General features: G+C 36.6%; 1 protein-coding gene across 6 annotated transcripts; it reads right to left on the bottom strand.

Moving 5' to 3' along the window:
• Positions 1-6601: 6601 nt before the first annotated feature.
• CEST (death domain associated protein) lies at positions 6602-55646 on the bottom strand. 6 transcript variants are annotated; one of them, XR_016050524.1, is made up of 7 exons: positions 55346-55646; positions 55208-55252; positions 51434-51547; positions 36767-36847; positions 12274-12438; positions 12020-12191; positions 6602-6824 (listed from the first exon to the last, which is right to left on the bottom strand). XR_016050524.1 is itself a non-coding variant. In XM_088859956.1 (6 exons), the coding sequence occupies exons 1-6, from the start codon at positions 55631-55633 to the stop codon at positions 12102-12104; spliced, it is 783 nt and encodes a 260-aa protein (XP_088716082.1). In that variant the 5' UTR covers positions 55634-55646; the 3' UTR covers positions 11831-12101. The 6 variants fall into 6 exon arrangements, 3 of the variants coding, with proteins under 3 accessions (XP_088716082.1, XP_011620316.2, XP_088716083.1); XR_016050523.1 differs by lacking the exon at positions 6602-6824 and adding an exon at positions 11831-11921; XR_966408.3 differs by lacking the exons at positions 6602-6824; positions 36767-36847 and adding an exon at positions 11831-11921.
• Positions 55647-72089: the final 16443 nt, after the last annotated feature.

Genomic DNA, 72089 nt, shown 5'->3' on the forward strand with positions numbered 1-72089 from the left:
ATTGGATGATTTTAATAATCCAATCATAAATCCCTCTTATGGACTATGGGTCATGGGAACTACTGGATCAGTTCAAGAAAGTGAGTGTGGTTCATAGTATCTAGTAGAAGTGTGGTTCATAGTATCTAGTAGAAGATAGAGTGCCTCAATATTTTTACATTTTTCTTAACAAAGTTGGATCTAAATCTCATCAAATTAATTTAAAAATAATTAATTTGAATATAAATGATTTTTAGATTAATAAAATAATTCTTTAGAAGTCTTTGGATATATTATTTTTCCAAAACATATTTATAAATAGGCTTAACTTAGAATTTTTAGATAGTTGACTATTCAAAGCAAAAAAATAAAATAACATATGGGGGCCCATTATACTCCATAGGCCCCACCAATTTAGAACATGTGGGGAAGTGTGTGGGGCCCACTAGCCCCATGGATGGAACGCGCTACATAATGCACTTCTTTTTAGAAGCCAATCGAGCCAAAATTTTAGTATGTGATAGATCTCATCAAGCCGCACGTTTTGATATAAGGCATGACTCGAGACGATGCCCGAAATGAGAAAAATTATAGAGAGAAGATGAACCCGAAAAATCATATTGGAGAATTTTTAAGTGGAACATCCTCCCATTCGAGTGGCCATATATCTGAGCCCCGACATCAGATAGCTTCAAATATGGGTCAGTTGCGACCGTGTTTCAAAGTGCTTCGATTTGAAGTGAGATTTGCATGGGATAAAGGCGCGGGATGATACCTGATTTTGGCTTTCCGATAGTCAGAATCTCATGTTCTGGCGATCTACAAAATTATGAAAGCGATCAAATAAGCACCAAATCAAGGGGTTCTTGTTGCAAGACGATCACAATGACCTCCCATTTGATTTGTAATGAAGAAAATGATCGAAAAAAGGCAAGACAAGCTAGTCGGATTTTGGGAACAACCTCAAAACTTCGTTTCAAGCTCAATAATGAATATTAAAACTATCATCACGATGCAACTATCGTTTTTACGATGTTGGATTGTTCGAAAGCTCGCTGGAAGGTGCCCAATAGAGCCCCGAGCCACAACGAAGGCAAGATGCCAATTTTTAGGGATGGTTTTGTCAATTCCATGAAAGTTGGGCACGACAAAATAACTATTTCACTCCAAAAACGAATTCACTTACAAATTAGAAAAAATGTATTTTTTAGCAATTTGACATGGTTTTGATCATCCACCCATGTTTGGCGGAGTTCTTATATAAGCTATTTTTCATCATTTGTAACCTAAGTTTGAGATAATTTGAAAGCTAGAGTTTGATAGCTTGAGTTTCTTGTGTTGAGATTTCATTATTCACTTCAATAGAGAGGAGAGAGAATATTTTAGCATTGAGAGCAATAACCCTAGAATCTCTACATCATACTCCCTACCCTACCTTACACCATACACTCTAGTCTACCCATCATGACCCACTCAACCCTAGACCACACCATACCTCACACCCATACTCCCTAAACCCTACTGCACCATATTCCCTAACCTACCTCACACCATACTCCCATGGAAGTTAGCCCTCACCCTTGCCCACTTAAGCTAACTTTCACCCTAGCCCACCTAAGTTACCTTCACTCTCTAGCCCACATAAGCTAGCCCTCAGCATAATCCACCTAAGCTAACCTTCACCCTAGTCCACCTAAGATAGCCCTCACCTTAGTCCACCCAAGCTAGGTCCTACCCTAAGCCTAAGTCATAAAACCTAACCCCTCTTAAAAGCACTCAAAGGACTCAAGGAGTAAACCTAGCTAGCAGATTTAAGCCCTCTTCGCACCCACCTAACTAACCGGTTTATCTCTTTCCTATATATTCTTTTGCTCTCTCTTCTTCTTCCTCCTTATCTCTCTTCGTCTTCCTCATTCTTCTTCCCTTCTTCTTATTCTTTCCTCTTCTCTCTCTATTCTCCTTTCCTCCCTCTCTCTCCCTCCAAAGTGGGGATGACCTAGCCGCCCCCACTCTTTCTTCTCTCTCTCTCTTTCCAAAGTGGGGATTGCCCAGCCACCCCAACTCTTTCCCATCTCTCTCTCTTTCTCTCTCACACACACACACACAAAGGGGGATGACCCAGCCATCCCCACTTTCTCTCTTTCTCCCTCTCTCTCCCTCTCTTCCTCTCTCTCTCACAAAAGCTAGGAGGCCTAGCCACCCCCACTTTCTCTCCTTCTCTCTCTCTCTCTCTCTCTCTCTCTCTCTCTTCTCCTTAAGGGAGGTGGCCAAGTCGCCCCTACTCTCTGTCCCTATCTTTTCTCCTCTTCTCTCTCCCTCACTTCCCCCTCCTCAAGTGGGGATGGCTAAGCTGCCCCCACTCTCTCCCTCTCTTTCATTCTTCTCTCTCCTTATTCTTCTATGTCCCTCTCTTTCTCTCTCTTCCTCTTTCCCCTCTCTCCTCCCCCCTCTCTCCCTACCACTCTCAAAAGGGGGACAGCCCAAGCTGCCCTTATTCCCTCTCTATCTCTTCTCCCTCACTTCTTACCTCTCCCTCTTTCTCTTCTCCCTTTTTCATCTTCTCCTCAACCCAATTATCTTTTTATTTTTATTTATTCTTCTATTCTCCTTTGTACTTTTTTTTCTCATTTTTCTCTTTTTTTCTTTTCTACGTTCTCTTTGATCACTCATCTCAGGGGCTCTTTGAGAGTGAGATCTTTTGACAGGATTTGACATAGTTTAACCCTCACCCTCATTCTCTTGACTCCTTGGTAGTACCTTAGCCCTTGAGGTTAGGACCTTTTAGATAGGTACAAAGTGAGACATCCTACGGGCATGTAGACATCCCTTCAAAATCCTGGCTAAGGGAACTGCTAAAAGCCTCGATTCTAGTCTTAAATGACCACACAAACATTAGTAGACTATAGGTAACTTAGATCCACTTTAATTTCTTTAAAACTATCCAAATCCATCCCAAATTGAAGTAGATCCCAAGATCTTTCCAGCGGTCCAAGAATCTCCTGAATCGAACTTACGGATAAAAAGATATAATAAATGACAATTTAGTCCCTATGAGACCTAAGTGTGGGGCCGCGGGCCAGGCTGTTACACGACCCGATAGGCTCATACGAGGCATGATGACGTAGACATGGTCTGATGATGTAGTCAACACATTTTATGATGCATTAAAAGCGTTTTCTTGAATTAGATAAGGCCAAAACTTCAAGATAAATCCAAAAAATTCAAAAAAAAAATCCAAAAAAATAAAAACAAATCACCAAATCTTATAAATATCCCATCTCCCTAACCCAAAAAGAGAATGGAAAAAGAAAAAAAAAAAAGTAAAAAATCCCTTAAAATTTTTTAAAATTAGAAAAATTGCCTAAAAATACAGAAAAATAGAAAAAACCCTTAAACAATTTGTAAAAAATAAGAAGAAAAATCTTAAAAAATCCTAGAATTATATTCAACCTTTGGAGATCCCAAAACAATTAGAAAACTATGGAAATTCTCCTCCAATCTTAAAAAACGCTTAGATAGACCCTACCTAAAATTCTCAGTTTTTCTCCCTGCCTTATGAACCCTAAATCTAGGTTAAAGAACTTTAGATCTACCAATTCCAACAAGAAAAAACATCCAAAAATGGAGATGGTGGCTCAAATCGGAAGAGCGGTATGATCCAAGCCCAAAACTCCAGGTTTCGGGTCCCTAGAGGTAAGTATATATTTTTTTTCTTAAATGTAGTTTGTTTTTCTCCATTTAATTCTTTGTTTTACTTTTATTTTTTTTGAAAATTTAATAATGATTGGATTTTGATTAAATTTAGAAGCATTTTAGGTCAAAATACGGATTTGGAGCTGGCGCTACCAGTGGATTCTGAAAAAGACCATATCTGTTAGATTTGGGATTTTTCTGAATTCATAATTTAAGTGACCCCACTCTCTTTATATTTTCAAAAGTAACTTAGTTTTTGCTAAGATTTGAGCAGATCTCATCCTAAAGATCGGCACAGATCGGAGCGTAAACAGTTTGGCGCCCACCGTGGGGCACCTTGAGCTTCATTTAAGAATGTGTGGTCGTTTATGACTAGAATCGAGGTCTTTCAGAATTTTCTTAGGGGTTTTTGTATTTTTTGTTTTTTGGGCTATTTTTGAATTTCTAAAATTTTTAAGGGACTTATATCTTTTTTTGGTCTCTTTTTTTTGTCCTCCTTTTGGGTTAAGGAGAGCGGGATATTTATAAGATTCAATTAGTGATTTTTCTTGATTTATTTGGAATATTTTCAAAATTTTTTGGATTTAGCCTTTATCTAATTCAAGAAAATGCCTTTATTGCATCATAAAATGTGTTGACTACATCATCAGGTCGCATCTGTATTATCAAGCCATGTATTGGCCTTTCGAGCCACGTTACAGCCTAGCCCGCGGCCTGACACTTGGGTCTCACAGGGACTAAATTGTCATTTATTACATCATTTTATCCGTAAGTTCGATTATGGTGATTCTTGGACCGTTAGAAAGATCTTGGGCTCTACTTCAATTGGGATAAGATTTGGGTAGTTTTGGAGCAATTAAATTGGGTCTAAGTTACCTATGGTCTTCTAAGGTTTGTGTAGTCATTTTAAGACCAGAATCGAGTTTTTAGGAGTTCCCTTAGTCAGAATTTCGAGGGGCATATCTACACAAAGTCAAGCTTCTTCTAGAAAGAAGGTGAGCACAAAACCAGAAAAATCAAGGTTTTAAGAAGAAGACGTCTCGAACCTCGTAAAGCACAGCTTGAGATTCGCCCATCGGATCATTGCGAGAATGAGTTCAATGCAACCACCTCATAAAAAGCTACAAACTGGTATAACTATTGTACTTGATCCAATATCCGATAAGCAAAAATCCCAAGGTTACAGGAAAAGAAGGTTAGCTCGGTCGTCGAAATCCCTTTTTTTGGTGACCTCCCAAATTAGAAAATGCTACAAATGAAGACCAAAACAGACCAAACTTGGTGCAAAGTGATTGTGACAGTCTCCCCGTTCATTTGTAAATAAAATAAAGACTCAGAGCATCACATGCCGAATAACATTGGCCACCAAATTTCACGAATCAGACCGGACTTCTACCATGTGGGAAAAGGCTGCTCAACATGATTAAAGGACATCAAAATCATCATGATCAAACAAGCATTAAAACATAATGGAAAATCGTCTTACTTATCGCTACAAGTTTCCTGAAAAGCTTCCAAGATCTGGCAATGGCAGAAGGCCCCTTAGAGAGGGATGATTTCATCATTAGCTTAAAAGGTTTTAAGGGCACTTTGATCATTGTACCTAATTTTGAGATTTTATTTTAATTATTTTAATGCTAATTAAGCTTGTTTTTTTAGCAATCACCCATGTTCAGTGAGTTCTCTATATAAGCAAGCTTAAGTTACTTGTAAAAGGGTGGATTATTCATCACAACATAGAGGCATAACACTTGTTTTCACTTGTCTTTTGTTTTTAAACCTTTAATACCACATAGAGGAGAGAGAAAACTTTTAGAGAGAGAAAAGACCCCTGAGTGCACGGTCCCATTCCCTCTCAGAGAGAGAGAAAATACCTATGAGTGAGTGGATCCATTCTCTTTCTTTCATAAGCTGGGCCACATCTTGAGCCCTCTCTCTCTTCTCCTCTACCCGTCATCTGCTTCGTGCAATAACCCGCGTCCACAACAGACGTAGGATTTTGAGCCAACCCAAGAGTTCTAACCCTCAGGTTTTCCCGCACCCTTCCACTAGCCAGTCAGCCTCTTTGAGGGACTCGTCAAAGAGAGGGATAATTGAACCCCCATTGTACCTGCAAGCACGAAAGAGAGAAGATATCTTTGGAAAGCTTGAAGAGAGTCCTTGTCCAGACCGCATTGGCAAACAACCGGAGGGCTTCGTAATTGTTCTAAGAGGGCAAACCGCCTAGGTGTGTCCCCCGAACCCCAAGCGGTGACGTAAGCATTCGAACGTACCCTCGCCATAAAACTCTCTCGTTGTTGGTTCCTATCCACGCTCAGGAGAGCCCGTGCATGCACACCCATCGGTGCCTAGCATGCGTGGACCCCCCGCAGTTGTTTGAGTGAGGGATTTCTCCCCCTCGCGCACCACCCTGTTTGCGTTAGGGCGCAAAGCGAAAACCAGGTCCCGACCAGTCTTGAGTTATCTTCTCAATTGAAGCATAAATCTTGCAAAGCACGATTTTTATCTTCATACGTAGTTTATCTTCTTGTGTTTACCTTCATTTTACCTCTTGGACTTATATTCTCACATTGTTGATCTTTCTACTAAATTATGTTCATAGATGCGATCACTGACGCTTCTCGAACATTCAAACCCCATGATTTTGTAGGATTAGAATAAGAGATTCATAATTATCATCAATGACTGTGGTAGTGGGCTGTAGCCACTTCCGTTGTTTCAACTCAATCCATGCTAACCTTTTAAGGATGATAAAGTGTTACGGTCCCGCCCCCTACCATACTCGTCGGGCCCGTCGGAGGACAATAGGGTGTGGGATCGTGACCATGGGTAGTGAATGCCACTCAGGTGAGAGTGCGCTCAATACTTTGAAAAGTATGAATCAAAGCCAACCACTGAAAACAAAACACAGCACGTAACCACAAAAAGCTGGACAAACAAGTCCCAAACTACATATAATAGCTCCTAAATATTACAAAAGAGTCAAATGCAAAAAAGGCCCAACAACAAATACATAGTTCCAATACAAAGTGAAATATATTGCCAAACTGCCATTTAACACATATAATTAAAAAGAAGCTTCCATAGGGAGGAAGTAAGGGGCTCCAATTGCGATCATCAAAACACCCTTCCAAAACCCGTTGGCTATCACTCTGCATAGAGGAAAGTTAAAAGAGTGAGCTTCACATCCCAATAAACAAATCAAGGTGCCATGCTTTTCTGTCTATGAACATTATCTCATAATAATAATCAAGATGTCATGTAAATCTTAGAAATATGTAGCCATGTGCCCAAATCATATTTAGCAATGTGTCGTGCGTGATTCAGTTCATGGTGGAGCAATAACAAATCAGATGTCATATCATTCAAGAATGAGCATCAACATTGATCAACATAATCAGGCACGTATATATCAAGCATAAACAAAATCAAGGGATCCTAATATCACCTACTCTTGAAGTAGAAGCCCTATCCAACAGGCCAATCAAATTTCGATGCTTAGAACTTCTACTATCACTCTGGAGGGAAGCACCACCAACGGATGACTCGTTGCGTAGTGCCTCACACACACACACAGTCCCCAGTGCGCTTTGAGGCATTTGATAGGCAATGGCCTTGCAAGACACATCCCTATCCTTGCTCTCTAGCTGGAGGGCGTTACACTATCAACGGATGCCCCGTTTCATAGTGCCTCACATAGATTTTGGGGGGCGCGACCTTCCCAAATTACTCACATCCTAACTCTCTTCATATTATCGAGAGTTAGGGAAAGATCTCAATTGTCAACACAACTTTCTTAGCATATCACATCTGTGACATGTCTTATTACAACCATGCATACATATCATTTCATAGGCATGTCTTATTACAACTATGCACATTCATCATTTCATAGGCATGTCTATTATAACCATGCACATTCATCATTTCATATGCATGTCTTATTACAACCATGCACATTCATCATTTCATAGGTATATCTTATTACAACCATGAACATTCATCATTTAATAAGCATGTCTTATTATAACCATTCACATTCATCATTTCATAGGCATGTCTTATTACAACCATGCACATTCATCATTTTATAATAGAGCATGCAGTTGTTTCATAATAGAGCATGTCTGATTATCATGTATTCATTTCATAACAGAGCATGCCTCATTATCTTAGAGAATGCATTCATTTCATAACAGAGCATGTCTCATTATCATGCATTCATTTCGTAACAGAACATGCATTCATTTCATAACAGAGCATGTCTCATTATCATGCGTTCATTTCATAACAGAACATGCATTCATTTCATAACAGAGCATGCATTCATTTCATAACAGAGCATGTCTCATATTCAGGCATACATTTCGCATTAGCATGCATTCATTTCATAACAGAGCATGTCTCATTATCATGCGTTCATTTCATAACAGAACATGCATTCATTTCATTATAGAGCATGCATTCATTGCATAACAGAGCATGTCTCATTTCAGGCATACATTTCTCATTAGCATTAGATTATCATGCTCACATATCATAACAAAAACATGTTATACATATGCCATTTGCGATCCCGCTCAACTTTGTGAATTCATCATTGGTCCTCGAAACATGTCAAGTGGAAGCTGTGTCCACCAACAATTCCTCAAGTTATAGTTAACAATTAATGATTACAAAACTACACAGATTAATTCATTTCTCTTGTTTTGATTATTATTATTATTTCGAGTATTGTTATTATTCATGTTCCTAATTTTGTTTTTCAACTTATGACAATTGGCCTTGATATCTCCAATTTCCTTCCAGTAAAAACATGTCATCTTGGCCTGCTTTTTTATTTTTTAAAATTTATTCTTTTTATATACCTATTACTATTATTATTATTATTTTAATGATTATTAAGTTTATTAAGAATCTAGGAAGTAGAACTTGGAGCAAAGTGGAACTCATTTGACTAAAATGAAACTCATTTGACTTTTGTCTCTCTTTTTTTCTTGGCTCCACGCATGGGAAGTTTTAGCATGGTCATGGCCCATGCAGAGTGGTACAAAGCAATCATAACTAGTTTACAAGATGTAGGGAGATATTAAGAACATGGACACTTGCATGCAATCACGGATTAGATTCTTGGCCACAACAACGTCCTTTTTAGCACCATTATTTTGTTGACATGCTTGGTCACTTACTTCGCTTCCTTCATCCTACAAGAGTTGTACTTTGTTAATAAGAGTTGAACATGGGTCTTAGAAGTAGTCATACTTCTTAGATAAGGTGGTATGGTCATCAAATACCCTAATTAAGTCATCTTCCATATAATTTCGCATTGTGGTCCTAGCTATTTTATCATCTGCCAACCATTTTTATAATCTCCTTCTAGCTTGACCATTGGGATTAAGGCTTTAAAGCTGGTGGATTTGAATATAGAACATAATCCTATCATTGTCACCTATTTTTCTTTTTCGCATAATTTTTTTTCATTGATTTTTTCAAGTTCATTTTTGCATAATTTTTTTTCATTAAGTTTTTCAAGTTTTGATAACTCCACCATCACTAGCCTAGATTTTTCAAGTTTGCCTAAAATTGAAAGGTATTAAAATGCAAGAAAATTAAGATAGAAAGTTTAACTAAAATTTGAGTTTTGGAATAGATCTTCTATTAATACGTTACTGATTCTATATGGGCTGTGATCCTAATGAAAACTTCCCCCAATAGTTTGTTTGCACATTGATGTGATGCAATAGGCTACTGATTCTTTTGAATGTTAAAGGTCTCCAGAGACAAAAAATATAGTTGGACACTTTTTACCCTAATGAACTCAATTCATAGAGTAAATAGTAAATGGTTTGGCAGGGTAGGAACCAATTAACTTCCATCGCAATAATAATGGAAATATAATAATGAGATAATGTTTATGTGCACATCCTTTACAAAAAGAAATGATGAAACCCAACGAAGGAAGGAAAGAAAAATATACTTACATAGAGTTCATATGAATATTGACAGATTTCTAAGAAATTGTAAAATATTAAAAAAAAAACACCATGGTAAGTTTTCAACTTTTAAAACAGAATTACGAAGAACAATTCCACGGAGTAGATTATCTAAATTCTACATGAAACTCAAGATAAAAGGGGAAAAGTTGTTTAACAAGAAACCCAATACAAACAAGATTTTGAAGGCCGTTATTTTTGCTTCAAAAAAGAGAATACAAAAAACAAGTGTAAGCTTCGAGATCATGGGGATTGCAAAAAATAAAGCACTAGGTACATCTGCTCTGATACTAGTGTTGGATTATATATCATAGAGAGAACAAGGTTCCTATAGAATGATCAAGTAGCTTTCTTGGTAGCTCCTCTGATGACCATGTAACCCTATCTTACAGAGAGAGGGCAGACTATTCTCTAATGTTTAGCTTTTCTTCCTGAAATCTTTGAAAAGTGGCCCTCAAGATCTGGGAACAAGGAGTGTGTACAAGGAACCATTGAAAAAGTTCTCTCTAAAGAACGGCTAATGATTGGTGTGAGACTTTGGACAATGGGATACTTTTGGGATGACAATTAGTTAGTTGCTTCTAGGGTGAATTCTGTGGTAAATTTATGGTATCGGTATAGGTTTCTCTACTGTTCAGGAGGTGTTATGCTGTATAGGAATGTTCCTACGTGTACTCAAGAACTTGGTTTAAAATCTAGGATGAGGAAACACTCTCAGCCAAGTCAAGAATACTTCACCAATGCTCTGTTGTCTATAGTTTTACCTCTTTGATGATCATTCGGCATATAGAGCAAGATGATTATCGAAGAAGTAGACGCGTGCAAGTGAAAAGTATCTGGATACACTTGCTACAATCGGGATCCGAGCTGAAGGAATACAACACCGTCATTTTACAAAGAACACGACCCAAAGTTTAAATGAATAGGACTGCATACATTTTAAAAAGACAATTAACATTTTGGAAATCAGAGAAAGTTACCTACCTAGATTTGTATCGTGCCATCGTGGGATACAACTAGATGTCATTTTCCCCGCGACTGGGGTCCGGTGTGAGATTTTTACAGTCCTAAGATGCTTGCGGGAACTTACAAACGTAGAGGTGCAGGCCTCATCCTCTCCAATTTGAATGAAATTATTTTCAAGCTATTCTATCCAAATACCCATACTAATCTTTCAGAATTGTCTCTTGCCTTTACGGGATTAAATGTGAAAGGTATTACCGCCTACCCAAACCCTGCTTGAATATTAGCTGATTGGGACCTGCGATTTCAGTTCAGGTTTTGCCCTAATTGGGGAGGAGATTCATAGAAACAAATGTTTCATCACCCAACAATTGAAATTGCATTGGCGCATGGTAGGTATTGGCACACGTGAGAACTGAGGCGTTTAAGAACCGTGTGTTTGAGCTGTGAATGCAGCAAATAGAACGTTCCATTAATTCAAAAGATCTTATCTGTGTAAAACATCAGCCTGAGGTTCAAGGTCATACTACTTTTGCTTGTCCAAAAAAAAGAAGCACTTTGGCTGATTCAGGGAGGACGGACTTGGTTTCTTTTTCAAACAAAAAATTCAAAATTAATACACAGTTTCTTTTGTATATAGTTTTTTTAATGTTGGCAATATTTTGGAAATTTTGTTGATATTTTATCAATGTTTCAAAAATGCTGTGGTAGTAGCTCCAATTCAGCTTTCAGTTTTGAACCCAAAGCTGAAGACCTCACCCCCTTTAGCCGAAATGCGACGAATCTAACATGATTCCATGACTCAGACTTAAAACTACTCGAGTTGCTCGGACCCAAAAGATGAATGGCATGGAAATAACTCAAACAGGCTGTCCAACCAATTCCCAAGGTTGCGGTATTAGAATCACATAGACTCACCCCACGAAAGACTGGCCATTTCTCATTTGACCAGGCAGAGTAAGATGGCATAACTCAGGTCTGGGACCTTTCGTAGTGATCAGCATGTCAATCCGGTGCACAATGTGGAGAGTTTCTCATTCAGTCTAAGACGTGTCATGCGCAGATAGGGAAAGAAGGTTATATGGTTGTAACGTTCTGTTTGCAACTGGTGGAGAAGGAAACCCAGTAAAGGAAAAAGGCAATAACGTCCCGGCACTTTTGCATCCATGTAATAACCGAAAAAAACGGAAAACGTGAAGCCCTTTTGCAAAAATAATGTAAAACACCATGATATTGTGATTCGGTTCCGGGGCTCCCAAAAATTTCGGAAACATTCCCAAACATGCTGCAAATCTACACAATGTAATGTAATCACAATTAATTATAATCAATGACAAGAACTTGTAATATAATTCAACAAAAGTAATAGATGAGTTTTGCAATGTACATACAAATATGCCCCAAGATTTCTGATGTAGATGTGAGGGCAAGGTGCATCCATGACACAAACACCAAACAAGCAGAAAAAGCATTTCATTGAAGGGAATTATAAAATAGGATCAGCACAACAGCAACCCCAATGATGACCGGTAGGGCTGTGACAACATATAACATTCCATATCCCTGCAACAAACTTGGCTTATAAAATTACGCATAGGAGTTAAAACAATGAGATTTCAGAGAGAAGAGTTGTCACTGAACGAACCAGAACCGAGGGAACTTCAGTTTCACCAGCCTCATCAGCTGAATCTATATCTACGGCTGAATCCCAGTCAATGTTCAGTCGTTTAGTGGCTAGTTCAGGATCAATACCCGTATCAGTGACACTGGCATATGGAGATTTACTGGGTTTCCTCTTGGGTGCTTCAACCTATCAATAAAGGAAGTAGCACCAAAGTGTTACAAGATCTATTCAAAATTCAGACTCCAAAAGCAGTTTCAGGTGGAACCCTAGCATTTCTGAAAAGATCCCAGAAACAGATAAACATTCTTTAAGTGGTTTACAAGCAATAAACAAGCAGCAACAAAGTATACACCTACAGGTTTATGGAAAGTGATACAAGTGTAGCAACAAAATGAAATTCTGAAAAGGGAAAATTGAAACAATCCAGAATATCGATTTTCCCTATATAACATCAATAAATAACCGTACTCCATAAATTCTTTGTCAAATCAAATAACCCTTTCATTTTCTAATTGCCGAACAGAGTTCACACCAAACTCATTCCCAGGTTTCTATGGGCAAGCAATGCAGCAAACTTCACAATTTTCCATAAACAATGGTGGTTAATATTTTAGATGGTGTCTCAAAACAACTACAATATTTCAGTATGGGTCTCTTGTCATGGAGGTCAGGGTAGATGGAGCTACAAAAGTGACATCAAAAGCTCCAATCCCACCCATCCCAAGTTAACATTCAAAGGGGAAAAAAAAATTGCAACGACAACAACAACAGCTGTTGTGTTGTAACCTTTGTTAGGCCATTGTCTAAGTTACGAAAAGTATGGCTAGGAGGGAATTTTTAGTCCCATGTTGCCCATATACAAGGCTCTTTACAAACTTACAAGTGGGAAGGCTGCTTATTCCTCTAGGGGCTCAGAAGAGAGAGAAACTTGGAGCCTTAGGGTTGATTTCAATTTGTGTGTGTGCACAGCCGCCGGGCTGTGGCTGAGGTTAAGATATGGGTCATAGTCTTTTCTTTTGCTGACCAAACTTTTTCCACTGGCAAAGTCGTTGCCCAACCACGAAGGACCCTATGCCTCTACTTAGAGACCCCAACTTGCAATTGCTGTGAGGGCTTCCACCCACTTTTAACGCTTTTGACCACGGTTAAGGCTTTCATCACAGGTAAGGATATTTCTCTCTTCTCAATGCCCCAAAATGCTTTCCCAAGTGTCAATCACATGTCCAGTCTTTTGCCACATGTCGAACTCCCTGCAGTTAATGGAGTAGCTCTATATAAATGCCCTTCTTGTCCAAAGAAATGTTCCTTTATAAATACCCCTTTCCCATTGTTCAAAAAAACGAACCACTCGGCGCCTAGGCGGTCCAGAAAGCCTAGGCGCATCGCCCAAGCCTAAGCGGCCAAACTAGGCGGCAATCCTTGGGCGGTTGCCTAGGCGATATAGAATCCACCTAGGAGGGTGCCCAGCACCCAACCTTAAGCGGCCGCTCAGGGCCTGCACCCCGCCTAGGGGCGGAAATAAGTTTCTTTTTTTGTTCTATTGAGTTTTTTAAAACAAAAAAGCTTTTAAGGATGGGTTTTAGGTTCATTTGAAACCTAAACCAACAAGAACCCATCCAGAGATAAAGAAACCTAAAAAAAACTAAATTTTGTTATTTTCATTGGATTGAAATGTTTCTCAAAATTACGAAAAATAGATCCAAACATCGCCCATGTAGATTAGATTTAGTTTTGGAGGTTTTTAATCCTATTAGAGGGTGTTTTTTATTATTTTAGTATTAGAAAACATTTCAGATGTAGGAGTTTAGAGTTTGAGCAATCAAAATAAGTGCAAAACTTTATTTTTTAGATTGCTTATTTTATTTTGAGATGTACTCTTCAGGATCTAGTTGAAGTGGAGATTCAGGTTGGAACTATGGATATAACCCGAATCCAGATGACAAAAATTGCATTCGATGCAATTCTTGTGAAAAAGATACAAAAGGGGAAAAAACGGTTTATGCAACATCTTGCCAGTATTAAGGGGCATGTTGCCTCTTGTAAAAATGTTTCTAAAGCTATCAAAGAGGAAATTAAGCAATATATGAGTTCTGTAAAACAAAAACACGAATAAAATCCCTGTCAATTGAATAGATCTATTACTCGTTCTTATAGAAGAAGTGATCCAGGTTAGAAGTATGGTTATAACCCAAAACCAAACAATAAAAATTGTATAAGACGTAATTTTTGTAAAAAAGATATCAATGGGGGTATTAACCGATTCAAGAAACACCTTATCGATATTAAATGGAATGTTGCTTCTTGTAAAGAGTTTCTGAAGTTATTCGGGATGAGATTAGACAATTTCTGAATTTAAAAGAACCAGAAAATAATGAAAATGAGCCTTGTTCTATAGAAATATCTTCTCCAGGTTCTTCTAGAAGTGGTGATACGGGTTGAAAGTATGGTTATAACTCAAATCCACATGACAAAAATCGTATTAAATGTAATTATTGTGGAAAAGATACTGATTAGGGCATTTTGCCAGTATTGAGGGGGATGTTGCCCTGCGTAATAATATTCCTAAGGCTACCAAGGAGGAGATTATACAATATTTGAGTTCAAGGAAGCACAAAAAGATAGAAAATGGTAGAGCAGCAAGACTCCTAAAGCCTCATCTGTACATACTAGTAAGAGGGAGGTAGAAGAAGAGGAGGAAGATGTAGATTCAAAAGCAACAGAGGACGACGTCATATTGAAGAGGGAGGACACCGATGATGATGGCCCCGAATCTTATGCATATGATGAGCCTTATGATGACTGAACACTCTTGGTGTTGAGTGTTGACTATTGTATCCTAGATTGTATATTTTTTGAATTTATGTATATTTTCTTTTTCTTGTTTTTAGTTTCTACTTTCTAATTTCTAATTCTTCTAACTTTTGTGTGTACAGTCTATAGTGTATTGGACTATCAGTGTACGCTTGTATGGTTTTATTGTTTTAGCATTGAATGAAAATATGGATTATGGTCTTGTGGATTATCAAAATTCTCTTCTCGACTTCTATCTTCTTCTTTTTTTATTTTTCAACTGGGCCTCCCAGGTTCTGGGTGCCCTCTTAGGCATTGGGCAACCTGGACCCCCACGGTCGCCTGGGTGCCGCCTAGTGCTTTTTGAAACACTGCCCTTTCTAAATTGAAATTCGCTACACTCTCATGGACAGAGATCCTCATAACTTTCAGAGAAAAAGATTAATATCGATCAACTTTGGGATGGAGTGTGAAAAAGCTTAGAGAGAGACTACAGCTCAACACCCTTCAATCATAAGGAAGGTATACATAAATTATATGATTTCCAGTGTCGAATCTCGAATGTCTACAATTTTCTTTTTGTTTTAAGTCTACAACACTTTGTAACCATGAATCAAAGCTTTTCTTTCTATATAATGATTGGATGTAAATGAAACGAGTTGCTTACAAGTGCTTGAGACTCTTAATTCTTTTTCAACAAAAAAGCTTCCGATCTTTAAGCGATCCAAGGCAAGTTTGATCCCCATTTGTGTGTTGTTCTCCAATTTTCCCTTCGAGAGTCATTGGTCTAATCTTTTTTCTTCTTTTTTTTTTTTTGAGAATGTAATGGTTTGTATTAAAAGAGGGTTAAAGGAGTACAACAGTGGTCTTATCTTTTTTCTTTAAAGTACATTTTTGAGCGAATCAGGGATGTATTACTGAAACCAAGGCGTATTGGAGTAATTTAAAAGAAGAATGTGGGTGAATGGTTGAAGTGAAAGAGGGTGAAACTTGGCTTTGCTTTTTGGCCATTCTCCTCTCTCTACTTATCTGTTCCCCAAAGAGCTGGAAAGGGTGGGAGGAGAGGGCCTTAGGGTAGAGAAAGACATGAAAATGAGTGGAGAAGAGATCAGAAGAGAGCGAAGAGAGAAATCTTGTTGAGTGTTAATACCTTATCTTGGAAAACATCACAACACATAAAGAAAATATACTAGCTACACAGGCCTAAGGTTTTCTAGTGTCTTTCATTACATATAAAAAGTGATTACATCACAGAATGAAAGGAATGGTTTCCTACGAGCCTGAAAGAACTCTTATTAAAGGTTCTTTTCTTTTCTCAAAACATTAAGATTTTCACCATTGGGGCCCACCTCCTTCAAGAATAGCTATATAAAACATAAAGCTATTAGGTTTCTGGGTACATTAACCTGATTGAAGGCCAATTTCATAATTTATACCTTGGAAATATAATTAGGCTTCTGGGTACATTAACCTGATTGAAGGCCAATTTCATAATTTATCCCTCAGAAATATAATTACCCAAAAACAAGACAACCTTTGCTTTAACTTGCTCGTTTGTACTAGCTCGAAACAGTCTCTAATGGAATCCTTTTGAGACATGCATCCAGTGGGACTAAGAACCATCCTAAAATGCAAAATAGATTTTCAACAACATTCCTAAAGACCTCTATTTTATATTTCCTCCCTACAAGACAAACTCTTGGTTTTCTAAACATGCTCGGGATAATTAAAGAAAATCTCCCCACAAGTTATCAACCCCAACTTGTCCCCAAATTCTACAAGGACCATTTTGATATGGCTCCATAATCCTAGGCTCATCAACAACCATTTGACCACATGGTCAAAAAATTCCACAAAAGGTTAGCCTCTGAGAAAGGTAGGTACCAGTCTTGGAGGGAGGATTACTCTCATCAAGGTCCCACTTTCCAATATCCCAATCTGCGCCGTCACTTTTCAAAATGCTGGCTAGCATTGTCATAAAGCTCAAAAGACTGATGAGAAAATTTCTTTGGGCTGGATATATATCCAACCATAAACCCACTTAATTGCTTGGAATCAAGTTTCTAAGCCCAAAAAGGTCTAAGGCCTCAGCATTCATAGGCTTAAGCTGATGAGCTGGGCTCAAACTGGCAAGTCGTTGTGACACTTCACCACTAACCACAACTTTCTATGGCGCTAGGTTGTCCTTTAGAAGTATGGCGCATTGATTTGCACGCTTTGTTTCCTGGGAGGAACCCATGGCCTTTAGAATTTTTCAGGTTTTTCAAAACTTTTATTCCTGTCATGAGCTCTTCATGCCTTTTAGTTGGGAGATCCAAGCAACGATGGCCAAAATTATACTAGTTAGTCCATGGCTCAAACACTTTAAGGTTTTTGCGTGAAACGTGCCAAATCAATAATCCTCCACATAATGAAGCATATTAGACAGAAAAGAAAACGCAAAAACAATTTTGAGCACCAAAAACCTTGAATGATCATCTACAAAAAGGATGGCCTAGAGCGGTTTTTGGGCAGAATTTAGACGGAGCACTTTTCGATCCGCAAATCAAAGTTTTATTTTTGATTAATTGTAGAGATGAATAAAGATGATTTAAAAGTTTCAGGGTCACAAAAAACTCCTTCTTAGGTGCATGCTACATGGTCTACAGTAAGCCTAGCTCAGGGGCTTACCAAATGTTTTTCTTATATATATATATATATACACACACACAAGAATACAAGAATTTTGTTCTCCGTTGTGCTCTATTAAGGGCTATGCCCTTTGTAAGACCATAAGTTCTCGTGTCTTTTCACTACTTTCATCCATATCCTTTTGAGCCTTCTCCTTGCTCTTTTAGAGCCTTTTACTTGAACCAAATCGGATCTCCTAACTAGAATGTTGTATTAAGTCTACACTGCACATGGTCCGCCCACTTAAGTCTAGTTTCCTTCATCTTATCGCCTCTTGAAGCCACACCTAAGTTCCCTCGAATGTACCTATTTTGAATGTTCTCCTTTCTTGTCTTACCACTCATCCATCTCAACATCCTCATCTCAACTACACTCATCTTATGGGTACGTTGTTTCTTGATCGCCTAATATTTCATCCCATAAAGCAAAGTTGGTCTCATAGCTTTCTTTTAGAACTTCTCCTTCAGCTTCATTGGTATGTGGCAATCACATAAAACTCTAGATGCACATCTCCACTTTGCCCACCAGTTCTAATTCTATATGCGACATCTTCCTCAATCTCTCTATTTTTGTGGATTATCGAACCAAGATATCGAAAATATTGTCTTTTGGGTTTTTATTGCTTGTCAATCTTAACTACTTCCTCGTTTCTACTTCTATTATTATTAAACTTGCATTTCATATATTCTGTCTTAGTCCGATTAATTTTAAAACCTTTAGATTCAAGATCATCCCTCCAACATTCTAACTTTGTGTTGATGTTGCTTCTAATCTCTCCCTCTCTCTCGACCTATATATATATATATATATATATATATATATATATCTGAAGTATCTATGAAACGCCTATGGGCGAAAATGAGCAGTGTTTTTGCCCATAGGCTCATCATTGTCCAAAAAATCGAGCGGCGTTCGCTTTTCGACTGCCACGGACATGCTAGGTCTGTGGCGGTCAAAAAATCATGCGAAACCATCGTTGCGAGTCCGTTCAATAAACCGCAAAGTACATAGCAAGTTCGTGGCAGTGGCGAAACACTGTAGCACTTCGCTCATAAGCTTTTTTAGGTTTTTCCATATATATATATATATATATATATATATATATATATATATATATGGGTTATGTTAGGGTGCTCACACCATAGAGCATTTTATAATTGTACTCAACAAATTTTGGACACTTATACCCTTTTGTTTTGTACAAGCATCTTTTAGTAAGGGTACTTTTGGTCATTAGGAGGGGTGTGACATCACCCACATGGAACATTAAATGGTACTAGTATAGTTCATGTGGGTGATGTCACACCCCATGTGGATGATGTCACACCTTTCTTAATGACCAAAAATACCTTACTAAAAAATTATCATACTGCAAAGTAAAAGTATATAAGTGTCCAAAATTTGTTGAGTACAATTATAAAATGTTTTACAAGAAAAATCATCCCAACGCCAGCAAAAATGAACAGTGATTTCACCTTTGCTCAGCATTGTCCAAAATTCATCGCACGGTCACGATTGTGTGATAGTGTTTCATTTTTCATTTTTTTTCTATTAATCGGAATGATCTAAAATTTAGAGCGAGTGTACATCTTAGTGAGGCGCACCTAATAAAAATATGAAAAAAATATTTTACAAAATATAAATTGACCAAAATATCCCCATAAATTTTCAAGGGTATTTTGATCAATTTATATTTTGCAAACTTTTTTTTTATATTTTTATTAGATTCTCCTATTTTTTATGAACACAAGCTCCAAATTTCATATCATTTTGATTTGTAGAAAAAAAAATGAAAATTGAAACACTACCGAACAACTGTGACCGTACGATGAACTTTGGACAGTGATGAGCACAGGCCATCACTGTTCATTTTCGCCTATAGGTGTTGTGTAGTGTTTTCCATATATATATATATATATATATATATATATATATATATATATATATAGATGGAAAAGGCAAATCATGCCAGCCCATGGGTTAATGGAATAATGTAAACCCAATGGGCCAATATGAATCTACGCTGATCTGATAATGACGACTACATTTTGTATTTAAATTCTAGTCGTCTTTCTACATATCCTAATCATAGGAAATTTAGGGCATTCACTCTTCTCATCAAGGAGCACCTAAAAATAAATAAAAATTTAATCATAAAAATTAAATAAACCAAAATACCCCTAACAGTTTAGTAGGAAGTTTTTCGGAATTACAAACTTGAGTCTATTCATCCCCCTGAAACTAGCTAACAATTTAAGGGAAAAAAGTTCGAGGATAAAATTGAAGTTAAAGCCTCACCTTTTAAAATAGGACATAAAGAAGCTGACCATAATATAGCCAAGCTTGAAGGAATACCACATATTATTGAACAAAATAGTTATACAAATGTTTTTCTCCAAACAATAGGAAAGCAAACTACAAGAATAGAAAATGCAATTAATAATTTAAAACCAACTGCAGAAAATAAAAAAATTGGTAAACAGAAAGAGGTTGTTCTGTTTAAACCTCCTCCAACTATTGAGACAGGAAAGTTTAGCTTACAAGGAATAAAGAAGAAAGAAGACAATAGGGAATTAGTCGATGAATTGGTTAAAAGATTGGCAAAATTGAAAATCAATGAAAGGAAGAAAGGTCAAGTCTTCTAAAGCCAAGGAAAGAGATATTCAAGTCCTATAAAAGAAACCTGACCAAGAAATTTCTGATAAAGAAAAAGCTTTTAAAACAGAAAGCTTAGAAGTTAATAGAATTGATTATGGGAGAAAAATTAGACCAGTTTCCCAAACCAGAATGTACTATCCTAGACCAACCCCAGTAGATCTTCAAATAGAAGAAGACTTAATTTCTACCTCGGTCTCTTATATAGGGAAATCCATAGTAAACTGGAATATAGATGGCATGGCTGAAAATTAAATCTTAGATCTTATGAAACACATGACAATGTATGCCATTGCCTGCAAGGCAAGTGGGAATCAAGACCACGAGATAGCCAAGGCCATAATATGTGGATTTACAAGATGGTTAAGAGGTTGGTGGGATTTTCATATGGATGAAGAATCAAAAAATCAAATATTGAATGCCTCAAAACAATGGCTAGTCAAGAATGAAACTGGCCAAGACTATATAATCCAAGAAGGAGAAGCAGTCAATACACTAATATATACAATCACCCTCCATTTCGTAAGAAGCACTGCTTTGTTGGCAGGAAGATCTGAAGATTTGTTATCAAATCTAAGATGTCCTACACTCTCTCATTATAAATGGTATTAAGACGTATTTTTCTCAAGATTACTATCAAGAGAAGATAGTAAATCAGATCATTGGAAAGAAAAGTTTGTAGCTGGACTATCCCACTTTTTTGCTAAAAAGGTAAAAACAAGGCTTAAAAATAAGCATGGTGGAATTATTCCTTATTCTCTGTATACCCAAGGAGAACTATCAGCCGAAATCTGTGCTGAAGGTCTAACATTATGTACAGACCTAAAGCTTCGAAGACAATTGGAAAAAAAGAGACCAACTAGGAGAAAAAAATTAGGAGATTTCTGTGAACAGTTTGGTTATAATACCCTACCCCCTTCAAAACCCTTTCGTAAAGAAAAGCATGAAAATTTCAAAAAAAAAAAATTTAAACAATCTTCAAAGAAAAGAGAAAAATTTTCCAGGAAATCTTTACAAGACAAACCATCCTTTAAAAGTAAGGGAAAAAGAAAAATTCATGTTTGTTATAATTGTGGTAACGTAGGCCATTACCAAAATAAATGTAGAGTTAAAAAGAAAATTAACTCTCTAGAAATAGATAATAGTCTTAAAACCCAATTATTTGAGATACTCCAAATAAAAGAAGAAACTTCTGATGCTTCTGATTCAGAAAATGAAATGTTAATTGGAGAAATCAATGATGATGAAGATATTATCATTAGTAGTTCTGATTCAGACTCTGATGATGAAAATAATCCAAAAGAAGAAAATTGCCAATGTACTTTTTATAAGGCAGTCATTCATATGAATGGGTTAAGTATCAACACTCTTACAAAAGAAGAAGATCTGATTATAGATCTTATTAACAAAATAACGGATCCAGAGGCTAAAAGGGAAGCCTTAGTTCAATATATCAACATGTCCAAAACTCCATCTGGAAAGGCAAGATCTTCTCTTCTTCTGACAAAAGAAGATTATAGTTTTCATGATATCCTTAGAAGAGTGCAAAACAAAACCCAGGTTGACAGAGAACACTCAATCTCTGAATTAAAACATGAGATAAATGAGGTAAGAAACGAGTTAATAACTCTAAAAACAAGGGTTCAAATCCTAGAATTAACCCAGAAACCTCCTAAAGAAAAAATTGAAGATGAAAACATAGAATTAGAATTCAATAATCTAGTAACTGAATATGATATTCCTTTACCATCAGAAGTGGAAGATACACTTCCTAAAACAAAGGAAGGATCTGAAGCTAATATGAATGTGTTAGAAAATTGCAAGTTTGTAAACCTGGTCGACAAAATAATAACCCAAAAATGGTTTACTAATATCAAAATTGTAGTACAAAAGGAACACAGTTTTCAAACTATTGCCCTGATAGACTCAGGAGCTGACTTGAATTGCATAAATGAAGGATTAGTACCAACAAAATACTTTACCAAAACTACCCAAGTACTAAATACTGCCGATGGTAGTAAAATGCTTATTAATTACAAGTTATCAGATGTTGCAGTATGCAATAATGATGCTTGTTTCAAATTCCCCTTCATAATGGTAAAAGGTTTAAGTCAACCTGTTATTCTAAGAACCCCCTTTTTAAACATGCTCTATCCAATTAAAATTGATGACACAGATATAGAAGCTAATATTGAAGGACATAAAGTTAAATTCACCTTTATTGACAAGCCTAGAATCCATGAGGTTAATATTATCAGGGATAAGATTTCTTCTAAAGAAAAATTTCGTTATCATCTAAAAGAAGAAATAAATTATGAAAATATAGAAGAAAATTACTACTTCCCGGGATACAAAATAAAATTAAATCTCTAAAAATAGATATTGAAAAGATCATATGCGCCGATATCCCCAATGCTTTCTGGGATAGAAAACAACATATTGTTGAACTTCCTTATGTACCGGACTTTCGAGAGGAAACAATTCCTACTAAAGCAAGGCCTATCCAAATGAACAATAGGCTACTTGAGATCTGCAAAAAAGAAATAAAAGAATTACTAGACAAAAAACTTATAAGAAAAAGTTCATCACCCTAGAGTTGCTCAGCCTTTTATGTTGAAAAAGCCTCAGAATAGAAAGAGGAGCTCCTAGGTTGGTTATAAATTATAAACCACTCAACAAAGTTCTTAGATGGATCAGATATCTGATCCGAAATAAAAGAGACCTTCTGGATAGACTGGCTAACGCCTGTATCTTTTCAAAATTTGATCTCAAGTCAGGTTACTGACAAATCCAGATTGCTGAAAAAGGCAAATACAAGACTACTTTTAATGTCCCATTTGGACAATTTGAATGGAATGTCATGCCTTTTGGATTAAAACATGCACCATCAGAATTTCAAAATATCATGAACGAAATTTTTAATCCATATACTAAATTTATGATTGTTTGTATTGATGATGTACTTGTTTTCTCAGAATCTATTGATCAACATTGGAAACATTTAGATACATTTATAAAAGCAATAAAGAATGTTGGCTTAGTAGTTTCAGCAAAAAAGATAAATCTATGCCAAACAAAAATAAGATTTCTAGGACACAATATTTTTCAAAGAAGAATTATTCCCATTGATAGAGCAATAGAATTCGCATTTAAATTTTCAGATGTAATAAAGGGAAAAACTGAATTACAAAGATTCTTTGGATGTTTAAATCATATTTCTGATTTCTATAAAGATTTGGCCCTGGATGCAAAACCTTTATTCCAAAGATTGAAAAAGCATCCTCCAGAATGGACTAATGAACATACTAACGCAGTCAAAAAGATTAAAATAAAAGCTAAAGAATTATCATGTTTAGCCCTATCCAGTCCTACAGCGTTTAAAATAGTAGAAACAGACGCCTCAGAACAGGGACTTGATCTTGTATTAAAACAAAAAATCAATAATCAAGAGCAATTGGTCTTGTTTACTTCTAAAACCTGGAACCCGGCCCAACAAAATTATTCAATAGTGAAAAAAGAGATACTTGCTATTGTCCATGCTGTCACAAAATTCCATAGTGATCTCTGCTTAACCAGTCATTCCTTATACAAACTGACTGTAAAGCAGCTAGAGATATTTTTCAGAAAGATGTAAAAAATCTCGTTTCAAAACAAATCTTCGCAAGATGACAAGGTATTCTCTCTACTTTTGAATTTACTATAGAACATTTTATTGGTAATACTAATTATTTGCCTGACATTTTAACACGAGAAGTTTTGAAGGGAGGGTAGAAGGAATCAACAAAAGCGATCGATGGAAATAATCCCTAGCCCAAGGAAAACCCTGACATCACCATCAACATCAAACGCTTTAATAAGAAGGCAAATACAAGATATTGATATATCTCCCCGTCAAACACCAATAAGTACTCAAACTCCTAGTACTAAAACCACATATTTGGAAACAACATATATTCATTTGCTGATTATAGAAAATAACCACCAGTCGAAAAACCCGACTGAAATAGCTGTCACATATTTAAGGCAACATATGCATCCCAATATGAATGAAAGATGCAAGGTATGCTATGAAAATATCCTTACGGAAACATGTTCGGTATTTATAGTACACCATTACCGAAACAATGATACAGAAATAGCATACTCCAAATTCCAAATTAAAAAGGTTATTTCTTACCAAGAATGGGGACTAAATCCTTTAAAACCAAGGATCACCAATACGAAAGGATTTAAAATCAAATCCTATCACTACTTCGAATATATAAAAGCTTGGGATGAAGTTTTTGCATACCATAACACAAAAAATTCACATAGACGGTATATTCAGTTTAAATTAATTAAGCCAAATAAATTTCCCAATTGATTTAAAAATTGATTCTCTATATGGGGATCATCAAGCCAAATTCTACCTACGAATTTACAAATTTCACAGAGAAAATTCTCTGATTACAATAGTCAAAGTCTTAAAAGAGACTATCATATATATATATTATAATCTTATATCAGGTCCCGCGGATTTTAAAATGGGATTATCAAATCTCATAATATCCTATGGATAGGAGGGATTATATTTTCGAATTAAAGAGACAAATATACATCAAATGGTGAGACAATTATAAAAGTGAATCCCTCAGTCTAGATAAAATAAAAATGAAACTTATACCTTTAGTTTCATCTTGAAAAGAAAAAATAGAAATAGCAGAATATGTTGCAATATTACAACAACAAAACCCTAAACTATCTAAAGAAGAGCTTAAAAGGAAGCTCTAGAGTGCTATAGAAGACAATGAAAAAATGGCCACCTCTACTCAGAGTGATGAATAGAAAAACTACAGTCCAATGAACAGTGATGACTGTGAAGAGATTGAATTTTCTTCAAAGTAAAGAAAATTCACAAAAGGACCTGGACGACTCTACCCATATCCAAGACACGTGTCCCTTCATCGACAGAATCTACTTTTTACTATAACCACTACAAAAAGCTGACTAAAGCAAATACTGTAGCCACCACCGATAGAATCTACTTTTTACTGTAGTCACTACAAAAAGCTGACTAAAGCAAACAAACATCTAGGAAAAGATTGTCGACGTGGATTTCAAAGAGATTTCAAATTCGCCTAACTCTTATGGCTACAAGAAGGCGAAGCCGAGTTGTTTACCGGGCACTTGAAAAATTTCTGTTGCGTCCTTCTCTTTCTTTCTCCTAGATATACTTAGAGGTGTATCCAACCATCCAACTTCCCTATTCTGAGTCTGTAAATGTGTGAGAGATTGATGAGTGCTTAAGCATATGTGTGATTCCTCTTATAGTTCAAATAGTTAAAGTCTTGTTGTTGCATATTCTCGTCGAGCCTTTGTATCTAGGAAATTTCAAACAGTTAAAGTCTTGTTGTTGCGTATTCTCGTCGAACCTTTGTATCTGGGAAATATAAGTTTTTATAGTTAATCATTGTGCTTATATATTTATAGCTTGTTCATGGTTTATTTGTTTATAGTTTAAGTTTATGACAATTTTATGATAGCTTATATTCTCATATGCTGCTTCTGCTTATTTATGAAAGAATGGTATCAGAGCCAAGTTAACTTTACAGTGGTATAACTGTATTATTAGTAGTAAGCTGAACTATTAAGTAAGAGTCTGAGAAATCTGCAAAGTTAGTTCAAAGTCGCTGTGACCCAAAGATCACTAAGGCCAAGAAGATCCAGGAAAGTGTAGGAACTGTTTCCAATTGACTCGAACTAAATGGCAAATTTCATCAGATCATTATCTAATAGATCTGCTACTACTAGTAATACACTTCGTGTTAATAGTAGAGAAGGAGTTATAATAGATAATATAGAGAAACAAATCCAAAATTGGAATATACCAAAAGTAACTATACTAGATATTTATAGTAAGGGGACTTTTGACTTCAAAAGTAATTTTTTCATAAAAACAATTGAAAAAAGTATTTTTGTTATGGAAACTCGAGACAAATTTCAATTACTTTCAGAAAGAATGATCGAAGATCATAAAAAGAAAGATTATAAATATTTGCATATTGGATTAGTTCAAATAGCTGTCAAACCATTGACAAGAACGGGATTAAATAATTCTGTTCTACTCTGTTTAAGAGATAGCCGTCACAAAAAATTCACTGATTCTTTATTAGGAATAGTCGAAGCTAGTCTCTGTAATGGCATAATAAACTTTAGTTGTTTTCCAAATTTCTCTGTAGCCTCAACCGATCCAAATCTGTTAAAAGTCCTAACTCTAAACCTAAAAACGCAAGGTTCTGAGCTTTCTGTTTTAAAAGCTTTTTCTATATCAGAAATTTCTTGGTCAGATTCCTTTGGTATGACTTGAATATCTCCTTCCTTGGCTTAAGAAGACTGACCTTTCTCCCTTTTATTGATATTCAATTTTGCCAATCTTTTAACCAATTCATCGACTAATTCCCTATTGTCTTCTTTCTTCTTTCTTCTTTATTCCTTGTAAGCTAAACTTTCCTGTCTCAATAGTTGGAGGAGGTTTAAACAGAACAGCTTCTTTCTGCTTACCAATTTTTTTATCTTCTGCAGTTGCTTTTAAATTATTAATTGCATTTTCTATTCTTGTAGTTTGCTTTCCTATTGTTTGGAGAAAAACATTTGTATAATTATTTTGTTCAATAATATGTGGTATTCTTTCATGCTTGGCCATATTATAGTCAACTTCTTTAGGTCCTATTTTAATATATAAGTACAATGAATAACTATAAAAACTTACATTTTCCAGATACAAAGGCTCGACGAGAATATGCAACAACTGTTTGAACTATAAGAGGAATCACACATATACTTCAGCACTCATCAATCTCTCACACATTTACAGAAAGGGAAGCTGGATGGTTGGATACACCTCTAAGTATATCTATGAGAAAGAAAGAGAAGGACGCAGAAGAAATTTTTCAAGTGCTCAGTAAAACAACTCAGCTTCTTCTTCTTATAGCCACAGGAGTTAGGCGGATTTGAAATTTCTTTGAAATCCGCACCGACAATCTTTTCTCAGATGTTTGTCTGCTTTAGTCAGCTTTTTGTAGTAGCTACAGTAAAAAGTAGATTATGTCGGTGGTGGCTACAGTATCTGCTTTAATCAGCTTTTTGTAGTGGCTACAGTAAAAAGTAGATTCTATCGGTGAAGGGACACGTGCCTTAGATATGGGTGGAGTCGTCCAGATCCCTTTGGGAATTTTCTTTACTTTGAAGAAAATTCAATGCCTGCACAGTCATCACCGTTCATTGGACTGTAGTCTTCTTCTTCATCACACTGAGTAGAGGTGGACATTTTTTCATTGTCTTCTATAGCACTCCAGAGCTTCTTTTTAATCTCTTCTTTAGATAGTTTAGGGTTTTGTTGCTGTAATATTGCAACATATTCTGCTATTTCTATTTTTTATTTTTGAGATGAAACTGAAGGAATAAGTTTCATTTTTATTTTATCTAGACTGAAGGATTCATTTTTATAACTGTCCCACCATTTGATGTATATTTGTCTCCTTAATTCGGGAATATAATCCCACCTATCCATAGGATCTGCTGAGATTTGATAATCCCATTTTGAAAATCCACAAGACCTGATATAAGGTCATAAAATATATATGACAGTCTCTTTTAAGACTTTGACTATTGTAATTAGAGAATTTTCTCTGTGAAATTTGTAGATTTATAGGTAGACTTCGGCTTGATGATCCCCATATAGAGAACCAATTGGGAAATTCATTTGGCTCAATCAATTTAAACTGAATATACCAGCTATGTGAATTTTTTGTATTCTGGTATGCAAAAACTTCATCCCAAGCTTTTATATATTCGAAGTAATGATAGGATTTGATTTTAAATCCTTTTGAATTGGTGATCCTTGATTTTAAAGGATCTAGTCCCCATTCTTGGTAAGAAATAACTTTTTTTATTTGGAATTTAGAGTATGTTATTTTTGTATAATTGTTTCTGTAATGGTGTACTATAAATACCGAACATGTTTCCAGAAGGATATTTTCATACCATTCCCTGCATCTTTCATTCATATTGGGATGCATATGTTGCTTTAAATATATGGCAGCTATTTCAGTCGGGTTTTTCGACTGGTGGTTATTTTCTATAATCAGCAAACATTCAATTTTTTAATGTGTTAGAAAATTGCAAGTTTGTAAACCTGGTCGACAAAATAATAATCCAAACATGGTTTACTAACATCAAAATTGTAGTACAAAAGGAATACAGTTTTCAAACTACTGCCCTGATAGACTCAGGAGCTGACCTGAATTGCATAAATGAAGCATTAGTACCAACAAAATATTTTACCAAAACTACCCAAGTACTAAATACTGCCGATGCTAGTAAATATTTGCATATTGGATTAGTTCAAATAGCTGTCAAACCATTGACAAGAATGAGATTAAATAATTCTGTTCTACTCTGTTTAAGAGAAAGCCGACACAAAAGATTCACTGATTTTTTATTAGGAATAGTCGAATCTAGTCTCTGTAATGGCCCAATATACTTTAATTGTTTTCCAAATTTATCTGTAGCCTTAACCGATCCAAATCTGTTAAAAGTACTAACTCTAAACCAAAAAACGCAAGGTTTTGATATGGACACTGGTTCTCAAAACTTAGCATTTGTTTATAGGATCTGTTATAAAGTAATGAATACTTTATGCCCAAATGCCAGACAAATGGACTTAAAAAGACAAAATATATTTTTTCAGACAAATATGGAAAAATTAAATTTAGTCATACTCAAATCACTGGCATGGTCTCAGGTAAGACTTCCAGAGCGTTGGGTTTTTCAATTTGAAACTTCGATTAAAGTTAAAGCACAAAAATTTCAGAAAGAAAAAATTTAAACAATCTTCAAAGATAAGAGAAAAATTTTCCAGAAATTTTTACAAGACAAACCATCCTTTAAAAGTAAGGGAAAAAGAAAAATTCTTGTTTGTTATAATTGTGGTAAAGTAGAACATTACAAAACTAAATGTAGAGTTAAAAAGAAAATTAACTCTCTAGAAATAGATAATAGTCTTAAAACCCAATTATTTGATATACTCCAAATAAAAGAAGAAACTTTTAATTCTTTTGATTCAGAAAATGAAAAGTTAATTGGAGAAATCAATGATGATGAAGATATTATCATTAGTAGTTCTGATTCAGACTCTGATGATGAAAATAATCCAAAAGAAGAAAATTGCCAATGTAATTTTTACAAGGCAGTCATTGATATGAATGGGTTAAGTATCAACACTCTTACAAAATAAGAAGATCTGATTATAGATCTTATTGACAAAATAACGGATCCAGAGGCTAAAAGGGAAGCCTTAGTTCAATATATCAACATGCTCAAAACTCCATCTAAAAAGGAAAGATCTTCTCTTGCTCCGACAAAAGAAGATTATAGTTTTCATGATATCCTTAGAAGATTGCAAAACAAACCCAGGTTGATAGAGAACCCTCAATCTTTGAATTAAAACATGAGATAAATGAAGTAAGAAACGAGTTAATAACTCTAAAAACAAGGGTTCAAATTCTAAAATTAACCTAGAAACCTCCTAAAAAAAATATTGAAGATGAAAACATAGAATTAGAATTCGATAATCTAGTGACTGAATATGATATTCCTTTACCACCAGAAGTGGAAGATACACTTCCTAAAACAAAGGAAGGATCTGAAGCTAATATGAATGTGGTAGAAAATTGCAAGTTTGTAAACCTGGTCGACAAAATAATAACCCAAAAATGGTTTACTAACATCAGAATTGTAGTACAAAAAGAATATAGTTTTCAAACTACTGCCCTGATAGACTCAGGAGCTTACCTGAATTGCATAAATGAAGGATTAGTACCAACAAATTATTTTACCGAAACTACCCAAGTACTAAATACTGCCGATGGTAGTAAAATGCTTATTAATTACAAGTCATCAGACGCTGCAGTATGTAATAATGGTGCTTGTTTCAGATTCCCCTTCATAATGGTAAAAGGTTTAAGTCAACCTGTTATTCTAGGAACCCCCCTTTAAACATGCTCTATCCAATTAAAATTGATGACACATGAATAGAAGCTAATATTGAAGGACATAAGATTAAATTCACCTTTATTGACAAGCCTAGAATCCATGAGATTAATAATATCAGGGATAAGATTTTCTTCTAAAGAAAAATTTCTTTATCATCTAAAAGAAGAAATAAAATATAAAAATATAGAAGAAAAATTACTACTTCCCGGGATACAAAATAAAATTAAATTTCTAAAAATAGATATTGAAAAGAACATATGCGCCGATATCCCTAATGCTTTCTGGGATAGAAAACTTTATGCCCAAATGTCAGACAAATGGACTTAAAAGGACAAACTATATTTTTCCAGACAAATATGGAAAAATCAAATTTAGTCATACCCAAATCAGTGGCATGGTCTCAAGTAAGACTACCAGAGCGTTGGGTTTTACAATCTGAAACTCAGATTAAAGTTCTTGAAAATAAAGATCCAGAACAAATAATAGAATATACTAACGGAGAATAGAAATCCGTTTTCCATCTTCAAGAAGGACTACACTAAGGATTGATAATTCATATATTAGAGATCCTCCTAGAAGTTCAACCTCTTTAGTTCCACAATCTGAATATGAAAGAATACCCACTCATAGGAGAACTATTATTGAAAGACTCAATAGAACTCCAAACCAAGTTCAACAACCAATCTACAGAGTGGACATTCCGGAATCTTTTGAATTAAGAGAACTGACACCTTCTAATCTTGATTTTGATATATGTGTGGTACAGAAGGAAGAAGAATTCAAAATTGATAAAGAGTGGATCAAAAAGGATTTCTTCTCTGAAGAAAATAGACAAATAAGAGAATCATTTTTCAAAGAGTTTAAAGAACCTCTTCGGGACGCCTTCCATTTAAAATTTAACAGGTTCATGATAAAACATAGGGCAAATGTCAAATTCTTTAAATGGTTAAAATACATAGCTAAAGACCATGGAATAAAAATTCCAAAATTTGAAATAAATACAGTTGAAAAATCTTTTCAGACTTTTCAGTCCACAAAAGGAGAAACAATTGAGTTTATTCATCCCCCTGAGACTAGCTTACAACTTAAGGGAGAAAAGTTCAAGGAGAAAATTGAAGTTAACGCGTCACCCTTTAAAATAGGACCTAAAAAAGCTGACCATAATATGGCCAAGCTTGAAGGAATACCACATATTACTGAACAAAATAATTCTACAAATGTTTTTCTCCAAACAATAGGAAAGCAAACTACAAGAATAGAAAATGCAATTAATAATTGCATGTGTTAGAAATTTTTTAAGGGTATTTTGGTCTATTTAATTTTGGTAAATTATTATTTCTTGATATTTCTATTACAGTCGCCTATTTTTTAACAATAGACGCTTCAAATTTCAAGTGATTCAGATTTGTAAAAAAAATTAAAATTCAAATATGAAATACTATCATAATCATTGGATCGGCTCAAATTCAATCTGGGCCATTGAGCATCTACTTAACTGTCAGCTAACGGGGTGACCTCAAACTCCCCCATATATATACATACATATAGATTTAATTTATGCATATTTAACAGTCACAATTGCATTTTGTATTTGAATTTAAATGTTTTTATATAAATCCAAATCACTGAAAATTTGGAGCACCGGATCTTATTATTAAGGCGCACCTAACAAAAATTAAACAAAAAACAATTCGTGAGAAATAAATTAGGCAATATACTCACGACTATTTTGGGGGCAGTTTAGTCAATTTGTAATTGGCCTAGATTCACTCTGGCCCATTGGAAATATACTATTGCATTAGTCCTTGGGGTTGCAAGTTCTTTTTCTATATATATTATCATATTCTTTTCCCAACTATTGGGGTTTTGCTAAATGTTACTCTCTTTCTTATATATATATATATATATATATATATGAAAATGTCTTAAAAACGCCTATAGGCAATTTTGAACAATGTTTCGCCCCACCACAAACATAACATGTCTGTAGCGGTACTACATGGTTTTTTGACCATGACAGTCGTTTTATCCAACCCGTCTGATAGGTGAAAGCACTGTTCATTTTCGCCCATAGGCGTTGTGTAATGGCTTCCTATACACACACACACACACACACATATATATATATATGAAAAATACTATGCAACCCCTATAGGCGAAAATGAACAGTGATTTCGCCTACCCCATCACCGTCCAAAGTTCATCGCACGGTCACGATTGTCAAGTAGTGATTCATTTTTCATTTTTTTTCTACAAATCGGAATGACCTGAAATTTGGAACGTGCATTCATCAAAAATAAGGGAATCTTCAAAAAATATAAAAAAAAATATTTTACATGAAAAACATTGACAAAAATACCCCAAAAACTTTTCAGGGGTATTTTGGTCAATTTATTTTTCACGGATAATTTTTTTATATTTTTATTAAATGCGCCTCAGTAAGATGTACATACCCTCCAAATTTCAGGTCATTCCGATTTATAAAAAAAAATATTAAAAATAAAATACTACCGGACAATCGTGACCGCGGGATGAAATTTGGACGGTGATGAGGGTAGGCGAATCACTATTCATTTTCACCTATAGGCGTTAGGAAGACTTTTCTCATATATATATATATATATATATATATATATATATATATATATATATATATATATATATGGGAGTGGATTATGTCAGCCCACGAGCTAACTACTACAGTGTCAGCCAATGGCTCAGATTCAATCTAAACTGATCTGACGGTTATAATCTCATTTCGTATTTGAATTTAATTTTTTTCTACAAATCCAAATCACTTGAAATTTTGATCAATTTATGTTTTGCAAATTATTTTTTTCATATTTTTATTAAATTCTTATTTTTTAAAAAATAGACTCCAAATTTCAAGTGATTTGGATTTGTAGAAAACAAATGAAAATTCAAACACGAAATGACGTCGTGACCGTCAGATCGGCCCAGATTTAATCTGGACCATTGGTTGACACTGTAGCTATCAGCCCGTGGGTTGACAGGATCTTTTCCCTATATATATATATATATATATATATATATATATATGTGGGTTTGTCTAGAGTTAACAACCCCTCAAAATACAAAGAAGGTTAATGTTATGAGGGGTTGTGATGGGTGTATTTATCAAAAAACTATTAATTTTTGTTTAAAATATTATTTTAATAGGTAACTTAACCATTCAGCAAGGGCAAATTTGAAATTTTTACAAAAGTACAATGGCATTTTGGAAGTTAGTGTCCTGGAACATTATTAGTAGCATACCCTTGTCCTTTAGTAAAAATTTCAACTTTGCCCCTTATGGAGATGACAAAAATACCCCTTGTCTTGTAGTGATATTTACAAAATTACCCTTAATGATGAACGTATCACAAAAAATAACGTTTTTTAAAGAATAAACTACAAAGTTAGTAAATCCACCCTTCACAACTTATTTTATCATTAACCTTTGTAATTTGAAAGTTGTAAACTTTAGATTATCTCATATATATATATATATATCTCGCGTATTGACCTGGATGTGTTGAATGAGCAGACAGTAAGTAACCTTCTACTTCTTGTGATTATTGTGAATCACTTACTCCTCTTTGTCATTTTGATTTGACTTTTTTGGACAGTTCACCTGGTATCCATATGCTAGTGAGTTACCGGAGTTAGAGGACCCAGTCATTATGGCTTCTTGACCTAGCTGGTTGTGTCGGGTTTGGTTGATCTGCGATGACCTAACGATGGGTTACTACCCTGATCGTATGCTCCGCCACTTTAGCTACGTCCAGACCATTCCCCTGCCTGTTCCTCAGGGTTCTGCGCTAGGAATACCGATCGAGCATAATGTGAGAGATAGAGAAAACTTCTTTAACCAAGTTTGGGAGCGAAGATTTGACTACACCATTCAAAACCACATGCAAGGTATTTGGGCAGTGGAGTTGCACATGATCGGCCCACCTCTATACATGCAACTCCCTGATTGGACGGATTGGACGGATAGGAGCACTATCCGACTAAATGAGCGCACAGCGAATGAGGCCCTCGCGAAGGTGAACACGAGGAATGCTGCGATAAGAACACTATCTTCGAAGGTTTTTCATAAATTCAATTGGATGTTACAACGAGGCTGAAGTAACCGCCTTAGTAGAAGACGTCAAACTCGCCCACCAACTTAATGCTACTCAGATTCTCATTGAAGGAGACTCAATATTAGCAATCTCATGCCTTAACCGAAAATGCCACATTGGATGGAGAATGATGCGAGCCACTTATGGAAATTGGGCACTTCTACGTAGAAAGACATGGGCTGCAAATCATGTCTATAGGGAGGCGAATGGGGAGGCAGACGCACTGGCTGCACATGCTATGAGGAAGACGAGGATCAATCAACACATTGGATCGGTGAGAACCCTACAATCATTAGTAGATTCATTGTCGAGGATGCAGCGAGTGTTACTCGATACCGATTGGATTGAGGCACATGTAATGTTAATTATAACCTCTCGCATGCATAGAAAGAGATAGGGTCACTTTGAGTCCAGATGTGAGAGTCGAGAAGTCGCAGACGGTTGATGTAAATTCCTTCATTGTCAAATATCACATTGATAAGGGGATTTCTCAATGTTTCATTGAGAGGGACTGGATACGGATATATAAATACAATATGGAACCGGTATGGATTTCTTCTAGGCGGCTGCGAAGAGGTTTGCTCATGCACTAAGGGCTAGCGAGGTCTGAGCTCCAACCTAACGAATGGAGCGCCGCTGACTAAGCCTATCCCGGCCAAGCAACCGGACCTAGGTGGGAATAGTGAAACAAAGAAAACCAACCCAATGATTATGTTCTGACACACTCCATATGAGTTAACAAAAGAGATCAACAACCAACCCCTATTCCTAAAGTGAACTATTCTATAAGCTACTTTGAGTGTAGCCGCAGAACTCGTTGAGGCTAATCCCGTAGGCAATCAGAGGTTGATACTTGGAACTTTTATAGCAAAGCAAAACTACTATCAAACAACCCACCTTTCTCCGTAATTGTTGCAGGCACTGGGCTCCAATCTGAGCCCTTTAGAAGATTGGATGTGTTGTCTGTGAAGGAGTGCCCTTCGCTTCTTTCCTTCTTCTGCCATGAGCTAAGCCGGCCGCCTATCTTTTTGAGAAGGGGGCTCGCACCTTGATTAGAGATGGGCCGCTCAAAGGTTCATTTCCTATAGCGAGGATCAGAAGAGATTAAATAGCCGACAATCCACAAGGGGAAATGGTTTGATTTGATGCTCGTATAGCATTCAATCAAGGTAGACACCAAATATACATATATGGGATAATTTAAAATTCACAACCCTTCAAATTACAAAAGTCAAAGATAGAGATAGTTGTGAAAGGTGGATTTACTAATTTTGTAGTCTATTCTTTAAAAAAAGTTATTTTTTGTGATAGTTTCATCATTAAGTAAGGGCAATTTTATAAATAATACAAGACAAGGGGTACTTTTGTCATCTCCGTAAAGGGGTAAAGTTGAAATTTATACTAAAAGACAAGGGCACTCTACAAATAAAATTCCAAGACACCAACTTCCAAAATGCCATTGTACTTTTGTAAAAATTTCAAATTTTCCCTTGTTTAATGGTTAAGTTACCTATTAAAATAATTTTTTTAAAAAAAATTATGATCTTTTTGATAAATACACCATCACAACCCCTTCTAACTTTAACCTTTGTATTTTGAGGGTTTGTTAACTCTAGAATAACCTTATATATATATATATAGAAAATACTTCTGTGAGCCAATGGGCTCACAAGAAAAAATGAACCCAATGGCTTAGATTGAATCTGGGCCTATCTAACGATCATGGATGCCCGATAGTGTTTGAACTTTAATTTTTTTTTTTAACAAATCCAAATCACTTGAAATTTTAGACGTGTGTAGATCAAAAATAGGTGAATATTCAAAAAATATTAAAAAAAATATTTTACATTAAAAAAATGATCAAAATACCCCCGTAATTTTTGGGGGTACTTTGATCATTTTTAATTTTGCGGATTATTTTTTTTTATATTTTTATTAAGTGTGGCTTGATGAGAAGAATATTTACCTAAAATTTCAAGTGATTTGAATTTATAGAAAAAAAATTAAAATTCAAACACTATTGGCCATCAGATCGGCCCAGATTCAATCTGAGCCATTGGGCTTGTACTATTCTGTGAGCTAGTGGGCTCACCATAGTATATATATATATATATATATATATATATATATATATATATATATATATATATATATATATATATATATATAAGCCACCCCTGCATTTCACCCTTGCATTTACAGCCCAGAGTGTTTCCAATACAATGGAGGAAATTGGGCACCTCAAGATTGGGCCATTGTATCATTTCTTCTGCAAGCATACGTAGTGCAACACGGTTTTTTGGGATCCTCCCCTCATGTACCTACAGAGTCCAACATAACTTGGTAATGAATGATATTCAAAGCCAATAATAAGATAGATGAGAAACCTCACTTATAAATGTCATGGCAAACATATCAAAGCACAAAAATTGCAAACTTTCTCATTGAGTAACTTGTCATGAAAAATGTTAGCGAGATAGAAGGGAGTAAATTTCATTACATGCAATCCATGCTAAAAATATGATAGATAAGACAACCATATGTAAGAACAAATCAATAAGTATCAATGCAAGATAAATAAATATGTTGGGATCCTTTTAAGGGTTACGCAACAGTAAGATACACTGTCATGATTCTAACATCTTAAAATATGATCTAAGTGATATAATATATATATATATATCTATATATATATATATATATAGAAAGCACCGTAACCCAGTGTTGGTCCCGCCTATGCAGGGTTCCAGGAGGGGTGAGATGGAAACGGTCCTAACCTTTGGCTTTTTATGCACAAAGTGGCCACTCTCAAGACTTGAACCTGCGCTCTTGCGCGAGCTACCCGAGCCTTTCATATATATATATACAATGAGACCATTTACCTTTTGTATAAGGTGGTCATAATTAATTTTGAACATTGGATGTGAAATTGGGTGGCCACATTTATTTTATTGACCAAGCTTAAAGTTCAAAAGAAATTTTCTCGAACTGTGTGACACACCTAAATTATCAGATTTCATATAGGATGGTTATAAGCAATTGCGACCTCCTTGTAACAAAGGTAAATGGTCTCATTGTATACTATCCCTTATATATTATATATATATATATAGAAAAAATTATATGGGTCAGCAGGCCGCTAGCATAGTTTGGGCCACATGGCCAAGAACAAAGGAGAAAGGGACAATATGTCCCATATTGTTTGTAATAAAATCAGGATTTTGAGAAAATTGTGGGTCCAATGGACCTCAAATTTTGCACACATATGGGTCTCACCTAGGCGATTAAAAAGAAACGATGGAATATGATAGGCTTGATGAGTAGCATTTTATGGGTATTTGGTGATTAAGGTGATTGATCAATCCTGACCATCCAACGATGGCAAAGCATGGTGATGGATGGACTATGTTGTGATGGCCTCTCTCAACCCTTGGATTGTCTATTTTAAAGGCTAGGATTCAATTACTTTCTCTCTCCACCTTTGATGAGTTCTATAAAAGGGTGAGCATGAAGGCTAAGATGTGTGTGTATGTGCTTATATTCATTTCCACTTGAGAAGGTTCGAACTTGCTTTTTCTACATCCATAAAACCCAAATTGCTTTGAGATCCACAAACTTTCATTTTCTTTCAAATTTCTTGGTTGATGAGGAGCATACAAGAACTAGAGCTCATGGCGTGATACGAAAGTTATTTTCTTAAACCTAAGATGCATATGGTAAGCATCTTAGAACTGCCCTTTAAAGCACACTGTTAGTAACGTGGGACTTCCTTCTTCTTAACTGTGTTTTCTGGTATAGAAAGTTATGGGGAATAATTTATATTGAGTTTTCTCTCAAAGACCTTTCTTTTCATAAAGTTTATTGACTTGAAGAACTTATTCTTCAAAAATAAGCAGCTGTGTTTTTGCACTCAATCACGTTTTTCTGCAACTGTTATCCTATAAATAACAGTTGCCTCGTCACAAACTCCACCCCTGCGATTGCGTCACTAATTTCTATCTTGCCTGGTTTTGTTTGAGTCAAGCTCTCTCCTCACAAAATCAATCGTGATGCATTACTGTCACTTTTTCTGCTGTGTTTTTGACGTTGCTGCGTATGTGTTGTTGATTTTAGAAATTTTCAGTTGTATGAACATATATGATCATTACCTTGAGACACTAAACATTGGGATTTTTCACCACCACCCACTCAAATATTTTCACTTTGTAACCATTGATTCACAGTCTCTAAGCTCTACGTTTGAAACCTTTTCCTACCATTTGTAATCTTCATAAGAAAGTGCGTGACAGACCCAATGTTTGTCACAGCAGTACTACCTTCTGAGTTTCTTGAAACTCAATTCTTGGACGTTAGTTTGCTGTGACTTCCAGACTTCGTGGCTAGTTTCTTTGACCTCTCGCACAAGCTATTTTTGCTGCTGCTGCATTTTATTTCTGTCATAGAGTTAACGCTGATTTCTGCTTGTCTTTCACTTGAAGTCAAAGCTGGATCTTTGAACTTAAGTTGCAGCTGTGTTATAGGAAGGCTTCACTTAGAACTACTTCTAAATATCAGTTTTCTCTCCTTTTGAGTTACTGCTGGATATCACTGTTGCGAACAGCCTGCTTTCATTGCTGCTGCATATCACGTTCGTGAACTGCCTGCTTCATTCTTTAGTTGCTGCTGCATATCAGACCCGTGAACTGCCTCCTTTCAGCCTTTTATTACTGATGGATATCAGTTTCATTAAAGGGCTGCTTTCATCCTTATGCTGCTGTTGAACATTGGTTTCATGAAAATTAGTCTTAAAGTTGACCTGCTGCTTAAAATGTTTTTCTTAGGAGCTTGCTTAGAATAAGCAGCTCAGACTGTTTGTTGGAGTTTTGGCGTTGAACCTTAGTTCATTGCTAAATGATAGCTTTGCAACTTAGTTCAAAGCCCAACCTTGTCAACTGCTCATTTTCAGCACCCCCATTGGTAAATTTTTTATGCTCTCAAAATATGATTTATGTAAGTGACAATGGTTCACTGTATGTCTTTTTGAGTAGCTCAGTTTGGCTGCATTTTCTTCTTAAGAGCACGAATCTTTACTTCAGTTTTAATATCCTCATTGTACACAAATCTTTTGGGTCACACCTAAAAACAGGTTGATTACATAGTGTGGGATGTATAAGTTCGAACATGTGGTAATGTGCTGCTGGAAAGCTTGATGTCTCTTGTGTTTTGAGAAAATTTGCCCATGATAAATGGAGAGAGACCGACATCAAATGTGAAGCTAATGAAAGTTTGAAACAATGATTGTTTTATTATTGACTCACCTTGGATGATAGCTTCAAATAAGCACACTATTCATTGTGATCATATGATCACGTGATTTTTGGAAATTGAGTATTGTGACCCTCCTAAGTGGAAATCGAGGGGCCAATTATTTGAGATATTGGTATACTCATAAATGGTGACACAATGCCTGATGTTGGCATCCGAAGGTAAATGAGATCTCTAGAAACAACACTAGGCATTGGAATACTCCACTGGGTTAGTCCATAATGGTGGTCCACTATGTCTCAAGGTGACCCAACAGACCTAAGTTCCATAGTTTATGACATGTAAACATAATTTGGTCACATCAAAGTCACCCTAATCAAGCTTTCCATTATCAGGTTATCAATGGATTACAATTGCACCCCTGTAGGACATATAAGTGCTTTAATACAGGGGTCCTCTCAAGGCACATGTGCACTATCTCTTCTTAGTCAGATCTAACTTTAAAAGAGTGACTTCCCATGCGACTGTAAGTGCACATGCCGTGGAGTGGTATTGTGTCAGGGTACGGACTTATGTCTTATGTCCCATAAATCACGACCATTCCACACAAGGCCGATACTCAAAAAATACTCGAGTTCATGTGTTCTCTATTGTTTATCCTAGCCTGGCCAATCACATTAAGTATGAGGCATGCTAATTAAATTAGCCCCAACTCGGAAGTGACCATCACACCTCCCTGAGAGATTTCTCTTTCTAATCGCAAACACTCATTGCCTCATGTACTCGAGATATATGAATCTAGGTCCCAGTTCGCCAAGAACCCAGATCCACTCTCTCTCTGTTACTCCCACTGAGCGAAAGATCCTCGGCTTTAAGGCCTTGAAAGGCCATATAGCCAACAGAAGCTACAAATTTCCTCACTTAGAAGAAAAAAGTATCCCACTTCTTAGAGACTTGGTCTCATGGGACAACTTGATGGATCAAACCCTGTGCCATTGGAATTTTTTACCTGGCAGGAAAAAAAAAATGACAATGGTGACAGCAAGGAACAAGATAATAATGGTGATAGTGAGACAGTGACAGTTAGTAATCCAAATTATGTATCAAAGTGATTGAACTTTGGTTGCTTACATCAACTCCAACCTATAGTTGTTGGAAGCGCCAGTGATTCTAAATCGTTTCAGGAATTGGAATCGCAAAACCGCAGGTGTCAGATGATTCCTATAATTGGAATCGTTGTCCATACAATGCAAATCATATGTACCGTGATTCCTCGCATATCGGAATTGCGATCCAATAAAATAAGAATTGTGTTTCATATCTTGTTGGAATCGGTATGTCATCAATTTGGAACTGTGTTTCCTACCTTTTTGGAATCGCACATCAATCCACAGCGAGCAATGCCATCCAGAATCACGACCCACTAAAATAGGTATCGTGATTCCTATATTGTTGGAATTGTTGTCCCATTGATTCGAAATCGAGATTCCCACCTTTCAAGAGTCACACACCAATCCCTTCAGATCCATGCCAGAAGTTTTTTAGTGAGGAAAGATTTAAATTTTACATTACTTACATGCTTGAATTCTGAAACCATATATTTAGTACAACTGCCTAGGGCATCCATACTATTTGGATCAATGTCTTTGACAACCCTCCCCTAAAATGGACTCGGTCTATCCAAACCCAAAACTCGTAGAGCTTCTAGAGAACTTGTTAACTTGGTCTCGGGGATCAATTATGAGTCCCCAATGCCCTTCGGTACAGCCGACACCCCTCATATTTGCGCTTTCTTATAGTCCTAACAAGAGAAGATCCTACCGAGAATCCTCCCGCCACCCCAATTCTCCAAGATGAAGTTCTTATGTTGGACTATCAAAGGCCTTGGCAGCCATGCCAACTGCAATGTCGTTTGCTCTCTCGTTTTCTCCCAGTAATTTTAGCCCTCTTTGAGATCAAACTACTTGGTCTGAACCTCTCCCTTGTTAGGGAAACTTGGGGTAGAAGACCTTGTAGTTGGATTGCTAAGGATTCCTTGGGAGCCTCAAGGGAAACTGCGTCATCTAGAATCCTACAATCATTCAAGTCCATTCTTCTCATGTCCTTGACTTCTCTAAAACTATGCTATGAAGTAGAGTCTCAGATAACTTTCTCTTTCAGACTACCTTTGTCTATGAACTCAACTGTCCTAATAGACATCAGGACCTTTGGCCCGAACATCGGTAGGTTGCTTCAACTCTTGATCTCCCATGGTTCATCAAAGGTGATTTCAATGTTGTCCAATGGACGCATGATAAATCAAATGGTGGCCAACTCACATTCACCATGAGAGCCTGTTTGGAATTTACCGATAGTATCCCCCTCATAGATAGCCCCCTCACTGGAGCCTCCTTTACCTGGTCCAACCATGTTGTAAACCCTATCATGACTAAAATTGATAGGTTTCTTGCCTCCCAATCCTGGAAAACCTCTTTCTCGGGGACTTGTTCCCTAGCTCTGCCTAAAATCACCTCAGACCACAAACCCATCCTCTTGGACACTAAACTTGTCCAACAGTCGATTCACCTTTCAGATTTGAGCTCTTCTAGCTCGAAGAGCCTTCCTTGTCTCAATTTTTTGCTGGACTTCCACGTCCATTCTCGGTGGACAGGCATCAAACTCTTCAGAAAACTCCAGCTGGTCAAGGGTGCAAATAAGCTCTGGAAGTGGACCCTCCCCTCCAACTTTGGGGAGCGAATTCAAGACCTTTGAACCATTTTCCACACCCTGATAGTATGAAGGAATCCTGGGTACTCACGCTCAAGGAAGGCTCCGATAGGTTCAAAGCTGAGATTAACCTTCATCAAACCCTTAAATTTGAAGAAACCTATTTGTACCAGAGATCTAGGATAAAATGGCTTAAAGTAGGCAAGGTTTCAAAAAACACTACGCGGCCGGCCTGGCGCCCAGAACCTCAGGCGCTCTGCGGTGCAAATTCTTAGTTTTTTTTTATATATTTGTTATCCACATGCACATATATGCATATATTTGTGTCAAAATTTGTAATTTATTCCAAATTTTGAACCATACAAAACATTTAAAAGTCTAATAGGCTTGTAAGGTCTCCAACTCTCAAATTCTCCATATTGGCATATTCCATATCCATAAAAAACCCATAATAACATCCAAGTCTCCAACTCTCCAAGTCATCAACAAACTGACTTCCAAAACTATAAAAAAACCAGCAAACCACACAACGAAATAATCCAAAAGGACACAAAAGTTACAAACCACATAACTAAATAAAAAACGTTCAAACTCCAAATGTCTAAAGCCCAAACCAAGATGGTGCAATAAAGTATTAAAGTTACTTCAACAGAAGAGAGAAGACACGATCAAGACATCAATAAGAATCAAAATCATCATCTTCCTTGCTTTCATCTGCATTAGAATTGAGGCCGTCATCATCAGAATCATCACCCTTTTCAACATATTCCTCTTCTTCCAAAGATTCTTCTAAATCTGCCTCCTCTTCCTCTATCTCCCTTCGTGAAGTACCAGCAGAAGAAGTTGCTCAAGTGGCCCTCCTATGATCAGAAGCTTGCCCTAAAGCCTCCTCAACCATTCCCATGTCAAACCCTCCTTAGGGAAGACCTCCTCAGTACCAGGGTCACTAACTAGCCAATCTGAAGCATTCTCCATGTCTTTCAAAGAGATAGGGTCCTTCTTTGGCTGGTTTTTCTTCTCCTTGAGCCTTTGATTCTCTCTAACAAAAACCAAGTCATTGAGCTTCCCTTGCTCAAGCCTATTTCTTCTCTTTGTATGCACCTATAAGGAAAAATAATGCATAAGTAACTACTATAGGTCTATGATCTTTTTACCTTTTATGAATCTATATTACAAAATGAATATGAACTTATAAACAAAAAAAGCATATAAAATTTTATTCCTTTAAAATGGTAAAATATCATCTCAAACGAACACCAATTGCGCTCACAACCAGTAGAGGTAGTTATCAAACTCAAGATCTACATAGCCATCTTCTGGAGGTTTGGAGCGCTACTCCCATGTTGTCTCCACCATTGGGCTGCAATATGTGGGGCAACCTTTATAATTAATTTAGGTATTTAACATTATCAGAACTTGAAAGAAAATAATAAATTTATATTTTATAAAACAAAAGTACATAAGTCAAAAGAATATTACCTAGTTCGTCTTTGTTTCTCTGCCTTAATGCCATATCTTTCCCAAATGACATCAAAGAACACTTGTACGAAATTAGCTCTTCAATTGATATCTTATGTTGGATATTTGGATCAGGAACTAATTTCTCAAGGCACTCATTAAAACCATCCATAATTACCCCTTTTGACTCAATATCTGCATCTGCATAAAAGAATTTGGGGTTCAAGGAGTACCCCGCTGCATGCAATGGTCTATGGAGCTGCCTATCCCATTTATCATCTATAATTTCCCAAATTGGGGCGTACTTCCCTGCAACAATGCCCAAATTCTCTGCAATCTCATTCTTAGCCCTTTCCATTGCATCATATATAAAGCTCATGGAGGGCTTATCAGCATCAACCAAGCGTAAGACCTTCGCCAAGGGAAGAAATACTAATATCGCATGCTTCACCCCACACCAAAAATATTTCAAAAGAATAATATCTCGTGCCTTCTTTCTCTTGGTATCTTTAGACCACTTACACCTACTCCACTCCTCTGAAGCAAACATAGACCCTAATACGATCCTCCTCTTATACATGCTCGGTAGACTAAGGCAGGCAGTGGCAAATCTAGTGACCCCAAGCCTCACTAGCTCTCTGTTTTGTAAACTTGTGTATCATGCTAATGGTAAGTATGTGACTGTATATGCAGATTGTAACCTCCTTAGCCTTAAAAATAATTCCTTTAATAGGAGGTAATTCACCAATTGGCTCAAGCATAAGATCTACGCAATGTGCAGAGCAAGGAGTCCAAAATATGCGAGGCCTCTTTTGTGGAAGCGAATGACCTGTAGCTAGATTGGGAGCAGCATTATCTGTGACCACTTGAAGTACATGTTCCTCCCCAACCTCCTCAATACCTTTATCAATGAGAGAATGCATCATGAACATCATTGGAAGCAACCATTGAGTGTAAAAAAACTGTACCCGTAGGACAATTTACTAATAAATTCATGTTACTCCTCCTCCGCCTATCACTCCACATATCTGTCATCAAAGAAACCCCAAATTTAACCCATTCCTCCTTATGAGTCTTGGGATATTCATTAGTGTACTCGACTTCTTTCTTCAGTAGTGGCTCTCTAATCTCATTAGGAGTTGGAGCTTTCAAACTTGGCCCAAATTGCCCAATTGCTTCCAACATTATATGGAAGCTATTCAAACTAGCAGTGTTAAAATAAATGCCCGCATGGTAAAACCACCAAGCAATATACTGAATCACTCTGGCCCTGTCTTCCTTTTTAAAACTATTTTCAATTGTCACCTGTTTTTTCCCCTTTCCCTTGCCTTTCTCAATTACTGTCTCAGAGTTAGGTATAAAAAAACTATCTATAGGCCCTCTCGTATGAGCCTTCTTAGACCCAAAAGCCCTCTTGGTCTTAGAGCTCTGAGTACCAACCATGGCTACCTCTTCTTCAGTTTCAATATTATCATCAAAAATATTAACCCCTGACTTTAATTCTGCTGTCCTTTTTTTTTGTAATTTTTTTACTATTTTCAGCTTCAATGTACTCCAAAATTTCTTTCTTTACAAGATCTGGGACTTTCTTACATAGGGCAACATCACCTCTAATACCGGCAAGATGTTTCTTAAATCTATTTATGCCGGCATTAGAAACATGTCCACAGAAATTGCACATAATTTTATTTCTGTCATTCTTATCCAGGTTAACACAGTATTTCCATCCCGGTTCTCCACCCCAAGTAAACCCCGCAGAAGACATCTCAAATTGAAAAAATAAATCTCAAATAAAGATTACAAACTGACCTTTTCTACCCAATCTCTGATCTTCGATGTTGCCTATCTCAGTCGAGCTACGAATGAACTTAAAAGTCTTCTAGTACCACCAATAGCACCCTAAAAATAATTTCAATCAGAAAAACAAACTTTTTCAATCCACAAGAAGTACTTTTGATTCTCAGCAATTGCTTTAGATTCTCATAAATAAGTTTAAGATTGAGGGTTTCTTGTTTTTTTTAGTTTGGGGTTGAAAAATAAACCCCTAAACTTATTTTCTACAAACTTGTGGGTCAAAATGACCCCCTTTGCCCTTTTGGGCGAAGTTAAAAAAAAAATTCGTAAACGGTGCTAGTTGCCCGCCCAGAACTGGGCGCCCGCCCAGGTACAGCGGCCCGTGTTGGGGCGCCCAAGTCCAGGCGTGTGGAAAAAAGTTTTTGGGCTCCTAAGCGCAGGGCAGTCCGTTTTTTTACATTGAAAGCAGGAGACCGAAATATAGCCTTCTACCACAATACAGCTCTCGAAGAAGGGGCAACGCTATAACGCACATTTCAGTTGGCGGCCGGCTCCTTCCATCTCCCGGATCAAATGAAACGTATCTTCATTCGATACTTTAAAAACCGCTTTCTAAACCCCAACATCGTTCCCCCACCCTAGGCAACCTTTCTTTCTAACCTTCACCCAGGACCAAGCTGAATGGCTTGAGACAGCCTTCGCCCTCGAAGAAATACACAAGGCAGTCTTAGATCTTCCTAAAGGCAAGGCCTCAAGGCCAGATGGGTTCCCTATTGTTATAACAATTCTGAAACTGTTGCCCCAAATCTTTTGGCCTTCTTGGCAGAATTATTTCTTAGAGGTGGCCTCAATTCGACCTTTAACTGCACGTTCTTAACACTTGTCCCAATATCGAAGGGGCAAAAAAATTGAGGGATTTTAGGCCTATTAGCCTTTTAAAATCTTTCTATAAGATTCAGACCTAGGTCCTAGCCACTTGCCTCCTCAGCAGTCTCACCTAACCAATCTGCCCTTGTTGCCAATAGACAAACCCTAGATGGGGCCCTCTTGGCCAGTGTTTCAAAAAGTGTTAGGTGGGCCATAGGCAGCCTGAGGGGTCCAAGCCTCCCAGCACCTAAGCGGGCGGCTCAGAACCTGAGCAGCCCAGTTGAATCCAAAAAGGATTCTACAGTCTCTAACAGTATATATATTGTATAAAATATAAGAATTAGGTATTTAGCGCACATCAGAAGTCAAAGTATACTACACATTAGCACACACTCCATAAGCATAACCATAAGTCAGTCCATATCCAATTAAAACTTAAAATTTACCAACCAAATAACCAAACCAAAGTTACCAAACACCAAACCAGTGGAACTACAAATCCACTATCCACAATACACAACCAAGAGGAAGAAAACAAAAATGAAAGTAATACTTGAAGACACAAAAGAATCTTCAATAGTTCAAAGTTTAATCATCATTCATCATTCATCATAAAAAAAAGTAGGGTCAGCTACATTTGCATCATATTCATCGGAGTTGTCACCCTCCTCAACATATTGGTCGTCCTCCTCCATCTCCTCTGAATCTGCCTCTTCTTCCTCCTCTTCCTCCACCCTCGTCCTCTATGCAGAAGATTTAGTAGCCTTAGGAGGGTGGGTCAGTTGATGCCCCTGAAACATCCATGACCATGTCTCATCTCAATTCTTCATACCCTCGACCTCATCATCATCAACTAACCACTCCATAGCATTGTCCATATTGTTTGATCTGATGGGGTCTCTCTTATCTCTCTTAGCAAACATGTCCTTCAAGAATCGATTGTACTTGATATAGACTAAGTTATTGAGCCTCTTTGATTCAAGCATGTTTCTTTTCTTTGTATGAATCTAATAAAATCAAATGAAACTAATTAAAATCTATGGTCCATGTATTACTAATACAATTATACAAATTACCCTTACAACCTTACCCATTTGTATTACTAAGGACAAATTTATCTTACATTGATTTCATTTATAGCCACCATCTCACCCTCAGCATGATGCGTAGATTTACAAAGAAGAAAGAGCTTGTGAGGCCTGAGGTCACGAGATTTGTGACCTGGTACTTATGCCTAGATAGCATATATTCAAGGAGAGTGCAGTTGAGACAGATGTTATCTCGGATGACTGGAGAGAATGCAAGTGGTCCAAGGATCAGATTAGGAAGAAGGTGAGAGATATTATCCTTTCTAAGGCTTTTTGGCGAGGGGTGAAGGGCGCTCTTAAGGTATTTTTTCCTCTTGTCAAAGTCCTTTGTATGGTTGATAATGACAAGGCTTCTATGGGCTACATATATGAAGCTATGGAGAAATGCAAAAGAGAGAACCCAAACTTTTGATGATGATGAGAACCGCTACAACCTTGTTTGAGAGATTATTGATGAGAAGTGGGATAGGCAGCTACATCGGCCATTGCATGCAGCTGGTTATTATTTGAACCCAATTTTTTTTTTATGTTGACAAGCATATACACACAAATGATACAATTATGACTGAATTTAATAAGTGCATAGATGTGCTAGTCCCTGATCCTGATATCCAGGATATTATATGCGTTGATGAGCTGATAAATTACAAGTGCTCATTAAAGTCTTTTGAGAGTCCAATGGCGATGAGGCAAAGGACCAAAATTGATCCAGATAGTACTAATATTCTTAAGTTCATCAAGTTCAAGTAATCAAGTTTCATTTTTATAATTCTATTATTTATTTATGATTTTATTCTATATCTTTGTAGCAAATTGGTGGAGCCAACATGGGTGTAGTTCTCCAAATTTACAAAAGTTGGCCATTCGGATCTTAAACCTAACCACTTCCTCATCCAGTTGTGAGCGCAATTGGAGTACTTTTGAACGGGTAAAGCCGTAAGGGTAATTTGTATAATTATATTAATAATACATGAACCATGGATTTTAATTAGTTTCATTTGATTTTGTTAGATTCAACAAAGAAAAGGAACAGGCTTGAATCAAAGAGGCTCAATGACCTAGTCTATGTCAAGTATAATCGATTCTTGAAGGATAGGTTTGCTAAAAAAATTAAGAGAGACCCCATCAAATCAAAAAATATGGACAATGTTATAGAGTGGCTATTTGATGATGATGAGGACGAGGGGCATAAAAGATTGACATGGGACATGGTCATAAATGCTTCAGAGACATCAACTGGCCCTCCTAGAGCCACTAGATCTTCTGCACAAAGTACGAGGAAGAGGAGGAACAAGAGGTTGATTCAAAAGAGATGGAGGAGGACGACCACTATGTTGAGGAGGGTGACGACTCCGATGAATATGATGCAAATACAGTTTACCCTACTTTTTTTTATGATGAATGATGAATAATGATTAAACTTTGAACATTGATTGAAATATTGAAGATTTTTTTGAGTCTTCAAGTATTACTTTCATTTTTATTTTCTTCCTCTTGGTTGTGTATTGTGGATAGTGGATTTATAATTCCACTGGTTTGGTATTTGGTAACTTTAGTTTGGTAATTTGGTTGGTAAATTTTAAGTTTTAATTGGATATGGACCGACTTATGGTAATGCTTATGGAGTGTGTGCTAATGTGTAGTATATTTTGAATTCTGATGTGCCCTAAATACCTAATTCTTATATTTTATACAATATATATGCTGTTAGAGACTGGAGAATCCTTTTTGGATTCAACTAGACCACCCAGGTTCTGGGCGCTCGCTTAGGCGGCCTGGACCCCCCAGGCCGCCTAGAGCTTTTTGAAACACTGAGTAGTACATAACTTCATTTTGGACTTCTTGTGTTGTGATCAATGTTACAAGATTCAAATTGTTGCACATATTGTTCAAGTCTCAAGAGGGAAGACCTTTTCTGATGGAAATTACGAAGTGTAGACAGCCCCTTAGAAGTTCTAGCTGAGGGAATTCCTAAAAACCTCAAGTTCTGAGGCTAAGTACCACACTAATCTTAGTGGACCGAAACCGATTAGAATTGTTCGAAGATCACCCAAAACCTATCCCAATACCCTCACATACTCATCCTAGACACCTTTGAGCCTTATGAACCTAGAAAACTGACCCAAACACCAATCTAACACTCAGAGACCCAAAACCGAGACCCTAAGTCCTAATCTTGTAGATCTCTCTAAAGTACCTCAAATTTGACCAAATTTGGTTTCAAATTATAGATGAGGTCACAAGCTTTTCAACGGTCCAAGAATCGCCTGAATACGACTTACAGTTAGAAAGTTATGGTTAGAACAAAATTGTTCAGGAAAATGATAGAATAGTCCTCAGCATGACCCACTTTGTGTCGCAAGCGGCATGATGGGCCCAAAGTCAGTTCCAACCTTCTGTAAACACTTTTTGACGCGGTTCTTTGATGGGATAAACACAAAAAATGACCTCTTTGCCCCTATCCCAGTTGGATTAGGACTCAAACTTTAGATCTAAAAAAATCAGTCATAGCCCTAGGCTAGGTCTATATAAACCCCTTCAAATAATTCCGAACAATCATCTGGAAAATCCCAAAATATTCCCCTAGAGCCTAGAAAATTCCAAAAATTAGGAAAATAACCCAGAATTAGGAAAACCCTCTAAAAATTAGGAAAATACGTAATAAATTAGAAAAAATCCTCGAAAAGCTTAGAAAATTAGGAAATTCTTCCAAAAATCCATGGGAAAATAGGAAAATCCTAAAACCCCAAGAAAATTAAGGAAAATCCCTAAAAAACCTTGGGTTAGAGACCCAAGCCCCAATCCTCTCAAAATTTCTCCAAAATCAAAATCCAATGAACAAATCCTAGATCCAAAACCTTAGAGTCGTGCTTCAAGAAAGCAAGAGAAGGCATCCAAATATGTAAATCAACCCGCGGTCTTGATATAGGCCCCAATTCCGAGTTTCTCAATTACACAATCTTTATTTCTCTTTTATTTATTTATTTATTTTATTTTCCTATTTTATTTTTTATTTTTTGGTTATTTCTTTATTTCTTAAATTTAGTTAGAATTAAAGCTTTTTAAGGTCTAGTAAACAAATTCTAGAGCTGGCGGTTCCAGTGGATTTAGAAGAAAACTGAATCTGCAAGATCTACAATGATTCTAAATCTATAATTTGAGCGACCCCCAATCTCTTTATGGACTATAAAATTTAACTTGTTTCGCAAGAGATTTGAGTTGATCTCGCTCAGAGATCAATCCAAATTCACGCGCAAACCAAAGACAATATTTGCATAAGCTTTAAACGAATTCTAAAACTATTGTCATGCTTGTAAGGCACATTCACAAGGAAGACAACTTAGGGCTGATTGGTAACAAGTCAGGCTACGAAAGGTTTAATTTGCATAATGCATGCCATGTTGATGTAGTAGTATTTTCACCTCTTCAGGAATTTTTATGAAAAGAATAGTTATTTACTAATAAAAAAAAAGCTACACACAAAAGAGTAATGGGAATGCACGAAAAACAGAAAGTAATAAAATAAATTCATTATTTTCTATAAGACCCCTAAGTAAAGCATTTGCATCACAAAACCCTGAACAAACTACTAACAGTGCAGATTAAACTCTAGACATGAAACCTTTAAAATGCAACACGAAGAAGCATCAGAACACATATTAATAGCATAGAAAAAAAAAAAAAATATGGTACCATACAAAAATGCAAGGGAGAGTAACAAGCATAAATGTGGAATAGCAATTAACATACGTCTTCGAGAGCTGCAACTAAATCTTCCCTTGTCACTGTGTCAGGGTCCTCTATTCCTAGCATTCTCTTGCGCTCAGCATCTCTTGGATCCTCAATCATGACAGTTAACTTTACCTGAAATTTAAAGTTTAGAAAACTAAATGATTGTCCCGATAACCTGCTTTTAAATCATAGATAGGTAAATTGCAAAGATTTTGAGTTCCTTCAAACAAGGCATAAAGACATTACTAATTTCAAGAAACCAACATTAAATGGGTTAAAACGCGAAACCAACAGCAAAAGAATGCAGCAAAACTTACCCAAAAAAAAGGAACGCACAACAAGCATTATTGGGGAGTGGTACTAGGTAGGAGGTGCTTTCATACATTATGACTTAGGGTTTTACGAATTCCCTGGTTAATGATCAGATGGTAGAAAAGTGAAATGATGTGAGGGAGGATATAAAATCAAGCTATGCATGGTCAGGAATCAGAGGAAGCTATGAAATGGTAAAATGGTAGAAGTCCATAGGGGAGAGAAGCGCAATCACCCAGCTGTATATAAAAATGGCATTAAAGGAAAAGAGTAGTCCCTCGCATATATGGGCGTCTAAAGATTACATTTTTTAGAGCCGATGAGAAAAGACTATAAACTGAAATCTAATAGATGCTTTCATACTATTCTATATTAGGAACAACAGGAAAAATAATCTTGATCCCCCAAAGAAATGTTGGAACAAGATTGTTGCAGATTAGTTTAATCAATTCACAAGAACTCAGATTAATTTAGTGAATTCATAGGAACTCATTGAAAGTTTTGGGCGTCATTAGATCTGGAATTGCGATGGAGAATGATGGAATATCGAAATATTTTACTGTCGCACTGGAAGAAACATAGTATAAATCCATTTGGGGGTAGGAATGGTGGCGTTGAAACAGAATAAGCTAAGATAAAATAAGGAAAAATCTACCTACAACAAATCATAAGGAGACGCATGGAAATATGGAAAAGAGATCTCAAGGAACTACTTTGGATAAAGATGATTTTCAAATATATAGAAGAAAATAGAGGGGAAATTAGTGTCCCTTTCCTGTCCCGGGAATAGGAGTGGCAAAGAGCGCATCACAATTCCAGGACAAGAAAGTCTTCAGTTACAAATAAAGGGAGCCTTCAAGGGGATGTTTCTGCTCGACTGGGTGGGAAGCAGAAAAATTAAACATTACAGTAGCATGCAGGAGGAAGAAAATCTGGTCTTGCCAAAGTACCAGACTATGGTTCCAACCTTTTTCTTTTGGATAATTGGTGACAATAAACTAACAAAGAATATACAAGTTTGCAAAAAACCCACAAGTGTGGGATGAAGGCAGCTCACATGCTATGTGTTCTACGTAACTGCATAAAAAGAATACATGTGATGTTGAAGGGACCAGTGGAAAGAGGAGGCAAGAGAAAAAGAGGGAGAGATGAGATCATTTTAGGAGAACAAGAGAGAAGGGGGAGAGAGGGGAAACAGACGAAGAGAGATGAGAGAGAGAAGCATGACAGATTTAGGTGGGGGAGAAGATGAACAAAGGGGGAGAGATAGGGAAAGAGAATGAGAGAGGTGAGAGATGGAGAGAGAGTAAAGGAACAGTTTTAGGGGGGCTAGAGAGAGAGAGAGAGAGATTGAAAAGGAGGACAAACAGAAAAAGGAGGAAGAGAAGATAGATTTGAAACTCTGGTTCCAACCTTGATAGCAGAAATTGTGGAACTCTGGTTCCAACCTTGATAGCAGAAATTGTCTCTAGTCTGGATAGCTTAGAGGGGACGATTACCCTGGGTCCAGCAGGAGGTGAAGGAAATAAATTTCGAATTTTGGATTCAAAGAGAAGACATTGGTCATTGTAGAGCATGGAAACAAACATGCACCCTATGATGGTTGAATATGCCAATAAAGAGTCAACTATCGGGTTTAGGAATTTGCTATTGGAGAAGGATCTCAATACTTACCAGACATCAATGATTCACTGCATGGAGCAGGAGTAGGAATATGTCTAAAGGGTTGAGGTTCAGTTGGCGAAGATGAAGTAAGATCATACAATGAGATAGAGAATTCGATACTGAACTCCTGCCAAAATCCCATGCAATCATCACCCAATCAACAACAAATGGGGCTTCTATATGTCCAATATAGCACACCCAGCTACAGAATAGCTTCAAGCTATGTAGAGTGAATGCAGCTAGTTTGGAGGAACTTTCAACTCCTTTAGCAATGGGGAAAAGGAACTACCAATACCAAGAAGGACTGAGATTCAGGAGCCTCATCCAAACAAAACCATGGCCAGATGCCCAACTCCAAGACACAACTACATAACTCCTAGAAAGCCTACTACATAATCATAGGCCTTATCTAGATCAATATTCTTGGCAAAACTAAGAATCATAAACTTAGGCCTCAATGAGCTTGTGAATCATTCAAGGAATATCTAGATCTTCCTACCCCCGGTAAACCCCCTTGGATTGGACGTATGAAATGAGACACGATGTCCTTAGGTATGCTGTAGAGGACTCCAGTAATAATCCTATATAGCATGAAATCTGGAAATGTTATCTCGCATGAAATCTTGGAAGTAGCACTAACACCATTAACCATCATATTCCAGAAATGGAATTCCCAGAAGGATGCCATACGGTCCCTTGTAAACACCCTGGAATTTATCGATGGATGCACCAGGAATCCATACAGAACACTAGCAGACCAACGTTTTGTCCATCCACGTTTTAAACCATCCAATGCACTCCCAAATTCTTCCGCACTTATCAGATGTTTTCAACCATATGAAGTTGTACTAACATTTTTGCCTATAGCAAAACATCTCAGAAATAGGTATGACTGAATGTTTGCCCGAGTAAACTTCCAGGATCATCTTTAGCCGCAGCAAAAAACTTGCAACAGCGGGGTTCGGAACATTTCCCGCAGTTACCTCCGAGTTCAGGTCATTTTCTCCCTTGTTTCAAACTAAAGGCCTTTGCAAGGGTTCCTAAAGTAAACTGAAAACGTTCAACACAGAGAAGCACATATTTACATGTTATGAGTGTACATACATATCTATGGATGTATGTATACATCCAGTAGTGTTTTATGCTGTTGCAAATAGACACCTATGATGATTTTAATTTGAGGAATAGCTAATCACCATCTCACCAAGCTAACATATTAAAAGGTTCAAAGGATTGCAGAAAGCACCACTAGAACTGTTACGGTTCATCACATTATAACTTGTGTTGTTCAAATACTCTATGTATAGAGAGCGAGAGAGATGTTTGAACGAATGGTGGCCGTTCTACAGTAATCCAAGCTTAAAAAAGGTGTAGACGGACTAACAATGAAATAAAACCTGAAAGTAGTTCTGTGGTAAGAAATATCTCCTTGTAAATTCAACCCACGGGGTCAAGATAAAAACATTGGGCACAGAGGAGCAAGAATGTGTGCAAAACTAATGGAAGCCAAGGTCCAAGAGGTTATTGCCATAACTGAAATTCCGAATTTGAATTCCATTTAACCCAACGAACCAACTATCCATTTTGACGGGCACAATCTGCTCATCTTCGTTTAACTCTTACAAACCAACCAAATGAGACCGCGATTGGAGACAACGCTATGAAGAAGATAATATGGAATAAAGAATACATAAACAGTTCACATTTGCTTGAAATTTTCAGAACGTACAAAAGTTTCTGATAACTAAGCTTCAGGCACCTAACAATCAACGGCATAAATGTAGTGAACAAACAAAAAGGGTTCTAAGTTCATACTTCACTGAAAAGCATGTCTCTGTTTTTCCGCAGAAGCTCCAACACCTAATCAAAGAAACCCAAACGATATTCTGTATAAAAGCCAGAAGATTGAGAGGTCCAACAAACAAAACACAACTCAACTGGTTAGAGAGAGACCCGTTTGATTTGCTCAACGTATTGAAGGTCCTGGTCGTCGTTTACTTCTTGGGGTTGGGCAGTAGGAGCTCGCAGTTGGATGTCTTGCTCGCCCCGTTGCGCATGTGTGGAGAGAGAGAGGAAGTTGGAGGAGGAGCGAGAGAGAAAGATTGAGGTGAAAGAAAGAGAGTTGGAGGATGGCCATCTCAATACTGGCTTTGGCCTGGGGTAGAGGATGGGGCGCCCTCCGCCACTCCACACTGCGCAACCCCAACCTGCTGCCGCTGCCGCTGCCGCTGCCATTGCCATTCACCCCTTGAGAGCCATCCTCCGCAGCCTAAGATATCATTTGCAAGTTTGTCTTGTTCTCCCAAAAGAGGTTTGAGTAAAAATAGGGACTTTTACTAACGAGCACGGACACTATGCTCCGTAAGTTACTTTAGGCAGGAGTATAACCACTACGACGGTTTTTCAATTTGAAATTCTGAACCACTTGATAATTATTAAATATTTATTTCAATAAAAAAATTGAAATTTAAGTCTTACAGCATTTTAAATCTTATTATCAAAAAATTGGATGGTCTTTATTAAATCTCTTGACATTATTTTTTTAATAGAAGGTACAATTAAGGTTTTTTATAATTCAAATTAATCTTTGAATTGAAGAGGTCACATCTCCAAATTTTGAGGTCCTAAAATTAAGTCTTGGTAGGTCTTTTTCGAGGAAGTAAATGGTCATATCTTTTGGCCTTACTAATAAGGGAAAGTAACGTAACCATTCTTTAGGGATATTTAAAGAAGGGTGAGGTGCACATCTTACACTATACAAGTAAGAGACACTTCTAAATTTTGGGAAACATGTAGTTCTAGTGTCAAAAACCTTATGATGGCTTGAAAATGAAAGTTGGACTATGTGATCAAACACAGCGTAAATTAATTTTTTTTTTTTTATTTTATTCTTACATCGTTAAGACTACTCACAATGTCCAATTACAAACAAATAACTCTTGAAATAAATAAATAAAAGAAATGAAACATGGTTCTCACTTGCTACTACTATTTAATACAATTCCTTAAATCAAAACATTAACTCACTTTTTTATGGGAATAGAAAAGCTCAACACAAATATAAAATTTAAAGAAGTAAAATTGTGGGAGATTACCTCAACCGGGCTTAGTACGCCTCACGCTGAGTCTCCTCTCGATGGTGCTCGGGATCTATGATCGGTCTTTTGATTATCTTACTTATGGTAAAACCCTCTCAATATCATGTGGATCTCGATCTAGAACCAACTACCTAAGGCATTAATGTATTAGTCTTGCCTAAGCCCCCTTGGCTTGGTCTTTAGAGATGAGAGATGGAAATAAAAAAGAGAGAGGGAGAGATCCACTAGCTAGAAGATCCTCCTTTTTGCTATCCACAAACAATCAATCCAAGAAGCTAGGGTCGTGCCCTTTTTTGAACCCAAGAGAGATCGGCTAAGTTGGAGAGCTACTAGGTTTGAGTGTGCCCTTTAGAAAGCTTAGGGAGAGAGATGATGCTCTAGGTCGGGGCATACCCCCTTTAGATAGAACTTAGAGAGATAATTTTGGGAGAGAGAAGAGATGTATATATTTAGTAAGGGAGGAGAGTCCCTTTTATAGATTTTATTTGCCTTAGGATTTGTCATATTTAGTGAAATCAAATATTGACCATCGATATAGGGAGACTTGTGAGGTGAGAGATGTGAATCATCTATTCCTTTGATCCACGATCAAGATTCCAAAAAATGTGTTAGAATTTTATCCTCCATTTTTTAAATATATTCCCATCAAATATTTAGATAAGAAAAATATTTCTCGTATTTTCTCATTTAGTAGATATTCATTCATTATTTCTTGAATCAAACAATCTTGATATACAAGACTTTCAAAAAATTCAATAATTGAATTCGTTGTACAAGTTGGCTTCATCTAAAAGTAGAAAGCCAACTAACATGAAATAACTATCACCGTATTTGGAGATTTAGTAATCCCCTATGGGTGGGGCGTCCGACCCTTTGGTGGCCTCTTATGGACCCTACCTAATTACCACAAGTGTTAAATGGGCATATATATTTTATGAAGGGTCCCATATAATTTTAGAAATATTTTATTTTGATTTTAGAATTTTAAATCTCATAGTTTATTTAAAACATTGGAAAATGACTTTATTTTAATTTATGAATTCAAATCACAAAAATAAAATGTCAAAATATTCACAAAAATTCAAATAAACATTTTAAAACTCATATAATATAAAATTAATAGAGGCAATTAAGTTTGATAGGAATCAAATCTGTCTAGGTCTAATAATTTATCAATGCACTGAAGCACTCCACCTTCAACTGCGGACTATGATCTACCTAGCTTTCTAAAACTGGCCCAGCAGTTCCCATGGTCTACAGTCCACTATAGGGGCTCGTGATTGGACCACCAAAGTTAACTAAAAAACTAGGAGACACAATTTTGATATGTGGATTTTAAGTTCTCCCCTAGAGACAAACCATGGTCCGTCAGACCATGATGCAACAACACCTCAATGGTGCATAGGGGTAATCTCTCGCACATGTATGCGTTCAACCCTCAATGGTGGATCACTATCTTAATATGGCTATCTATGTACATGCAATGATGAGGTTTTGTCACACCCCAAGAATTTACAATACTTTTATTCCTGAGATGTGACAGACAAAACATATATACATCTATTGATAGGACAAATTTACAGTGGCGAGGTCTTACAAAGTAAATAAAGAAAGCTAGTACAACAACAGTATCTTCCAAGGTTGATCTTGACTATCACTCAAAATGAATCCGCAGTTATCCTGGGAAAAAATGTTTACCATAGTTTGATGAGTTTGGCTACTCAGTAAGTGATCATCATAATCCTAAAAATAATCATGATTGAAAGATATCAATATTTTCCAAAATGAGATCTATTAACAGAAATGCATCAACAGTTTCAGTTTCAATAAATGCATAATTAAGTCTAATCCGAGTAATTGAAATGTTTATAACACTTTTAACGGCAGTACATAATTCAAAGGATTTCACAAAATACCCTACTGGCGTCCCAAGTAGGTCACCTATATACCCCATCAGCATCTTGATGGGTCCACTTAATCCCTATCGGCGTCGCAGATAGGTCCACTTAATCCCTGCAGGTCCATTTATACCTCACCGGCGTACCGGATGAGTCCACTTAATCCCTACCGGCGTCCCAGATAGGTCCACTTGTACCTCACCGGCGAACCGGATGAGTCCACTTGCATACTTAAATTATTTCTAAATCTCTTTAAACATTCGAAAGCAGCAATATCATGTACTCAACATATCACTGAAACCATTAATATGAATTTCACTTAAACCATTAATAACAGTCACTCTCTATAACATTTCAAAAATAACCAATCAAATATTTTGGGCTCAAATTTAGAAAGGTAGCAATTTGTAAAGGCATTCTAGCATAATTGCCAATTTAATATGTATAGAAAAACTCTTATAAAAATTCAAGAATACGGAATTATCACAATTTATGGAATATCAATTCACAAATAAACATTTCACAACAATACTATAATCAATTGAAAAAATGTCAATTTTTAAATAATAAGGCAGTCATTTGCACATGAATTTTACAATGTCTAAATATTCAAAACAGTAGAAAGAAATATCACAATTTTACTAAAAGCAGAAATATCACATTTATTTCTAACAATAGACAAGAAAAATAAATAAATTTATTTTTCTAATTTACAGCATTCAAAATTTCTAACATAGATAAAATATCACAATTTTTATTAAAAAGATTAATTTTCAAGATAATGAGGTCACGTGCGCATAAAATTTATCGCGCCTAAAATTCATGCTAATAAGCAGAAATAATTATTTCATTTTATTTTTAAAAAGAATGGATTATTTTTCGAGACAATGAGGTCACTTACACATAAAACTGATAAAATAAAGATTCTAGACGGAAATATCATTATTTATTAAAAATAGACTATTTTTCAGGAAGACGATGTCACTTACACATAAATGTTTGGGAGGGAGCTTCCGATAAAAAAATTCGGTTCGAGAGAGGAGTTCACTGTGTTTCGACCAGAGAGAGAGAGATCTCAAAATTTTGTTGTAGGGTGGGAGTGCTCACATCCCCTATTTAAATTCTTATAACGTATTATTATATTATTTTATTACGCTCTACCTCATACCTGAGGTGTTGCGTTAAAAGTCTGCTTTTAACGTACGAAAACCACATCCGCTAAAGGACGTTGCCAGTTGCAAGCAGGAAGCAAAAGCAAGCAAGCAAAACAGGCAAGCAAAAGTTAAACGAAGTAAAAGTTTTTGAAAATAGTGATGGTCCCCAAGGACCATCATACTCAAACAGACCATCACCTATTTAAAAGCATCTTTTCTCCCTTTTTTTTTTTTTTTTAATTTTAGGATTGTTACATTCTTCCCCCCTTAAAGAAATTTAGTCCTCTAAATTTGTGTACCTGATTACTGAAAAAGATAGGGGTATTTTTCTCTGATTTCGTCTTCTCGTTCCCAAGTCGACTCTTCTCTTGAATGGTACTGCCATAATACACGGACTAAAGGAATCTCCTTGTTACGCAACACTTGCTCCCTTCTATCCAGTATCAAAATTGGCTGCTCAATGAAGGATAGGTCCTTCCTGATCGGTAAAGGTTCATATTTTAAGATATGGGATGGGTCGGGCTGATATTTTTGTAGTGAAGATACATGAAAGACATTATGGACATTTGCCAATTCGGGTGGTAAGGCAAGTCTATAAGCGGCACCTCCAATTCTTTCCAGGATTTCAAATGGTCCGATGTAACGTGGGCTCAACTTTCCTTTCTTGCCGAATCTCATAATACCCTTTATTGGTGAGATTTTTAGGAAAACTCGATCACCTTCTTCAAATTCAAGATCTCTCCTTCGGTTATCGGCATAACTCTTTTGCCGACACTGAGCTGTCTTGAGCCTTTCACGAATTAATGTTATTTTATCTGTGGTTACCTGGACAATTTTGGGCCCCAAAAGCTTTCTTTCACCAACCTCGTCCTAACATATGGGTGACCTGCATTTCCTTCCATACAGGGCTTCATATGGTGCCATCTGAATACTGGCTTGGAAGCTATTATTATAAGCAAACTCAATCAGGGGTAAATGGTCATCCCAGCTTCCTGTAAGGTCAATAACACAGGCCCTCAGCATATCTTCTAAGATTTGGATGGTCCTCTCCGATTGTCCATCAGTTTGGGGGTGAAAGGCAGTACTAAAGGTGAGTCTCGTCCCCATGGCTGACTGTAGTCTAGCCCAAAATTTAAAAGTCAACCGAGTATCCCTGTCCGATACAATACTGACAGGAACTCCATGCAACCGCACTATTTCCTTAATGTACAGCTGAGCCAGTCGATCCAAAGTGTACGTCGTGCGAATCGGTAGAAAGTGGGCAGCTTTGGTTAACCGGTCCATAATGACCCAAATGCTATCATGTCTTGAATTTGTTCTAGGCAAGCCAGAGACAAAATCCATAGAGATGTGCTCCCATTTCCATTCTGGCACCGGTAAAGGCTGCAACAACCCAGCGGGCCTTTGATGTTCAGCTTTTACTTGCTGGCATGTTAGGCATTTAGACACAAATAGTGCTATCTCTTTTTTCATATTATTCCACCAAAAGGTTTTCTTCAGGTCCTGATACATTTTAATACTTCCGGGATGTATCGTATAACGAGAATGATGTGCTTCTTCTAAGATTGCTCTCTTTACACTCTCATCATTCGAGACACAAACCCGACTTTTGAATCTTAGCAAATCCTCACTACATATAGAGAATTCATCTCTCTTTCCTTGCTTCACCTCTTCTATAATTGTTATAAGCTGAGGGTCTTTCTTTTGTGCCAATCGAATCTGTTGGATTAGTTGGGGTTCCGCCTTAATATTGGCAATCATACTTACCACACCATTAATGGACGGAGTTGCATGTCAATCCACTATTTCTTCTAACAATCGCCTTTCTTGGATCATTAGATGAGCTAAGACTCCCGTAGATTTTCTACTTAGAGCGTCGGCCACAACGTTAGCTTTTCCTGAATGATAATGGATTGTACAATCATAATCTTTTAAGAAATCCATCCATCTTATCTGCCGCATATTTAAATCCTTCTGAGAGAAAAGGTATTTCAAACTCTTATGATCAGTGTATATTACGAATTGCTCACCATATAGATAATGCCTCCATATTTTCAAAGCGAATACTATTGCAGCTAGCTCCAAATCATGAATTGGATATTTTTTCTCATATTCTTTCAACTGTCTGGATGCATATGCCACTACTTTCCCATATTGCATTAATACACAACCCAAACCTTTATGTGAAGCATCACTATAAATCACAAATCCCCCACTCCCCTCAGGAATAGTTAAAATAGGTGCTGAAGTTAATCGAACTTTTAGTTCTTAAAAACTCTCATCACATTCACTTGTCCACTCAAATTTGACATTTTTCTGTGTCAATCGAGTCATTGGGATTGCGATTTCAAAAAATCCTTCTACAAATTTTCTGTAATATCCTGCCAATCCCAAAAAGCTTCGAACTTCAGTCACATTACTTGGTTGTTTCCAATTAACAACGGCTTCAACCTTTGAAGGATCAACTGATAGACCTTCTTTTGATATGACATGTCCTAAAAATGTCACTTGTTCAAGCCAAAATTCGCATTTACTAAGTTTGGCATACAATTTATTTTCTCTTAATATTTGCAATACCATTCTTACATGCTGCTCATGTTCCTTCTGATTCTTGGAATAAATTAAAATATCTTCGATGAATACCACAATAAATTTATCCAAAAAGGGCCTAAAGATTCGATTCATCAAATCCATAAATGCAGCCGGTGCATTAGTTAATCCAAAAGGCATAACTAAAAATTCATAATGGCCATACCTTGTTCTGAAAGCTGTCTTGAGTATATCTTCACCTTTAATCTTAAGCTGATGGTATCCAGATCTAAGATCAATTTTTTAAAACACTTGTGATCCTTGTGATTGATCAAATAAATCATCAATTCTAGGTAATGGATACTTATTTTTCACTGTCACTTGGTTCAACTGTCTATAATCAATACACAATCTCATAGTCCCATCTCTCTTTTTGATAAACAGTACTGGAGCACCTCAAGGTGACACACTGGGCTTGATAAACCCTTTATCTAATAATTCTTCCAATTGTTGTTTCAGTTCTTTAAGTTCTGCAGGAGCCATTCTGTAAGGTGCCTTAGAAATTGGTGCTACCCCTGGCAATAATTCAATGGAGAATTCAATTTCCCTGTCAGGCGGTAATCCTGGCAATTCTTCAGGAAAAACGTCGGGAAATTCTTGGATAATCGGAGTGGTATCCAAATTTATTTCTTCCTTCCTATCTTCTTTGATATAGGCAATAAAGCCTTGACACCCTTTTCGAAGGAGGCGATTAGCTCGAATACAAGAGATTAAATATGATGGAGAGTCTTCTTTGACACCATTGAAGTAAAATACTGGTTGATTCGGAATACTAAAGGTAACAATTTTCTTATAACAATCAATACTTGCATGGTATGCAGAAAGCCAATTCATGCCTAAGATTACATCAAAATCTTGAATTTCCAGGAGTATTAAATCAACCAACAGTTCCTTTTTTTCTATCTTTATTACACATGATTTGTACACTATATTGGTGTTAATTGAATCTCCCATCGGTGTGGCTACCTCTAGAATGTATTCTAATTGTTCTGGTTGTACCTTTAAGTGGCATGCAAAGTGTTGTGACATAAATGAATGAGTAGATCCAGGATCAATCAAAACATGAGCTACTTTTTGGAAGATAGTAAGAGTACCTTGGATCACTGATTTTGAGGCCTGAGCGTCTTGCTCGGTAATCGCAAATACTCTTCCCTTCATCTGAGGCTTTGGAGCTATCTCTCCCTGCTTTGAAGGCTGTTGTGTCTGTAAGCTAGGACATTGTTTAATCTGGTGTCCCAATTTTCCACATTTAAAACAGGCTCCGATATTCCAATAACAAGGGCTTGATCCATGATTTTTCCCACATTTTCTACATGTTTCTATTGGGCTTTGAAATGGCGAGGGCCTTGGCTTCTTGTTTGGCCTTTCAAACTGTTGTCGATTAGATGATGGGTCTAACATGACTGTTCTGATTTTTTGTCTTTTGGTAATCTTCAAAATCTTTTTCGACAATTTGGGCACGATCCACTATTTCAGCATAAGTTCTTAATTTCAAGACTGATATTCTGCTTCTAATAGCTGGCCTGAGACCCCTTTCAAATTTCTTCACCTTTCTTGCCTCATTGTTAATCATATGTGATGCAAACCTGGCCAATTCAGTAAACTTGGCCTCGTAGTGTGCTACTGTCTTATTTCCTTGGATTAATTCTAGAAATTCCATTTCTTTTTGGTCTCGAATAAAATCTGGGAAATACTTTTCATTAAATGCCTCTAGAAATACTTCCCAAGTCAAGGTTTTATTTTCTTTGACCAATACTCCTTTTGCCATTCGCCACCAGTGTTGTGCCTCACCTTCTAACATAAAAACTGCCAAGGCCACCTTCCTATCATCAGGACATTCCATAACCTCGAATATTTTTTCCAATTGCATAATCCATCCCTCGGCTTCCAGTGGGTTTACAGCACCATTAAAAGAAGGTGGGTTTAATTTCTTAAATTGTTCGATATTACTCCCACCATTTCCTGTAACTGACTGCCTGGGTGGATTGTTGTTTTCCATCTGATGTTGCATTACAGCAACCATATTTTCCAAGGCTTTGTGAATTCCTTCCATATTGGCTTCAGCCATTCTGGATCTTGACTTTATCCCGGTCTGTACATACAATAAATGTGATTTTAAGTACATTCTTTTTAAATTTCCTAAGGATCTTAAACCTATTGCTCTGATACCATAATTGTCACACCCCAAGAATTTACAATACTGTTATTCCTGAGATGTGACAGATAAAACATATATACATCTATTGGTAGAACAAATTTACAGTGGCGAGGTTTTACAAAGTAAATAAAGAAAGCTAGTACAACAACAGTATCTTCCAAGGTTGATCTTGACTATCACTCAAAATGAATCCGCAGTTATCCTGGAAAAAAATGTTTACCATAGTTTGATGAGTTTGGCTACTCAGTAAGTGATCATCATAATCCTAAAAATAATCATGATTGAAAGATATCAATATTTTCCAAAATGAGATCTATTAACAGAAATGCATCAACAGTTTCACTTTCAATAAATGCATAATTAAGTCTAATCCGAGTAATTGAAATGCTTATAACACTTTTAACGGCAGTACATAATTCAAAGGATTTCACAAAATACCCTACTGGCGTCCCAAGTAGGTCACCTATATACCCCATCAGCGTCCTGATGGGTCCACTTAATCCCTATCGACGTCCCAGATAGGTCCACTTAATCCCTGCAGGTCCACTTATATCTCACCGGGGTACCGGATGAGTCCACTTAATCCCTACCGGCGTCCCAGATAGGTCCACTTGTACCTCACCGGCGAACCGGATGAGTCCACTTGCATACTTAAATTATTTCTAAATCTCTTTAAACATTCGAAAGCAGCAATATCATGTACTCAACATATCACTGAAACCATTAATATGAATTTCACTTAAACCATTAATAACAGTCACTCTCTATAACACTTCAAAAATAACCAATCAAATATTTTGGGCTCAAATTTAGAAAGGTAGCAGTTTGTAAAGGCATTCTAGCATAATTGCCAATTTAATATGTATAGAAAAACTCTTATAAAAATTCAAGAATACGGAATTATCACAATTTATGGAATATCAATTCACAAATAAACATTTCACAACAATACTATAATCAATTGAAAAAATGTCAATTTTTAAATAATAAGGCAGTCATTTGCACATGAATTTTACAATGTCTAAATATTCAAAACAGTAGAAAGAAATATCACAATTTTACTAAAAGCAGAAATATCACATTTATTTCTAACAATAGACAAGAAAAATAAATAAATTTATTTTTCTAATTTACAGCATTCAAAATTTCTAACATAGATAAAATATCACAATTTTTATTAAAAAGATTAATTTTCAAGATAATGAGGTCACGTGCGCATAAAATTTATCGCGCCTAAAATTCATGCTAATAAGCAGAAATAATTATTTCATTTTATTTTTAAAAAGAATGGATTATTTTTCGAGACAATGAGGTCACTTACACATAAAACTGATAAAATAAAGATTCTAGACGGAAATATCACTATTTATTAAAAATAGACTATTTTTGAGGAAGACGATGTCACTTACACATAAATGTTTGGGAGGGAGCTTCCGATAAAAAAATTCGGTTCGAGAGAGGAGTTCACTGTGTTTCGACTAGAGAGAGAGAGATCTCAAAATTTTGTTTTAGGGTGGGAGTGCTCACATCCCCTATTTAAATTCTTATAACGTATTATTATATTATTTTATTACTCTCTACCTCATACCTGAGGTGTCGCGTTAAAAGTCTGCTTTTAACGTACGAAAACCACGTCCGCTAAAGGACGTTGCCAGCTGCAAGCAGGAAGCAAAAGCAAGCAAGCAAAACAGGCAAGCAAAAGTTAAATGAAGTAAAAGTTTTTGAAAATAGTGATGGTCCCTAAGGACCATCATACTCAAACAGACCATCACCTATTTAAAAGCAACTTTTCTCCCTTTTTTTTTTTTTTTTTTTAATTTTAGGATTGTTACAGGTTTAGCCCTTGCCTCTAAAGGCTATTCATTACAACGAGGGTCACACGGTCTCTCGGCTCTCATCCAAGTATACTCCAACCTCATCAATGGCTAACCCTCTTTGTTATATCTTTATGCCCAGGTACCTTGGGTTTTTTCAACTCGGCTGGCTTAGCACGTCGAGTCTAGTTCAAGTATCGGCAAATCACATTTGCCTGGTACGATCCATACGAGGACCACACTCACATTGAGTTCATGTTTCACTATTTAAAATGCTTATACAAGCTCTTATAATGCAAATCGAGTAGATTTATAAACACCTGAAGACCTTGTAAATAGACGGCCTAGATAACTTATTCCAAGGTAGATTCAAAATTATTATTTTTTTACATCTATACATTTAAAGGTCGATATGATTAATTCGAAGGTTTTTCAACTTTGGAACACTCTTTTCTACTAGATTTTTGAGGTGCACCTTACTTCTACAGTACATGGTTGCAACCTTATATAAATTTGTCTTTACTAATAAACAAAATTAGCGTAAATATTGTTTTAAAAGATAAAAATTATCTTCAAATCTTTTCAATTTACGTACAATTTTTTTTCCTTTTTTTTTTCCTCCGCGAAATGCTTCTCATTTGGAACTCTACGGTCTAGATAACTTATTCCAAGATAGATTCAATTTTTTTTTCTTTACATCTATACATCTAAAGGTCGATATGATAAATTGGAAGGTTTTGCAACTTTGGAACACTCTTTTCTATTGGATTTTTGAGGTGCACCTTACTTCTTGTAATGACCCTAAATTTTTGGAACTGAAAAAAAATAAAATAAAGTAATAATAATAATATAATAATTAATAGAGATTAATAAATAAAGTAAAGATTAATAAAATAAAAATAAACATAAGCATGAAGTGATGTATCATAAGATAGCATTATAAGAGGAAGATAGGTCTATAACTTTTAAGTGTCTAGATAGTTGTTTTTGTACCCTTCATATCAGCTTTGATCCTCCAATATTCATTGGTCAATAACTTATAATGTTTCTTGAAATATTTCAAAACAACAATTTGTTAAATATTTGGATGGTCCAAATTTATTTGGGTGGCCCTTAGGTCCACCTTTTTTTGCTTTTAATTTTTATGAGGAGGTTGGTTTTTACCACCTCTTACGTGGCATATTAAGTACCCCCATTTTATTTTCTATTGACACCTCTTAACTGAGGTGTTACAAAAGTCACTCTCTCTTATATATATGGATAACCCAGGTTATCGTTACGTACATGTATTCTTCAAATGTACATGAGAGGAGAAGAGTAGTTTTCATAAAGTTCATGTGCCATTGTTGCATCATCTTCTTTGTCTCTCTACCAACTTGTTGTATCAGGTAATTCTCAAATAGTACATAATAACACGACCCCCACTGCCACTTTCCCCTAACATCCCTTACCTTTCATTTTCTCTCTCCTCCCTCTTCTTCTCTCTACAACTATGATGATCCCCCTTGCTATTTATTCATGCATTCTCATCCCACACTCATAGCCTACTTCTTTTGTGCATTTTGTATTCGACTCACCTTAACTTTACTTGGGTCTCTCTCTTTATAACTCTACTCTCTCTCTCTCTCTCTCTATCTTATTCTTGTTGGAATCACTCCAAGTTTCAGAGAGTCACTTGGGTGTCTTTCTTTCTCCTTCTTCCCCCACATGAAGCTTATCAAAGTTTTCATCTCTCTTTCTACCTAAACACCCTCGATTCCAACTCTACTTCGGCAACGATAGTAACATATCCATCTGAGAGTGACATATAAGTAAGTGACTTCATTTTTCTTGTAAAATCATTATTTGAAAAATTGATATTCTGTAATATTCTCAGAGATATTTCTGAATTTAATTATAATATTTTCAGCATAAATTTTAGATATTGTAAGTGTTATGTGTAAGTGGCCTTACATTCCTGAAAAACAAGTGTTTAAAAATTTGGGTTTATGTGCTATAAGTTTTACGTGTTTCTGTAATGTGATTATTTGAAAATATTGTGAGTGTTATGTGCAAGTGTTATGCACAAGCGTTATGTGCAAGTGATTGCTATAAATTGCTTTCTGTGAATTCATGTTAATAATTTGAAAGATATTTTGAAAATGCAATATTATTGTTTCCTGATATCTACTACATTGATATATGACATACAATTGACATAATAATGTCTTTCGAGTTTATATGCATGGTAATATGACATAGTGATGTCCCTTGTGACTATATGTATAGTACAAATACTTGTGATTACATATGAAATATACTTCTGATAAGATTTGTGTGCATGGTAACATCCTTTTGATAAGATATGTGTGCATGGTAACATGCTTCTAATAAGATATGTGTGTATGGTAACATGCTTCTGATAAGATATGTGTGTATGGTAACATGCTTCTGATAAGATATGCGTGTATGGTAATATGATACTGATAAGATATGTGTGCATGGTAACATGCTTCTGATAAGATGTGTTCATGGCAACATGCTTCTGATAATATATGTGTTCATGACATTCTTTCGATAAGATATGAGCGCATGGAAACATGCCTATGTTATGATCTGATGAGCTAATTGTACTGGCAGCTGTGATTTTTCCCTAACTCTCTATCATAGGATGAGAGTTAAGAGTGTGTGTGTTTGGGTGGTCGCTCCCTCAACACTTGTGTGAGGCACTACTCATGGGACCCCTTGGTAGTATAACGCTCTTGCTCTAGAAGGGCACATAAGAAGGTCTTGCAAGGCCAGTGCCTATCAAAAGCCCCAAAGCGTACTGGGGTTATGTGTGTTTACGAGGCACTACACAACAGATTTATCCGTTGGTGGTTCTTCTCCTTGTGGGATGGTAGAAGTTCCAACCTTGTACCCGAGGTTAGTGCTTCTACTGCAAGACTTCTGTTGTTCTGAATGCTTGTATGATTATATTTGATACTTAATTACAGTAATGTTTTAAACAACTAAATTTAGATTATTGTTGATCTTGATATGAATCATGTGCATATGGTTTATGTATCATGCTTATTTTCTATGTCTAAGGAATACATTATATGTGTAAGATTAGAATGAATATGCCTAACAACATGTATTAGAATGCATGAAATCAATACGTCGAAAATCTGCTTAATATGCATTCTTTTAAAAAATATTTACACTTTCTAATCATGATTTTTAAGGACAATGATGGCCACTTACTGAGTAGTCAAACTTATCAAGTTATTGTGAAATTGTTTAAGAGTAATTGCAACTGTATTGTTCGTATGTATAGTAGGAGTAATATGGAAGAAGTTTGAAGTCATGGATAAATTCGCCTTTGTAACTGTTATTCTTCATTATATAGAAAAAAAATCTCAATTGGTTTTGTTCTTCAAGAATTGGCTATCACATCTCAGGAATTTTGGTGTTATAAAACTTGGGGTGTGACAATTATGGTATCAGAGTGTCAGGATAGGATTCTTGGCCTAGAAACTTAGAAGGACCCTTAGGTTGAAAAAGGATAGTCAAGATGTCAAGGACTCGTGGTAGTAATTCGAACAAGAATGATGGGAACACCAAGGTTTGGGGGAATTCTTTAGGACGCTTGGGGCCAGGACTCAAGTCATGAAGGATTTTATGTCGGCCCCGGCTGTCCCTGCGTCAGATCATGTAAATGGTGGGTTAATTGAAAGATTCAAGAGATTTATGTTGTACGTCATTTTTTACATACTTATATCCCTCACACGAATAAGGAGAGAGCCAATGACAAATCGGTCCTGTTAGTACTCGAAACATTGACAAACCAAAGTTGTATTGGGAAATAAGCTTCAAACTAGACAACCTGGGAAGAGTACTATCGTATCAAGGAAAGATCTTACAACTGTAGCCCTGTGCTACCAGCTTCAGAACAGTACCAGACCATTGTCATTGCATTCAGAACATCAAAAAACACCCTTGAGGACCAATTTTGGACTCAATCGGACCACCCAAAAGGGGTCTACGCCCAAACTGCCTCAAAACGGGTACGTTTTACACTATCGCGGTACGACTTCACTGAACCAGTCCCTAAGCATGGAGACAGTGACATCATATCTTGAGAGGGACTTCAAGGACCCACAACACCTTCGTCTGAAATTAGAAAAAGCTTAAACCTAGACATGTTCTAGATCACGGCAACCCCGTCATTTTGACCTAGAGAATGCACCATGGTGCGACCTAGAGTCAAACTTATTCTAGAAAGAAGGTGAGCACAAAGCAAGAAAAATCAAGGTTTTAAGAAGAAGACATCTCGAACCTCGTGACACAGCTTGAGATCTGCACATCCGATCATCGCAAAAACGAGTTCAATGCAACTACCTCGCGAAGAGCTACAAACTGGTATAACTGTTGTACTTAATCCAAGGTTGGATAAGCACAAATTCCAAGGTTACAGACGAAGCAGGACCGCTCGGTTGATAGAATCCCTTTTTCGGTGACCTCCCAAATTAGGAAATGCTGCATATACAGACCAAAATGGACCAAACTTGGTGCAAAACGATTGTGATAGTCTCTTAATTCATCTGCAAACAAAATAAAGACTTAGAGCATCACAATTCAAATAACATTGGCAACCAAGTATCACGAATCCGGTTGGACTTCCACCCCGTGGGAAAAGGCTGCCTTAGCACGATTAAAGAGCATCAAAGTACTTGGAATCGTATAAGCGTTGAAGATATAATGGCAAATCGTCTGAACCATCGCCACAAGTTTTTGGAAAAGCTTCCAAGATCTGGCAATGGCGGACGGCCCCTCAGAAAGGGAGTGTTTCGTTCTTAGCAGCAAAGGTCTTAGGGGAATTTTGGTCATTGTACTTAATTTTGAGATCTTATTTTAATTTCTTTTAATGCTAATCAAGCTTAATTTTTTAACATTCACCCATGTTCGGTGAGTTCTCTATATAAACAAGCTTAAGTCACTTGTAAAACGACAAATTATTCATCACTCAAATAGAGGCATCACACTTGTTTTCACTAGTATTTTTCTTCTAAACCCTTAATCCCATTGAGAGGAGAGAGAAAATACCCTTGAGTGTGCGATCCCATTCTCTCTCTTTCCTAAATCAGGCTACACTCCAAGCCCTCTTTCTTCTCCTCTAATCGCCATCTTCTCCAGCGCAGCAGCTCGCGGTCATGAATGAACCTAACATTTCTAACCCTCGGGCCACCACTCTAACTTCCTCTCATATAGTCGAGTTGAGTTGAGAGATGCATACGCTCTTCCCTCAGTCACTCAGGAGGAGTCAGCCTGAGCTGGTAGCTAAGAGGGATCCAACTCTTCGGTTACCTCAAGCACCCGACCACCCAGCATGTGCACGGATAAGGAGAGGTTCACCTCCCTTCCTCCGCATCCCATCCTTTTTTCCAGTTAGCATCTTGGATGGAATCGTCATGGAGAGGGACGATCGAACACCCATTGCAATTGCAAGCATGAGAGAGAGAGAGAGAGAGAGAGAGAGAGGAGACCTTTTGAAAGCCTTAAGAGAGTCCCTGTCCAAACTGCGCTGGTAGACAGCCGGAGGGCTTCGTTATTGTTTGAAGAGGGCAAACCGCTCAGGTGTATCCCTCGATCCCGAAGAGGCAAGGCAAGCATCTGAACGCTCTCTCGTCGTAAAAATCTCTCTTGTTGTTGGTTCCTATCTGCGCTCATTAGAGCTCGCATACACGTACCCATGAACGTGCAATGCCCGCGGACCGTCCATGGTTTTTTGAGAGAAGATTTTCCCCAGCCCGCTCACCTCCCCTCCACACGAGGATTGAAGTGAAAATCAGTCCCCGACCAATAGCATTTTCAAGGCATGGAGGAGTAGAAAAGGCTGATAGATGGAGGCTAGAATTCTGATAGACCTTGGTTCTTCTCATTCTTTTGTTGAACCTCATTTTACATGTCATTTAAATATTAAACCTTTACCTCTTGCCTATACTTTAGAAGTGTGCACAACTAT

The sequence above is a fragment of the Amborella trichopoda genome, chromosome 2, assembly GCF_054954075.1.
Source record: "Amborella trichopoda isolate Santa Cruz 75 chromosome 2, AtrichopodaSantaCruz75HAP2 v2.0, whole genome shotgun sequence".
In the NCBI taxonomy this organism is placed as follows: domain Eukaryota; kingdom Viridiplantae; phylum Streptophyta; class Magnoliopsida; order Amborellales; family Amborellaceae; genus Amborella; species Amborella trichopoda.

Bases quoted from the DNA above. Each gene is read 5' to 3' on its own strand.
- CEST (XM_088859956.1), bottom strand. From the start codon at position 55,633: ATGGCAATGGCAGCGGCAGCGGCAGCGGCAGCAGGTTGGGGTTGCGCA. The intron at 55,253-55,345 runs GTCTCTCTCTAA...TTCTTTGATTAG, and splicing joins ACGTTGAGCAAATCAAACGG to GTGTTGGAGCTTCTGCGGAA. The intron at 51,548-55,207 runs GTATGAACTTAG...TTTAAATTTCAG, and splicing joins GAGACATGCTTTTCAGTGAA to GTAAAGTTAACTGTCATGAT.